The sequence below is a fragment of the Cricetulus griseus genome, chromosome 2 (assembly GCF_003668045.3).
Source record: "Cricetulus griseus strain 17A/GY chromosome 2, alternate assembly CriGri-PICRH-1.0, whole genome shotgun sequence".
Taxonomy (NCBI): Eukaryota; Metazoa; Chordata; class Mammalia; order Rodentia; family Cricetidae; genus Cricetulus; species Cricetulus griseus.
The window spans coordinates 245661310-245733398 of NC_048595.1; the positions used below are offsets into that span (position 1 = coordinate 245661310).

The following is a 72089-nucleotide window of genomic DNA, read 5'->3' on the forward strand; positions in this document are numbered from 1 at the left end:
ACAGAGTCTACTGTACCAGGCCTTGGCCATCTCCTGCACCCAGAGAATGCCAACTCAATGCCAGAGAAAGTTGTCTTTTGGACATAATAAACTGGTTAAAGGGGTTTAAGTTTTACTAGCTAGGGTTGTTTTAATAAGTGGGATGGTTCAGACAACAGTCACAGTATAACCCCTAACACTGTCATTTTCGATTTCCTTTAAGGAAAAAATGTAGATAACTGACTAAAATGGCTAGGTATCTTGGGAAGGTTGTCACCGAGTCTCTCATTGGACATGTGTCTGTGTGTGAGGAAGCCAATAATATTCTTGGCTTCTCCTCAGGGTGGCTTACCTGTCACAGGCACTGTGCTGTTACTGGCATAGCAGGAGCGGCAGATTTATGAGAACTCTGTAATTGGATCAATAGTGGTTGGATCTATATTTTAAAGCAAACAAGAATGACCAGGCAAATGAAACAAGAACTAAAACTGTTTTCATTAAACCAAATAGTGCAGATAGGTTAAATTCTGGCTTTAAAAACTCTTCCCATATTTAAAGTTAATGTGGATTATTTCCTACCATAATTAAAAAAGATCACTTACATGCGTGTGTGTGTGTGTGTGTGTGTGTGTGTGTGTGTGTGTGTGTGTGTGTGTGTGTGTAGATAGTAACAGTAATAACACAAAACAAAATTATCATCCAGGTCTGCTAAAACCTAAAAGGTTGCACCCCTAAGACAGAGGACTGGGGATTAGTGGGTCTATCGTGGGCTACATAGCATGACCCTGTCTAAAACAACAAGAAAATGGTAACAACACAAGCACATGGCAGGCAGAAAAACTGAAAGAATTAAGAATTGTGAATTCTATGGCAAGAGCTCTGACATCCTGTCTCTGAACTGCTGAGTTTTAAGGGCTCCTTACTATTGATTTGTGCCTATTCCCCGAAGGAAGTTCTAAATTTCAATGATTTACCAGCCTCAGAATATATGCTACTCTCTCTTCACTGATTCTGTAAATGACTTCATTGCAAATGCTATGTCAGTTTCAGGAACATTATTTTAGTGATGGCAATTGTTCTTATTCATAATCTTACCAATGAATTATTCATTACTGGCAGTTAACCAGAACTTCCCTTTTATTTACTTGCAGTTTCCGGCTTAATTTCAATGATATGTGGAGGCCAGATTTTAGCATACTGTTTGTTCAAAGACAACTTTATCTATCCAGATCTGGATAATTTTTAAAAGTACAACTGGATTCATTTACCTTGGAATCGCTATGCTATAAATATTGTGTCAGAGCTGTGCCCCAGAATGAATCACTCAGTATACCTTATAACTATAAAAAGCACAGAAGTTAATGGAGAGCAGAATGAACCTAGTAAAAAATTCATGAGCAAAATTTTGCAAAACTTCTAAAATGTGACGTTTCTGGAAAATGTGTTCCATGGAATAATAGTTCTTAAGAATGTTAATGTTGTCGTTAAAGAAAAAAATGTTCAATATTTAAAAATATTTGTCACGTTTTGGGGCTGGAGAGATGGCTCAGTGGTGAAGAGCATTTGGTGTTCTTGAAGAGGACCCAGGTTCAATTCCCAGCACCCATGTCAAGCAGATGACAACTTCCTGGAATTCCAGTTCCAGGGAATCTGATATCCTCTTGGTGGCTCTATGGGAACCTGCAAACATGTGGTGCACAACACATATTAAGGTTCACACACACACACACACACACACACACACACACACACACACACACACACACATAAAATAAATAAAATGCTTTTTTAAAAAAGAATTATTTGACTCTCAGACTTCAGCAGAACATATTTGTCTCAGCACTTCATAGTCTTTCACACACTATGTGAACAAGTCAACATTTTCCCCACAGATGTTGATATGTTATGCTAATTTCATGGATTCCAAGTAACCTTCCCAAGGCTCTGCTACACTAATCTGTTACTGGTTGAGAGAACTGAAAGTGTAATATCCACGGTGCACTGTTTTTCTAGCATATTTAGGTGGAAAGCAATTACAGAAGAGGGTAGATTTGAAATCGCTGCAGATCTCTATGCCAAAATTAGATTCCATTATTGCAGCACAGTATTTATTCTTGGCTAGAGCACTTCTGAAATTATTGCTTTTTTTAAACACCAGTTTCTATTTCTGTCGCCAGACTTCGGTCTTATAGTACCTCTACAAATTAACATACATTTAATTTACCTGGGGATCTTGCACCCATTGCAGATTCTGCCTCAGAAGGGATGGGCTGGAGCACAGGATTCTATATCTGTAAAAATGCTTATAAAATGCCAGTGCTATGGGCCTCTGGGCCACAATCTGGGTGAGAGGGGTCTCCATGGGTTGGAGCCTGTTTTTAACTGTGTACAGCTTTGTATTGTCAGCGCTACAATACCTCCATCATCGTCCTTAACTGGATCTAAATTAAGATGAATTGACTTGTTTAGCTGTTTTTAACGTTTACCACTTTTTGGTTGTTGTTTTTTTGGTTTTTGAGACAAGGTTTCTCTGTTCAGCCCTGGCTGTCCTGGAACTGGATCTGTAGACCAGGCTATCCTCAAACTCAAGAGATCTGCCTGCCTCTACCTCTCACTCCCAAGGATTTGTGCCTCACCACCACCTGGTACATGTACCACTTTTGATAGAGTTAAAATAGCTCTTGATGTAAAAGAAGTACACCATGATTACAACTGAAACTTGTGAAAACAAAGAGAGTCAGGGAAGGAATACACCCCCAACCCACCTCCACACATACACAAACATGCATTTGGGGCAAAAAATTAGAAACAAAACCATCTTTTAGAATTTTCCCTGATAAGTCTTTTTTTTTTTTAGCCCTGAAAATCCATTTTTATAAAAACATCCTTTCACTAAGAAATGCTGCTCCCACTTTACATATTTCAGATGGCCTTCTGAAGCTCATGTTGTGATGGCCAGTACTGGTTTAGAAAATTAAAAATTAAAAATTTCCCTGCACCTGTGAACATGTCAACACCATTGCCTCTTTTGCTTCTTAGTTTTTTGTATTCCCATAAGCTTTTGACTTCCATTCATTTTTCAGTTCTTCCTGCTAATTTCTTCTACAATGTTTGATCATGGAGATAGCAAAACCTCTGTGAGGGGCTAGAGAGATGGTTAAGAGCACTAGCTGATCTTCTAGAGGACATGGGTTCAAAATTCAGCACCCACATGGCAGCTCACAAACCTGTTTATAACTCCAGGCCCAGGGGATTGGATGCCCATCTCTGACCTTCACAGGCACCAAGAACATAAGTGGCACACATATATGCAAACAAAACACCCAAACACATATAGCAAAATTTTGTTTTTTGAGACAGAGTTTCTCTGTATACCAACCCTAGCTGTCCTGAAACTTGCAATGTAGATCAGGGTGGCCTCGGACTCACAGAGATCCACCTCCACTGCCTCCCAAGTGCTGGGATCAAAGACATGAGCCATCACACCCAGCTGGTGCCTGGACAGGGACCTGAACCTCACATAGTAATTTTTAAAAAGGAAGGTAGAAGAATGAAGCCCTTTAAATGACTTTTGAGTCTGGAGAGATGGATGAGCATTAAAGAGCCTTTGTAGCTCTTGCAGAGGACCCAAGCTTAGTTCCCAATACCCATATGGTGGCTCACAATTTCTGTAATGCCAGTGGCAGTGCATCTGGGGGCCTTTTTCTGACATCCCCAGGCACTGCATGGACATGATGTAGGTATATATACAGGCAGGTAAAACACTCATGCAACATAAAATAAAATAAATAAAGCTAAAAACAAATTAAAACCTGAAATGAAGGGTTTTTTTAAATCCTTAATGATCTCAGCATATGGTAGCTGAGAAAGCCCCACAATGATGCTATTTGTCTCCTAATTAAAACTCTATTGGCGGTATGCAGGAAAGCGACTTGTCAGGGACCTAAGAAAATTCAATCCTGCTTCAGGAGAAATGTAGTGACCCAACCACCCCTGAAGACTCTGAGGATGGAGTATGAGCTTCCAAAATGCACACTTGTGTAGGAAATTTATAGAAACATTGAAAGTGCCTAAATAAATTTGTTAATTAAGAAAGATTTGGTTGATTAAGTACTTTTTAATATAATGAGAATTAAGTTCCACTACTAAATCAGAACAGCAATCTCTCCAGACTCTGATCTTAATATCTCATTGTTCCACAGTGCAGCTTAATTGCCATGTTTATTTCTAGGATTAGAACACTGCCTGCTCAGGTAATTACCATGGTGTTAATCTTGCTGATCCCAAGAATAATGGTTTTCTTTTTTCTTTCACTAAAATGACTCCATGACAGCCCTTGAAGCACAAAAAATAAAAAATATGCCAAAACGTATGTTTTAGTGCAAAAATAAAAGTGTATTTCAAACAAATCAACTAAGTATCTGCTTGTCTTATACTACACACAAATCCCCCTGGGGGCAAAGGCCATCCTCATTTCATTACTTCCCTGGCATCCCATTGTTACAAGTGGGCAGAATCCCTCCTGGTGTTTGATGCATGATTTCAGGAAAGATATGCTAACAATACAAGGATACCTTTGAAAGTATTTTATAATGTAAAATGTATAATGTAAAAATATATGTATTTATAATGTAACCCTACACACATGGTCCTTTAATTACTTTCTACTTAACAGAATTATTATTAAAGAAGTTTGCTGATAACAGGAAAATATACAGGAAGGCCGTTTGCTCCTTTCCAGGCTGTCCTGGGATCCCATCTTAAGCTTCATGGGCTCGTTCACTGATTACCTCACTGGATGAACTGAGCCCTTCTCATCTCATGGTGTTTAGAAACAAGGAAACTGTAGAGACTATCCTGTAAGAGTGACAGCAGGTGGGTTTATGAGGTACTTTTGTTGTTGTCAAACATCCCAAGGAAAAATAAATGTGATTCCTGAAGTCAATGCTCTAAAAGCTTTAGAACCTGAATACCAGGGAACATAAAAGCACGGCAAAGGCACGGCACATGTGTCAGACCAACCGAAGAATGGTCAATGAAGGAGAGACAGGTTCATGGAAAGACCATTGGGCTCCTTTCCAAGAAACTCCTGCTGTCAACAAAAAGGCCCCAGAAAACATTTGAGAATGTTGTACATTTTTAATAGATGACAGTAAACTTGCATTTTTCCTATTTATTATTTTTATTTACTCACCTGATGCTTCTTATATGTGTACTTTATTCTGTGTGAATGTTCCCAGGTGTTCAGCAACAATAAAGCAAATGCATCCTAAAACACGGAGTTAATTAGGTACTATGTGACGGTTTTCATCTAAAAAAGAAAACAGCTGTGTAGAAAACACAAAGACTATCATCCGGGCTGTGGGCATTGTGGCTACATTCAGTAATATACAATGTTGTGGTGACTTCCATGTTGGATCAGTAATTGAAAGATGATTTTTTTCTTTCTTTCATGAGTGTCTGGCATTGCTGGATCTTCATGAGAAAAAGTGTTGACCTGATTTTCAAAACAGAAAATAACAATCAGTTACTAGTGATTGTAACCTTGAAAAGGATTTCTGTAATCTTGAACACTAAGCCCTCTTTCTTCACCCTTTATCACTTCTCTCCTCCCTCGCCCTCCCTTTCCCGGATCAACTGATACGGCTTTCACAGCCTAGAAGGACTCCGCGTCGCTAGCCCTCACTCAGCATCCAGATTATCACAGTGAAGGAAATCGTGTGTGGGAACAGAAGTGAGCATGGCTTTCCTGCGTAAGCACTGCTCTCCTAGACTGGACCACAGTGAGGGCTGGAGACAGGTTCTGTGCGCCCCACCCCACCCCACCCCACCCCACCCCACTATCTCCTATCTCTGCCCAGCAGCCTGGGGAATTCTTTTTCAGAAACCTCTCAAGTGAAGCTGGGTGCAATGGCTAGTTTTAATTGTCAACTTGATACAACCTAGAATTACGTGGGAAGAGGGCCTCATTGAGGGATTGTCTACATCAGGTTGGCCTGCGGGCGTGTCTGAGGGGATTCTCTGGAGTGCCTTAATTGATGTGGGGAGGCCCTCGCTCACGTGGGAGACCCTTCTGCTAGGGGCCCAGATAAAAGGGAACAGAAGGAATCCTTTTTGATTTTTTGCCTGTTTGGGCTTCAGTCTCACTGGTGAGGTCCTTTGTCTTTTTGCTGTTACTGCAGAACTCCTCTAGAACACCTGGACTGGCAGTTTGAGGGAGATATAGTGTCATACGTTATCGTACAGCGTGAGATACACATCACAGATCTCTCAAAACCACAAGTCAATTGGGAAAATATGACCCTGTGAAAGAAAGAACATTTAAAATAGGAAATAATTTCAACCACAGAGAGAGAAAAACCCAGAAATTTAAAACAAATAGATAAATAGTCATATTTTCCTTCAAACAGGAATATTAATATTTGCCATGAGAACAGTTGATAGTCATATAAAAGCCGCTGTGTGTGTGTGTGTGTGTGTGTGTGTGTGTGTGTGTGTGTGTGTGTGTAGGGGGGAGAGACAGAGTATTTATACATACATAAATTTAGAAATCATGGAAGTGAAAAATTCAGTCATTGCTATAAAAAGATAAGCACACAAGATAATTAGTGGTATAAATATGACTGAAGAGAAAAATTAATGTCATAAAAAAGCATTGAGAAGTGCACTCAAAATTCATCACAGGGAATGGGTATGGAAAATATGGATGGTATTTTGAACTATGGAAGATATCTTGAGAAACATCAACAAGCACTTAACTAGAGCCTACAAGTAAAAAATGTAAGAGAGAAAAATCTGTAGAGCACTATGGCTGAAAGCAAATTGGAAACTCAGGCCTACATGTTCTAGATTTAACTAAATGGTATGTGTAAGGATGTCACTCAGATGTGGAGAGAGCATAAGGAAATTAGATATGGAAGTGATGAGCATAAAGTAGTTGGAAACAGTAAGAGGCTTTTGAAAATGGTGGTCAGCTTGAGTCACAGAGTCCACCATAAATAGGTGTGGTTCTATTTCCCCAACCCACAACATCCCAACTTCTGAATGATAAACTAAGGATTAGACCTTGCTGATTCTAAATCTGACTTATAAAACAAAAATCTGATTGAAACTACAGTCCCTAAATAACAAAGATGAAACTGGTCTTCCCAGATCTGACATTTCCATTGTCATGACTTGTAAAGGAATCTAGAAGTCGTACAAACTTATGTGGCTTAAATAAAATACCCCAGAACAATGAGTAAATCCAAGAAGAGATTAATCCGTCCCTATATTGAAATGAAAATGAAAACATAACACAATAAAACCTCTGGGACAATCATAATAAAAGCAATCCTAAGAGGGAAATTGTATCTCTAAGCATGAATATTAAAAAAAAAACCAATAGAAAGATTACAAATAAATGGCTTAATAATGCAACTCAAAAAATTTGGATTAAACAAACCCAAACTCAACTGACAGGAAGAAACAATAAAAATCAGAACAGAAATTAATGAAATAAATACAGAGAAAAGAATCAGCAACTCTAAGAGCTGGTTCTGTAGAAAGATAAACAAGATTAGCATATCATTAGCCCACTTAAGCACAAGAGCGAGAGAGAGAGAGAGAGAGAGAGAGAGAGAGAGAGAGAGAGAGAGAATTCAAATTAACAGAATCAGACATAAACAGGAAAGCATCACAACAGACACCAAAGAAATTCACAGCATTACATGGGGATACTTTCTTTCTTTCTTTCTTTCTTTCTTTCTTTCTTTCTTTCTTTTGCAGATTTTTTTATTTGAATTAGAAACAAAATTGTTTTACATGACCATCCCAGTTCCCTTCTCCCTCCTATCCTCTCCTACCACACCCCCAACTAAAATCCTACCTATCACATATCCTTTCTGCTCCCCAGGGAGAGTGAGGCCTTCTATAGGAGGTCATCATAGTCTATCATATCCTTTGGGATAGGGCATAGGCCCACCCCCATGTGTCTTGGCTCAGGGAGTATTCCTCTATGTGGAATGGGCTCCCAAAGTCCACAGTTATGCTAGGGATAAGTACTGAGCTACTACAGGAGGTCCCATAGATTTCCAAGGTCTCCTCACTGAAACAACATGGGGATACTTTCAAAACCTAGGCTAGACTCTATTAAGCTAAGAAACCTAAAAGAAGTGGAATTTCTAACTTCTTCAAAGCCACCAAAGTTAAAACCAAGAAGAGATTAACAACTGAAAATATATATTGAAACAGCAATAAAAAACATTCCAAATAAGAAAAGTTTGAGCCAGATAGATTCATAGAAGAACTCTACCAAACCTTGAAAGAATTACAACCAACCCTTCTCAAATTATTTTTAAAAATAGAAACAGATGGAACACTTTCAAATTCATTCAATGAAGCCAGCATTAGCACAACCAGGTAAAAATACAGCAATGAAAAGATAAAACAATGGGCCAATATCCTTGATGAACAGAGATTAAAAAAAAAGTTCTTGCATAATGCATATAAGCACACAGGGAAAAGGTCACCCACCATATCCAAGTTGGTTTCATCCTAGAGATGAGAGAATGGCTCCATATATATAAGTCAATAAATGTAATACCCCACATAAATGGACTTAAAGGCAAAATTCACATCATCACCTAAATTGATATAGAAAATGCCTTTGACAAAGTTGAACATCCTCATGATAAAAGTTCTAGAGAGAGTAGGACTGGAGGGAACATATCTCACTCTAATAAAGGCTATATATGGCAAATCCACAATCAATATCTTCTGTGGAGCATTGTGTAACTATGAATTTCTCTCATTAGTTTATAAAGAACTGACTGGCCTATAGCTGAACAGAAAGAGACTGGGTGGGAGAGCCAGACTAGGAGGATGATGGGAAGGAGAAGGGCAGAGTCTCAGGACTCCACAGCCAGATGCAGAAGAAGCAGCACGGAAAGGAAAGGATACAGATGAAGTAAATGAGCCTCAGGGAAGCACACAGATTAATCAAAATAGATTAATTTAAGTTATAGGAGCTAGCTAAAAACAAGCCTAAGCTATCCCAGCTGAGCTTTCATGATCAATAAGAAGTCTCAATGTGATTAATTGGGAGCGGCTGGTGGGACAGAACCAACTGCTGGTCCCAATGAAAACCTTGGCCTACAAATAGCTTTCAAAATGAAGAAAAATTCAATGCAATCTCATTAAAATCAGAAATGAGACAGGGCTATCAACTATCTCTACTCCCTTTCAGTACAGTTCTTGAAGCATTAGCTGAAGTAAGGAAATAGAAATAAGAAAACAAGCCAAATATCCCTGTTTGTAGATGACATAATATTATGGATAATGGATCCCCATAATACTACTAGAAAACCAGAAATGATTAACAATTTAAGACAAGTGGCAAGATACAAAACCAACTTACAAAAAAAAATCATCCTTTCTACACACCCAAACAAGCATACTGAGAAAGAGGCCATGGAAATACTCCCAGTCACAACCGTCTCCAAAGAATTAAATACCTATGAATAAAGCTAAGCAAGAATGTGAAAGATCTCTATAATGAAAGCTTTAACTCTCAAAACAAGAGAAAGATTAAGAAAGAAACTAGACAATGGGAAGTGTAGTAGTCGCCAGCACCACAACATTTCACAGGTTCTGGCGAAGGAATCTGAGGGTTAAATAAAGACAGTGGGTCATTCTTGCAAGGAGAATGCTGTTTATTTCAGAGGGGAGTAGACTTATATACCAACAGTAGCCACAGTGGAAATTTACTCAGGTCAAGTCCCAAGCCACTCCTCCCCCGCCCCACAATGGGCGGATAGTTTGCATACTTGCATACAGGCCTAGGCAGAAGGAGGGAATCCCCATGACATTCTTCACAGTAATAGAAAAAAAAAAATCTATCCTTAAATGTGGTTATTTATGATTTATTAAAGATTGCCTGAGGATTCAGAAAGTAAAGTCAGCCACAACCCATAGAAGCCAGGCACACACCTTTAATTCCAATAAAAGATCTCCAGAGGCTCAGGCCCCCAGGATCTCTGCCCAGGACCACAGCGACCTAAATCACCAGGCAGAGGTGAAAACTTGATGCAAACAGCACAAGGCTTTATTGCAGTTATTTAACGAGCTAACCCCATGTTAACTCAGGCCTTTCATCCACCCACCATGGCAGATGGTTGGGGAAAGACCCTGAGAGGCCATGGGACAGAGATCTTATAGGGCAGCATAAGGGGAGTATCTAGGGTTATGTACAGGCTCAGGATTGGTGTGCCTCCAGGCTTGGGGGACTTGCCCTGTGTTGATTGGTCAACTGGTTGTTATGACCCATAGGCCCTCCCAGGATGATTGCTATGCTCTGCAAGACATTGCTGTGTACTTGTCCGTAAAGCACACCCAGAGCCGTAAAGCATATCACTACCAGCTAACTTCTGATTGGTTTCTTGCCATGAGGCAGGCATCTGACCTCCTAGTGACCAAGGCAAGGTCAGGCAAGCACGTGTTAGGCTGTTACAACTGCCAAAATGGGGAGCTGGTCCCTTCACCAGAAGCCAGAAGCTAGGAGGTTGTGGTACACACCTTTAACCCTTGGACTAAGGATTAACAGGTAGATGGATCTCTGTGAGTCCAAGGCCACCCAGATCTACACAAGATTGATCCAGTCCTAAAGAGAAACAGCTTACACAAAGATGATCTCAGCACCTGGGATCACCCACCTTCAACCCCAGCACTAGAGGGGTATAATAGATAGGAGCAGGGTCTTTAGTAGTTAGTATGAGGCATTCATTCTCCAGCCACATTGAGAATAGGAATGTCCCAGTCCTTTTAGAGGTAAGAGCTCTCTGGGAGCTTAGCTGCTTTGCTTCCCCATCTTTAGGTTGAGCCACAAGATCTGTCTCTGGGTCTTGTTTGAATTCATGTTACATTTAAATTTATATGGAAGCACAAGGGATTCTTGATAATCAAAGCAATCCTGAGCTGGAGGGATTAACATTCCAGATATAAAGTTACATAATAGAGCCACCATAATAAAAGCAGCATGGTGTTGGCACAAAAAATCGATGAAGCAGGACAGGAGACCTAAAGAAGAGTTCATTTACTACAACCATCTCATATTTGACAAAGATTCCAAAAATTACCCACTTGAAGAAAGACAGCATCTTCAACAAATGGTGCTGAGAAAGCTGCATGTTCACATATAGAAGAAATAAATTAGACCCATACCTATAACCCACCCCCAAATTAACTCCAAATATGTCAAAGTCCTGACCCTCAATGTAAAACCAGAACTACTAGAAGAAAGCATAGCCAGAGCCCTCCAGACCCAGAAATAGGAAAGAGTTTTCTAAACAGGATTTTTTCCATTCACCCAGGAATTGTCAATTAATTGAGAACTGAAAAACTGGACTCCATAAAACTAAAAAGCTTGTATACCAAAGGCAACAATGAACTGACTAAACAGGAAGCCCTCTGAGTGGGAGAGAATCTTTGCTAGCCTACATAGCTGATAAAGGATTAACAGGTAGAACAAAGAAAGAACCCCAAATCCAAAGAATCAAGAAAATAAGTGACCCAACTGAAAATAGACTATGGAGTTGAACAGAGTTCTCAAAAAATGATTAAGAAATATCTCAAAAATGGTTCAAGATCCTTAGCAATCAGGGAAATGAAAATTAAAATTATCTTGAGGTTTCATCTTACCCCAATCAAAAGGGCCAAGATCAACAACAACTACAACAAAACAGCAAAAATGGAGGGTATTTGGGGGGAAGGGAACCTTCATTCACTCTTGGTGGGATTGGAAATTGTTGGAGCCACTCTGAATATCAGTGTGGAGAATTCTCAAAAAGCTAAAATAAGATCTACCACATGACTCAGAGATACATCTCCTTGACATATACCCAAAGGACTCACCATCCTACTACAGAGATCCATGCTCAGCTGTGTTCATTGTTTCTCCATTCACAGTAACTAGGAATTGGAAACAACTTAGATGTCCTTCAATTAATGAATGGGTAATGAAAATGAGGACTACGTGCACAATGGAATTCTATTAAGCTGTAAAGAAAAATTAAAGCTACAAGTAAATGGATGTAATTAGGAAATACCATACCGTGTGTAGTAACCCTGACCTAGAAACACAAACACTACATTCCCTCTCTTATGGATCCTAGCTCTGAACCTTTGGATCTGAGCCTATCTATAATCTGGAGTAACTGCAGAAACCAGGAAAATAGAAAGGGACAGTTGGGTGTGGCAGGGCAGAAGGACCTACAGAAAGGAATCGTAGGATATTGTTGCTAGGAAGAGCAAAAGGAGGATGTGGGGAGAAGGGAGGAAAAGACCAATAATGCTAAGGATATCTGGAAAAGCCATAGGGAATAATTTTAAAAGTTTACTTTAAGTTCATACTGTGTGTGTGTGTGTGTGTGTGTGTGTGTGTGTGTGTGTGTGTGTGTGATAATTATAGCAGAAGAGGCCATAAAATTGAGAGGGGATGGGGCACTAAAGAAGTTGGTGGGGGGATAGAGCATATGTAGGAAGAGGTAGAACTGGGAATGATGTAAATATGGTATTTATGTATGAAATTTTCAAAACAAATACAAAAAGGGTAAAAGCAGTCTAGCTTATTTTAAAGTTTCACAAAAGCATCAATGCAAAAATTGCACCACTATAAAAGAGAAAAATAGAAGATTGGTCTCACTTCGGAAAATATATTCAAAATCAAGGTAAAAATTGGGTCAGTTCACAGGAAGTCCAGAAAAACAATATTTAATAGCAAATGGCTTTTGTACTCATCAAAAGAAGCAATAGTTTGGCTGTAGGAGAAACATGGTTGAAATAATGAATAGGTATCATGGCATTGTGTGAAATGCACACAGCATTGTGTAAAATCCTGCACACAAGCAATGCTTTTTAAAATAACCTAATGCATGAAGGTAAGGGGATCAGAGAACATGCTGTCAGTTAATGTTTCCTATCATCAGAATGCGCTCCAAATATTTATCATGCAATCATTCCTGCCAGGAACTGAGTTAGGCTCTGCTGCTTGTGAAGCCACTGCCCTCTCTGACCTTGAGATAGGAATATCACCCTAGCTTCCTCAAAGACTTGCAGAAACCAGTGTGTGTCCACATGTCACCAGTGCAGGGTTCTGTGAACATAGAGAATTCTGCAATCAAAGGTTCAATATCCTTATGCTCTTTCCTTTCCATAGAATATGTACTCATGGTTTAGTCAAACCTTAATACTTACTAAAACTGAACTATAAAATATCTTCCATGAAATATTTACAAGTGTCTATTTCTTTCTCAACTGAGGCAGCTTTAATTACCCATGCTGTCGCTCACTTTACTCTTAGCTCTGTTGTAATAATGAGCGTGTGCCTCCTGTCCTGCTGTCTGCAAAGCACTTCCAAGCCCACCCTCACAATTGATCTGATGACTCTGTTACTGGGAGTGTCATAACTGATCCTATTTTGTACAGGAGAAGCTGAAAACCACTCTCAAAATTTCAGAGGCCAGAAGTCAGGTGATCCTAATACAAAAAGAAAGAAAAACAAATATAACTTAGAGATACCAAAAAAAATTTAAATGAACAGAAGAAATCTAACTCCACATTAAAACAGAAAAATACAGTATGACCAAATAGGACTTATCTCAGAAGGGCAAGTTTATTTCAAAAGTGGAAAATTCATTAAAGATTCCATGTAATTTTTTTTCTTTTCTTCTTTTTTTTGTTTGTTTTGGTTTGATTTTGTTTTGGGGTTGTTTTGCTTTGCTTTGTTTTTTGAGACAGGGTTTCTCTGTGTAGCCCTGGCTGTCCTGGGACTCATTCTGTAGACCAGGTTGGCCTTGAACTCACAAAGATCCACCTGATTCTGCCTCCAGAGTGGTGGGATTAAAGGCATGCACCAGCATTACCACCCTGCATTAAAATTTTTTAATAAAAATATTTTAATATTCACATTTTCTGGTGTGGGGGAGCCCTTGAGAAAAAATAATGCAGTTTTCTGATGAAAGCACTGAAAAAAATCTGAATTGATAAAGACTTTCCTGTCTTGGTAAAATATATATTCCTAAATTTTGAAGCCGTAATCATTGGAAAATATTGACAAAGAGGAACAAAGCATTTTTCCCAGGCTTGCTGTTAGCACAGAACAGTAGCATGCCACACCAATGAATTTGTGAGCTGAAATTCACAAGTCAAATCAGAAGACTGCTTTGGGGAGTTGAGAAATGAAGCTACCTTTGAACATAATCTCTGGATTATTTTCCTTCATACTAAAGGCAAAAGAGACCTCTAACTATTAAAATTTAATCAATAACCTCCTCATGAAAAGTAGGTCAACCATGCTGAATTATCTTTATACATGATAGCAATTGGATAAATAAATACATATATACATAGTTAATAATGGGAGGGAGATATCTTGTGGTTGGAAAAGATAATGGGAAATATGTAATGACTCTGGAATTAGAGATAGCACTGTGAACCATTGAGACAAAGATAGTCATGCATGTAGTTATAAATGGATATAGATATGCCTATCTGTCTCTACATGTATGAACACGTCCTGTCTATAACTCCAATGTTTGTATATATAGGGGTTAAATGTGGGTCTCTCTCTATTTCTCTTTTCTTCTCTCTTACCTTTCTTTCTTCTGTTTTTTTCACACTCCCTGAGTCTTGTCTTCCAAGATGACCTAGAAGCACTTATACCCCAGTAGGAGTAAGCTTACTTGCACTCTTAACATGAAGAAACCTTATTTTCCAAAAGCTATACTTCCCTAAAAGGAGTCAGACATCTTTGGGGGAAGGTAGACTAGATCTGGGTTAGCAAGAGAACAAGACAGATTGGGAAAATATTGTGATACTTAAAAGTAAATAAGCAACAAAAGGCTGATGAGCCATATTAGAGCAACACAGGAGTTTGAAGGAGCTCCCCCTAGCAAAGCCAGACAATATAAGGCTATAAACTGTTATTAAAGCATGGAGGATGCATCGGTACAACAGACCAACTTGGGAAAGGTAAACTCCACCTTACAAAAGAGTGTCAGCTCACAAATGAAGATGGGATGATGGAAGCATAAACACCAACACTTGGTAAACATCGTGATAACTGAGGTAACTTAGTGACTCATCCCCAGGATCTGTGTTTAAAAACAAAAGGTAAAATACTGTGTAGTAGAAAAACCTACAGTAGAGAGAAGCCACGTCAGGGAGTGGTTCAGGCAGACACTGCTGGGAACTGGCTCCCTGGCATCTGGCTTCCTACTTGGTACCCAGGACAAGCCGGGCTTTGCCCTCTGCCCATCGAGCTCCATGTGGATCATCTGAAAAATGACACATGCAAGGCACTCTAACAACCCTAACGTTAGGGACATTTCTACTCAACAGCTGTTCTGCACCTAGCCAAGCTGCCAAGATTGAAGGAATTAAAAATATCTGAAATTCTTCAATATACAAGAAGTAAAAAGAAAACAACCCCCCACAAAACCCAACTCTCACCCCCAGTTTGAGGCCAATCTGGGCTGCAGAGTGAGCTCCAGGAGGGCCAGGATACAACGTGAGACTGTTTCAAACAAAAGCAATAAATAAAATAAAATTTGAAAACAGGATAAATACCTTAACTAGACATGATAGCGCATGCCTATAACAGTAGCTAGAACTTTCCCTTTCCATTACAAAAAGCAAAAGCTGCAAAAGAAATGTTTATATAAATTATCCCATGACACAGTTATAAATTATCCTATGACACATTTATAAATAATGGGGTTGATGTATATATAATAAATAGTATACATGATCATACATCTGCTTGGTGAAATGTGACACAACAATAATAAAGAATGAGTGGCGTGTGCACAATAAAAATTCAAGTCAATGCATGCATTGTGGTTTGGATACATATCGTCACCTGAAGCCTCGTGTGACTCATGTAAGAGGGCTTAATACTCAATGCAGCATTGTTCTGAGAGGCAGACTTAAGATGTGACCGATCACAAGGGCTCAGAACACATCAAAAGATCAATCTATCCATGAATTCAGAGTAGAATGAACTCTGAGGGGTAGGGTCCAAGTTGTAGTAAGTAGGTCTCAGAGAGCTTGCTTGCCCTTGAAGAAGGTGTCTTGTCTCTGGTTTCTCATCTCCTCGCCTCTCCCTTCGGTCTCCTCCTCTTTTCTCTCCTCTGTGTCATTCTCCTTCCTTCCCACTCTCCCTGCCTCCTAGTTGCCACAAGGTGAGCAGACCTTTCCACTGTTGATGCTCTCTGTATGCTAGCAGAAGCATCAGACCCAAGTGGAAATTTTCAAGCCATGAGCCAAAATTAGTTTTTCATCCTGTAAATTATTTCCTTCAGCATTTCATAGCTCTCAGAAGCTAACACAGAAGGCTGAAGGTGGTCAAGGTGAAGAGGTAAGTAACACAAAAGCACTGTGGCGAGGCTTCACTTCTGGGAAGGACTGCTTATGTGGTGGTTTCTGCTTCACCTCTGGGAAGGACTGCTTACGTGCTGGTTTCTAAAACAGTTGGGAGCAAGCGCAGAAGAAACCATTTATGGAGAGGGGGAGCAGACGTGCAGAAAGAAAATGCTTTACATTATCTATGTGCGGCCCTTTAAGTAATAAATAATCACAAAAACAAAACACAAGAAAACAAAAAACGTGTGCCTCAGATAGTCCACAGCACCTCACAAAGACTAGCTCATTTGATTTTCACACCTCTATAGATAGTAACTACCATTATCCCCACTTGGCACATCAGGAAATTCAAATGCAGAAAGTTAAGCTAGTCAGGCATGGAGAAACACACCTGTAATTGTAGCGTGTGCAAGATCTTGGATTCAAAAACAGAAGAGGGAGAAAATAGAAAAGGAGAAATAAAAAAAAAAGTGTACTATGTCACACACCGTGGAAGAGAGATTAAATCAAGATCTTTGATCTAAACATTTGTTTTCACCCATTGATCTTATTGTGTTGTTTTTTTCTGATTTTTTAAAATAACACAATAAAAAACCAAGCCAGATGTGCTGGCTCACACCCAGTTATCTCAGCACATGGGAGGTTGAGAGGGGAGGATTGCCATAGTTTGAGGCCAATATGGGCTTCAGAGTGAGCTTCAGGAAAGCCTGGGATACAAGGTGAGACTGTTTCAAACAAAAGCAATAAATAAAATAAAATTTGAAAATAAAATAAATACCTTAACTAGACATTATAGTACATGCCCATAATCCTAGCACTTGGGAAATGGGGTTAGGAGGATAAGTAATTCAAGCTCATAATGAATTTGAAGTCTGTCTGGGCTCTATAAGACCCTGTTTCTAATTAATTAACTAATTAATTAATATCACAATGAAAGAGCTGAAGAGATGGCTCAACCATCAAGGGTGCTTGTTGCTGTTCTAGAATACCTGAGTTTGGTTCCTAGCAACAGCATGAGGCAGCTCACAACTGTCTGTCATTCCACCTACAATGTACCAGATACCTGCTTTTGACCTCTGTGATCACTGCAGACTCTGTCTCTCTGTCTCTCTGTCTCTGTCTCTGTCTCTGTCCCCTCACTCTCTCACACACACATACACACACTTGACAGGTCACCATAATTTTTTTGCAGGTATATGGATTTTTTTAGTTTTTTAGTTTTTTTATATATTTGAATTACAAACAAGATTGAATTACATGATGATCACAGTTCCCTTCTCCCTCCCTTCCTCCTCTACCACCCCCACAACTAAAATCCTACCTGTCAGATGTCCTTTCTTCTAATCTACACCTGACTCAAAATTTCTGCTTCCTCATGACCTCTGCATCCTTCCTTTTCTTCCCTTCTCACTCTCATAGCTTCCTCCCCCCTCTTCCCATGCTCTCAATTTGCTCAGGGGATGGTGACCCTTTCCCCTTCTCCAGGGACCATGTATGTCTCTTTTAGGGTCCTCCTTGTTTACTACCGTCTCTGGCAGTGTGGATTGTAGGCTGGTAATCCTTTACTCTATATCTAAAATTCACTTATGAGTGAGTGAATATCATGTTTGTCTTTTTGTGATTGGGTTACCTCACTCAGAATGGTTTTTTTCTAGTTACATCCATTTTCCTGCAAATTTCAAGATTCCATTGGTTTTTTCTGCTGAGTAGTACTCCATTGCATAAATGTACCACATTTTCTCCATCCATTCTTCGGGTGAGGGGCATCTAGGATGCTTCCAGTTTCTGGCTATTACAAATAATGCTGCTATGAACATCGTTGAACAGATGTCGTTGTTGTATGAAAGTGCTTCTTTTGGGTATATGCCTAGGAGTGGAATTGCTGGATCTTGTGGTAGACTGATTCCCATTTTCTTGAGGAGTCGCCATACTGATTTTCAAAGTGGCTGTACAAGTAAGCACTCCCACCAGCAGAAAGATCTCCACATCCTCTCCAGAATAAACTGTCGTTGGTGTTTTTGATTTTAGCAATTCTGACAGGAGTAAGATGGTATCTCAGAGTTGTTTTGATTTGCATTTCCCTGATGGCTAAGGATGTTGAACACTTTCTTATGTGTCTTTCAGCCATTTTAGATTCCTCTATTGAGAATTGTCTATTTAGTTCTGTACCCCACTTTTTAATTGGGATTGTTTGGTGTTTTGGAGACTAGCTTCTTGAGTTCTTTGTATATTTTGGAGATCAGCCCTCTGTCAGATGTGGGGTTGGTGAATATCTTTTCCCATTCTGTGGATTGTCGTTTTGTCTTGATGACTGTGTCCTTTGGCTTACAGAAGCCTCTCAGTTTCAAGAGGTCCCATTTATTAATTGTTGATCTCATTGTCTGTGCTACTGGTGTTATGTTCAGGAAGCAGTCTGCTGTACCGATTAATTCAAAGGTATTTCCCACTTTGTCTTCTAATAAGTTCAGTGTGGCTGGATTTATGTTGAGGTCTTTGATCCATTTTGACTTAAGTTTTGTGCAGGGAGAAAGGCTTGGGTTTATCTGCAGTCTTCTACATGTTTACATCCAGTTATGCCAGCTCCATTTGTTGAAGATATTCTCTTTGTTCCACCGTATATATTTGGATTGTTTGTCAAAAATCACATGATCGTAGGTGTGTGGGTTAATATCAGGGTTTTCAACTCTACTCCATTGGTCTACCTGTCTATTATTGTGCCAATACCAAGCTGTTTTCAGGACTATAGCTCTGTTATTGTGCTTGAAGTCAGGGATGGTGATGCCTCCAGAAGTTCCTCTATTGTACAGGGTTGTTTTGCCTATCCTGGGTCTTTTGTTTCTCCATATAAAGTTGAGAATTGTTCTTTCAAGGTCAGTGAAGAATTGTGTTGGGATTTGGTTGGGGATTGCATTGAACCTGTAGATTGCTTTTGGCAAGATTGCCATTTTTACTATGTTGATCCTGCCTATCCAAGTGCATGGGAGATCTTTCCATTTTCTGGTATCTTCTTTAATTTCTTTCTTTAGAGATTCAAAATTCTTGCGGTACAGGCCTTTCACTTTTTCGGTTAGTGTTACTCCAAGGTATTTTATGTTGTTTGTGGCAATTGTAAAGGGTGATGCTTCTCTGATTTCTTTCTCCACCAATGTGTCATCCGTATATAGTAGGGCTACAGATTTTTTTGAGTTAATCTTGTATCCTGCCACTTTGCTGAAGGTGTTTATCAGCTGTAGGAGTTCCCTGGTTGAGTTTTTCGGGTCACTTATGTAGACTATCATATCATCTGCAAATAGTGAGAGTTTGACTTCTTCCTTTCCGATTTGTATTCCCCTGATCTCCTTTTGTCGACTCATTGCTCTGGCTAGAACTTCAAGGACAATATTGAAGAGGTATGGAGAGAGTGAACAGCCTTGTCTTGTTCCTGATTTTAGAGGAATTGCACTGAGTTTCTCTCCATTTAATTTGATGTTGACTGTCAGCTTGCTGTATATTGCTTTTATTATGTTGAGGTATGTTCCTATTATCCCTGATTCCTCCAGGACCTTTGTCATGAAGGGGTGTTGGATTTTGTCAAAGGCATTTTTGGCATCAAGTGAGATGATCATGTGATTTTTTTCCTCAGTCTGTTATATGGTGGATTACATTGATGGATTTTTGTATGTTGAACCATCCTTGCATCCCTGGGATGAAGCCTACTTGATCGGGATGGATGATTTCTCTGATGTGTTCTTGGATTCGATTTGCCAATATTTTATTGAGAATTTTTGCATCAATGTTCATGAGGGATATTGGTCTGTAGTTCTCTTTCTTAGTTGTGTCTTTGTGTGGCTTGGGTATCAAGGTTATTGAAGCCTCATAAAAAGAGTTTGGTAATGACCCTTCTGCTATTGTGTGGAATACTTTGAGGAGAATTGGTGTTAGCTGTACTTTGAATTTCTGGTAGAATTCTGCACTGAAGCCATCTGGCCCTGGGCTTTTTTTGGTTGGGAGACTTCTAATGACTGCTTCAATTTCATTAGAGGCTATAGGTCTATTTAAGTTGCTTATCTGTTCTTGATTTAATTTTGGTAAGTGAAATCTGTCCAGAAAATTGTCCATTTCCTCTAGATTTTCAAATTTTGAAGAGTATAGGTTTTCAAAGTATGACCTGATGATTCTCTGGATTTCCTCTGCGTCTGTTGTTATGTCCCCCTTTTCATTCCTGATTTTATTAATTTGCATGTTCACTCTTTGTTGTTTGGTAAGTTTGGATAAAGGTTTGTCTATCTTGTTGATTTTCTCGAAGAACCAACTCTTTGTTATATTGATTCTTTGTATTGTTCTCCTAATTTCCATTTTATTGATTTCAGCCCTCAATTTGATTATTTCCTGGCATCTGCTCCTCCGAGTTGCATTGGCTTCTTTGTTTTCTAAAGCTGTCAGTTGTGCTGTTAATCCTCTAGTGTGATTATTCTCCTGTTTCTTCATGTGGGCATTTAGTGCTATGAAATATCCTCTTAGCACTACTTTCAATGTATCCCATAGGTATGGATATGTTGTGTCCGCATTCTCATTGAATTCTAGGAAATCTTTAAGTTCTTTAAGTTTTTTAATTTCTTCCTGGACCCAGGACTTATGCATTGGGTGTTACTTAATTTCCATGAGTTTGTAGGTTTTCTTTAGTTCTGTTGTTGTTGAATTCTAATTTTAAAGCATGGTGGTCTGATAAGACACAGGGGGTTATTTCAATTTTTTTGTACCTGTTGAGGTTTGCTATGTTGCCAAGTATGTGGACGATTTTAGAGAAGGTTCCATGTGGTGCTGTGAAGAAGGTAAATTGTTTTGTATTTGGGTGGAATGTTCTATAGATATCTGTTAACTCCAATTGCACCATAACTTCTATTAGTTCTTTTGTTTCTTTGTTAAGTTTCTGTCTGGTGTTCCTGTCCAGTGGTGAGTGTGGGGTATTGAAATCTCCCACTATAAGTGTGTGCGGTTTTATGTGTGATTTGAGTTTTAGTAATGTTTCTTTTACAAATGTGGATGCCTTTGTATTTGGGGCATAAATGTTCAGAATTGATACTTCATCCTAATGGATTTCTCCTGTGATGAGTAGGAAATGACATTCTTCATCTCTTTTGACTGATTTTAGTTTAAAGTCCAATTTGTTGGATATTAGGATTGCTATCCCTGCTTGTTTCTTGGGTCCATTTGATTGGAAGATATTTCCCCAACCTTTAATTCTTAGGTACCATCTGTCTTTGAAGTTGAGGTGAGTTTCTTGTATGCAGCAGAAGGAAGGATTCTGTCTTCTTATCCATTCTGCTGATCTGTGTCTTTTTATAGGGAAGTTAAGACCATTAATATTGTTGGATATTAATGACCATTGATTATTGTTCATTCTTGCTTGTTTTTGATTTGGTGGTGATGGAGAGATTATGTGTGGGATTCTGTCCCTTTTTCCTTTTGGCTGTTCGTAAGTTGGGATTATCTATTGCCTATGTTTTTCTGGTTGTAGTTAACTTCCTTCGGTTGCAGTTTTCCTTCCAGTACTTTCTGTAGGGCTGGATTGGTGGATATGTATTGTTTGAATCTGCTTTTATCATGGAATATCTTATTTTCTCCATCTATAATGATTGAAAGTTTTTCTGGGTATAGTAGTCTGGGCTGGCATTCATGGTTTCTTAGTGTAGGTAGAATATCTATCCAGGACCTTCTGGCTTTCAGAGTTTCCATGGAAAAGTCAGGTGTGATTCTGATAGGTTTGCCTTTATAGGTTACTTGACCTTTTTCCTTTGCTGCTCTTAATATTTTCTCTTTGTTGTGTATGTTTGGTGTTTTGATTATTATGTGGTGAGGAGACCTTTTTTATTGGTTCAGTCTATTTGGTGTTCTGTAGGCTTCTTGTATTTTCATTGGTATGTCTTTCTTTAGGTTGGGAAAGTTTTCTTCTATGATTTTGTTGAATATGTTTTCTGTGCCTTTGAGTTGGATTTCTTCACTTTCTTCTATACCTATTATTCTTAGGTTTGGTCTTTTCACAGTATACCATATTTCCTGGATATTTTGTGTTAGGGATTTGTTGGACATAAGATTTTCTTTGGTTGATGAGTCTATTTCTCCTAGTGTATCTTCTACTCCTGAGATTCTTTCTTCCATCTCTTGTACTCTGTTGGTTATGCTTGCATCTGTAGTTCCTGGTCATTTACCCAGCTTTTCTATTTCCAGTATTCCCTCAGATTTTGCTTTCTTTATTGTCTCTATTTCAGTTTTTATGTCTTGAACTGTTTCCTTGAGAGATTTGTTGATATCTTGTATTTTTTGGTTTGTTTTTTCTTCCATTTATTTAAGGGATTTTCTCATGTCCTCTTTGAGGTCCTCTATCTTTTTCATTAAGATGCTTTTAAGGTCATTCTCTTCCGGTTCATCTGCATCGTGATGTTCAGGTCTTACTGGTGTATGGTTCCTAGTCTCCGGTGGTGTCATATTGGGTTTTCTGTTGTTGGATGTGCTTTTACCTTGTCCTCTTCTCATCCTTTCTTCTGGTGGGTGGGTGTAGCAAGAGTTTCTTTTTCTCCTGGTGGGTGTGGGACCAAGGTTCTCTCTTCTGTTAGATGCAAACAGATCCAATACTCTGATGTCAGTCCTCTTCTCGTGGATGGAGGTGTCACTGTTACCCGGGTGTCGGCAGTGTTCTCGCGTGCCGGGTCCCGCTGGGCCGGCAGTTGGAGGCAGAGCTGTCACCGGGCCTCGGTTTGTCAGATCCCATGGCCGAACTCGGTCCAGCATGCAGGTCGATTGTGTCAGATGACTAAGCAGCGATGACGAACAGTCACCATAAATTTAAAAATTAAAAGGCAACACAAAATCTTGAATACGAGTCCATGTCCTAATATTGTACTGATTTACCAAAGCATCCAAACTTGCAGTCACTTCTTCTGCAGTGTTTCTCCACCTCCCTAATGCTGTGCCTCTTTAATACAGCTCCCCATGTTGTGGTGACCCCCAACCATAAAACTATTTTGGTGCTACTTCATAACTGTATCCATTAGGTCTTTAGTCTCTCCCTCTGCATATTCCCACGTGGTTAAGTGAATAGGTCCAGTTTGATAATTTTGTTCTAGTAAAGCAAATGGTGCCATATGTACCTCCAAGCACTTTCTCTGCTGCAGTCCATAGAGGTTGGTGTATGATGCTAGTTTTGACTATTTAATTATTTTTCTAATTTTCCATGTGTTTTTTATTGTTCATTGGATTATAAATACATTTTTAGACATGTGTTTTAAAATTTTACTGACATCCTCCAGCTATTCATTTCTACAGCAATGATCTTATAGTCCAATGTCACTGACTCATTGTATAGTTTTAATCTTTTAAAGCCCATTTTGACTTAACTCTCTGTGACTTGGAACTGGTTCTGTGATCTGGTATGGTGAATGCTCCATATCCCTGGAAAAGAATTTGCATTTTGCTATATGTTTGGTGAACTGTTCTATGAACAAGGATTAGATGAAGGTGCCTGGTGGTATCTACCTATACATTTAAAAGGCATAGATAGAAGAAAGTAGGTGTGGTTTTTACATCTGTTTGTATCTTTCCCTATGTGTATAAAAACTGGTTTTAGATGACTATATCTTATCATTATTAGACGATCTTGATGAATATATAAGCATTTAACATTGTTGGGAAATTTATATTCCCTGGAAATAATTGTCTTCTGAAATCTACTTTGTCTAGCTTTAAAAAAGAAAATCTTTTAAACTGGGTGTTAGTACCACACACCTTTAATCCCAGAATTCAGGAGCCAGAGGCAGGCAGTCTCTGTGAATTTGAGGCGAGGGCAGTTAGAACTGCTACACAGAGAAACCATGCCTCGAAAAACCAAATAAATAAATCTTTCTTTTGAACAACATTAGCACATATCTTTTCCATGATTTTTTTCACTTACCTGTTGAAAGTATCTTTTGTGCTTGTATTTAATGAAAAACTAGATTTTTCTTTTCTTTTTTTCTGTCCTTTAAGACAAAATCTCTCTGGGTAGCCTGGGCTGCCTGGAATTACTATGTCACCTAGCCCCTTGAGTGATGAGTCACCATGCCTGGCAAAATCACATTTTTCTTATAGAGGACATTTCATTGTACCTGTTTTCACCCATCTATCTCTGTTTTATAGTGGAGTGTTAGGCCATTTATATTTAATGAAATCAGTACACTGGCAGACCCCCATCTTTTCAACTGTTTTTACTTGTCTTCTGTAATCTTGGATCCTTCTACCTCTTTATCTGCCTTCCTGAGTTAATTTAGTAATGAAAATTACTAAATTGAAAAATGCTCCCTTGGCTTAATAAGCACAAAGTGTTTTACGTGGCTGTATAGGGTTTATGGTATAAATATCTAACTTATCTGCCTACTTTCAGATAATATATTACATTATGCACGCCAATTTCTTTTGGTTTTTCATCTTTGTTTTATTGTTGTTGTATATTTTCCTTCTACATAAGATAATAAACATGCACACACTAACTCACAATTATGTTTTTTTTTTTTTGCTTTAGACCATTATTAATCTATAACATGGATCTTAATTGGATACCTTTATTCTGTGGTATCTTTTAAAGTAAGGTCTCACTCTCTTGCATTGTTTGGCTTTAAGTCTTCCAAGTGCTGGGATGTGATGTGAGCCACTATACCCAGTGTGGTAGTTTGGATGTAATTGGCCCCCCATAAGCTCATAGGGAGTGGCACTATTAGGAGATGTGACTTTGTTGGAGTAGGTGTAGCCGTGTTGGATGAAGTGTGTCACTGTAGGGATGGGCTTTGAACTCTCATATATGCTCAAGCAACACCAAGTGTCTCAGTTCACTTTCTGTTGCCTTGGATCAAAGATGTAGAATTCTCTGATGGGGGAAGTACTTCTGTGTATGTTTATCTTATTGATTGTTAAATAAAATACTGTTTGGCCAATGAGACAGCAAGTTAGACGAGACTAGGAGTCAAAGAGGATTCTGGGAAATGTAGTAGAGAAGTGGTGATCCAGGCAGGAAGTGACATAGCAAGGAGACTCATAATTAAGCAAAGGAAACAGGAAGGGTTCCCCTTTTCCCCTCTGCTCTTCCTCCAGCGGCACCATGTGAGCCACCGGCAAGAGAGGGTGCCAGCGAAAGGAATCCTCTATAAGATAAGTCTTATAAAATATATAGGTTTATGATAATTAAGACTGAGCTAACTGATTTGAGCTAAGCAGCATTTGAACCTAATACAATTCTCTCTGTGCATTAATTTGGGCCCTAACTCAGGTGGGCAGCTGGCATAAAGCACATGTGGTGGTGGGGCTTGGGCGGCTTTTGGCAGAAAGATTTATCGTAACAATTCTCAACTCCTTTTCCAGCACCATTCTCTGCCTACACACTACCATGTTCCACCATGATGATAATGGACTGAACCTCTCAACTGTAAATGGCCCCAATTAAATGTTTTCCTTTATAAGAGTTGCTGTGATCACCGTAATAGAAACCCTAACTAAGACACACAGTCTAAGAACAAATCTTGAGAACATAAAATGGAACATATCATATGAGGGAAAACTATCTCTCTGGTTTAAGAAATAAAATGCACTATAAACTTAACACCCAATTTCACTATTATACTCCTGTTGGTGATTAGGTTTGAAACAGTAGGACATCAGTTGGCAAATAGTCCACTTCCGTATCTCACTGACACTGGGATTCGAAACCAAATTGCCATGTACAGGCACATTAGCCTGTAGAAGTTTAATAGCCCATTGAGCCAAATGACTCTTTAAGAAATGTTGATCATGAAATGGCATCTTCTATCGTCTAGAGGAAGGTTTGTTCCATGGACTTTAGAGAATATAACCCTATGGTTTTTGTGAGGAGGCCTGAGGCAAGGTTTCCAGAGTTCAGTTTAGTATCATAGTAACAATGTACTGGGATCTACTCTGGGAAACACATGGAGACAAAAGGATTCCAAGATCCATGCAGCTTATACATGTGACAGGCAAAATTTAGGACAGAGTGAAGTTTGGTAATGATTAAGGCAGGTTAGCAAGCTTCGTCCAACCCCTGGCTGTAGGAAATGCCACTTACAAAGGGCCTCAGCTGTTCTAACAGCCAACATGCAGAGGCCAAGTTGAAGTCACACTCCCAGCCTAGGACAGAGTATGGCAGAGGTCCCAGGCAGTACAGTCCTGGAAAAATCCATATTCCTCAGAAGGAGGAAGCCTTCTCGAACTCTTCTGAGTTTTTACTACACACAACTTTTTCCTCCCTCCCTTTCTCTCTCTTTTCCTCCCTCTCCCTCCCTCCCTCCTTCCTTCTCCCTCTTTCTCCTTCTCTTTCTCCCTCCTTCTCTCTCTTACCCTCTTCCCTCCTTCCTTATCCTTTCTTCCTGTTTCCTCTTTTGCTTCTTCTGTTCCTCTTCTCCCCCACAATGATCACACTTGCATCATAGTCTGATGGCTCTTCCAGACTCTTCTGGTTCCTTCTTCATTTTTTTTTTTTGTCTTGAATATTTTCTCAAACTAGCCTATGCCAGTTTAATCCCATCTTGGCTGCTTGGCTTCCTTGAGAACTCACTTATACACATGGATACAAAACGTATGAAATGCAAAAATACTAATTAGTGGGCTGAAAAACATCTTACTTAGAGGGGTAGTCTGGCATACCCAAACCTTTTCTTTCTACCCTCAGCAATGCATAAACTGGGCATAGTGGCACATCTGTAAACTCAGGGCTTGGGAAGTAGAAGCAAGAGGATGAGAAGGTCAAGGTCATCTTTGGCTACAATGTAAATTCAAGGCCAGCCTGGGTTACAGGAAGCCCTATCTTAACAAAGAAACAAACAAATAATAGGACTGGAGAGGTAGATATAAACGGAATTTCTGTTCTGCAATAGGTCCCAAATAACCACTCAGAGGGTTAATAATAATTGCAAATGCTCAGGCTTGTTACTAGCTAACGCTTACATTTTAAATTAATCCATATTTCTTACCTATGCTTTCCCATGTGTCTTCATAGCTTTTCTCAGTATGGCATTCCCATCTCATTGCTCCCAGTATCTGTTGGCAACTTCAGTCCTTAGTTTGTTTGTCTTGCCTACACTTTTCTGCCTGGCTACTGGTCAATCAGCTTTTTATTAACAATGAGAGCAACATATTTCCACAGTGTACAGGATTACACCGCAGATAGCTCAGTGGTTAAAAGCACTGGCTACATTTTTTATAGGACCTGGGCCCAATTCCCAGTAGCCACATGGTGACTCACAAGAGTCTGTAACTTCAGTTCCAATGTATTCAACACTCTGTCCTGACTTCCTCAGACAACAGGCATGCCAGCATGTGGTATACAGACATACAGGCAAGCAAAATGACCATACACACAAAATAAAATTTAAAAACCAAGAGAAATAAAAAGAAATATTCATTTCGAAAACATATCTCAGAAAACTGGGTCTTGATTTTTAAGAGCTGAGTTGGATAGAGGATGCAGAACAGGCAGCTGGCAGATGGACCAGCAATTGGCAAGACTGGAGGACATCTCAAGCAGAGCTAGAATGGGAAGTAGACGGCCCACCTAATGGAAGACAATGGCACCAAGATAGACGGGGCCCTGGGAAAGTTCTCAAACATTGTGTTATCTCCACTCCTATACTGGGGATAGAAACTACTAAAGCCTTGTGCATGCAAACCAAGCAGCCCACCACAGCACTGTTCCCCCAGTTCGGAAATTCAGTATCACTTTAAAGCACTTCAACATTTTGGAAAGGAAAAGATGGAGAGTTTACTTCAGACAAAAGGCCTTTTGACTGTTAGTAGAAAACCTATTTCATTAGCTTTAAACAGACTTTATTGGTCCAGGGCAGTAGTTTCTCAACTTGTGAGTTCTGTTGCCTTGGGGGGTGGGAGGTGTCAATTGACCCTTTCACTGGAGTTGCATATTAGACATCCTGCATATCAGATATTTACATTAAAGTCCAAAACAGTAGCAAAGTTACAGTTATGAAGTAGCAAAAAAAATAGTTTTATGGTTGAGGTCACCACAACATGAGGAACTGTATTAAAAGGTCACAGCATTTGGAAGGTTGAGAACTACTGGCCCAAGACATATGTTGGGCATTTGGGTGTGTCAATCAAGTCAGGTGTACCATCAGAGATTCCAGAGTCTCACCTTGAACTTCATTTTGTCCAATGTTGGTTCCTTAAGACTGAACTTTTCAGGAATAAAGATGGTTCCCAGTGTTAGGGACGCTGTGCTCCCTGGATTGTATATTCCACAGCAGTGGATTTGTATGATTCTTGGGGAATAAACATTTCTAATGCCATAAACTTGCCTGGCCTCTTCAGTAGTTAAACCTGAGTCACTATATTAATAATGCTTCACCTTATTGTGACAAAATGCCTAAGAGGAACAACTTAAGAGAAGAATGTCTATTTTGGTGCACGACTTAAGAGGCAACCCATGACAAGAACGTGCTGCAGCAGGAGCACGAGGCAGCTGACCAAACTGCATTCCCAGCCAAGAAGCAGAGAAGGATGATTCTGATACTCAAAGGTACCCCATTTGCACCTTTTATTCAGTCCAGAACCCAGCCCATGGGCTCCTATTGTCCAGGTCCAGAGATATTTATTCCAGATGGTTCTAAAATTGACTCAAGATGACAGTGAAGATTCCCCATCACCTGTTTCTTAGTGCATGGCAAGGGTGTGCTGTTGCCATTGTATCAATCAGAGTAATCAAACTCCTTGAGCAAATGAACTATTAGGGTATGAATGAATGAAGATGACTAATCTAGTTAAAGAAAGCTGGAAGGATTCTGTCAAAGCAAGAAACAAATTTTGTTGTAATGGTAAAGAAACTTTGAGGGACAAGGCTCTTGGGGACTGTGATGGCTATTTTTCTTGGTTGTGAATGTGACTATCTGGAATTAACTATGGCTCTGGGTTTGGCCTTCAGCACTATACAAACTAGGTGAGATGATACATAGCTATAATCCTAGCACTTGGCGGGGAGAAGGCAGAAAGATCAAAAGTTGAAGAACATTATTGGCTATAGTAAGTAAGAAGCCAGTCTGGGTTGCATTAAGTACCCCCTCAAAAGAAAGAAAGGAAGAAAGAGAGGAGGAGGATGGAGGGAAGGAGGGAGGGATGGAGAAAGGGAAAGTGAAAAAATAAAAGAAATAAATAGAAAAAACAAAAGCAGAGTTCAAGATCTCAAAGAAGAAAGGGTTTTGTGGAGGAGTGAGACTGTGTAACTGGGCACTAAAATCTAACACTGCATCAAGCCAACTTGGAATTGTCCTTGTTTTCAGCTTTAAGATCTACTACTTCCTTGGGGAAAGATACTGGAAAAATAGGCTTGTAATCTAGACTAAGCATTGGTCAACTCCAGCCCCAATCAGCCTAGAATTCATACCCACCTTGCACTACCTCCTAGCTCTTATATCTCCTTGGTCTCTTAAATTCTCATCTTGCAGCAACAGCAACGATAATATTCTCTGACCTTTTATTTACTATCGTTTATGTACAGGTTGTTCCAACATTGCCAAGCATGTAATTTTGTATTGACAATCTTGAATGTGAAATTGTGGCAAATGCTACTAAGAGATGCCTCTTGTGGTAACTAAGTATGATGCTTATAAAGAATTAAATTGTGCTTGGGAGATAATGAGGCTTGAGTTAGTGATAGCTATGACTTTGGCAACAAAACTGAGAAATTCTTGGTTTTGGTAAAGAGAATACCATACATTACATAATGTTTAAGTAGAAAGTTCCTGCTATATAAAGAGCAGCAAACATTTTAAAGTTTTCAAATTTGTAGGAAGTGAGTGAGGGAGAAGAGGCGGGGCATCTCAGCCATGAATCTGAGTAAATGGCCTGGGGCCTGTAGTAGCAACAGCTGAATCTCTGTTCCTACTTCTTTTGTGTTGGAATTAAAAATCATAGAACAGGGCTGGGGTGGGGAAACAGCTCAGTTACTAAAGTACTTATCTTGCAAACTTAGGACACGAGTTCCATCCATACAATACATGAGAAAGGGAAAAAAAAAAAGAAACAAATAACAAAAACAAGTCTGGGAATGGGACCTAATTGTTATCCTAGTGCTGGGAGGAAAAGACAGAAGGGTCCCTGGGACTTGCTGGCTAATCTAGGCCAGTTGGTGTGCTCCAGGATAATGAGACTTCTGGCCTCCAAATGCACAGGCGAGGGAGAGAGGGAGAGATTACAAAGAAATGGTAGAAGAATACAAGTGACTGAGTAAGACCACCAGCATTGTCCTCTGTCCCACGCTCATGCGTGATACAGAAAAACAAACACAAAACCACAGAATGTTTCTACCCTAGTCATCTAGTCTTGTTAAGTCTGCACAAACTGGCCCATACCCTCCTTCCAGCTATGGGATCTTTGCTTTGGTTGATTCTGAGAAAGTTCTTTCTCCTTCTGGAATCACTTCCTCTAGGAAGTGTCTCTAGATGAATAAACTTCATCGGTTTCCCAAGTGGCCATCTCATAGGAGGATTTCTTCCTGTGCCTCCATCTCTTCTGAATGCCCATGCTAACACTAGGGCAGGTGTCTACAATCACAGACACAAATGCCCAGTGTGCTCTGCACCACTTAGGAATACTTCACTGCTGGTAGTCAGAGAGAATTCAACTACAGGCAATTCAAAAGTTGTGACGACAAAGTGAACCCTAGGAAGTCACAGGATGGGTAGCCAGAAGGGGCTCTGATCTTAGGAGACTCTCAGCATTCCAGGGGGAGGAAGAAGGATGCAGAGAAAGGAGCAGTAGAGTGGAGGAGGTGGAGGAGGTGGAGGAGGTGGAGGAGGTAGAGGAGGTGGAGGAGGTGGAGGAGGTGGAGGAGGAGGCTTTTCTGCCCCTGGGGACTGGATTAATGAGCCCAGGAGACACCTGTAAGGATATTGGAACCTGCTGACTCCCAGTTCACCTCCAGGTTTCCCAACCAACTGAGAAAGAAGAAGATGAAGAAGAAGAAGAAGAAGAAGAAGAAGAAGAAGAAGAAGAAGAAGAAGAAGAAGAAGAAGAATTAGTGTGTGTTGGGGGGGGCAGCTGTGGGACACACATGCCATGGTGGGTATATGGAGGCCAGAAGACAACTTTGTGAAATGGATTGTCTCTTTCTGGGAAACAAACCAGGTCTCCAAGGACTGCCCAGCAAGTGTATTTGCCTGACAAGCCATCTCAGAAGCTCTTTCCTGTGGACTTTAAACAGGCTGGGCTTTCAGGCTATTTCAGGCTCTTTGAGCCATGAAAGCCTTTTAGATTCGCTCTCTGTGGATTTGACAGTGTAACAGTGTAGCAGCTTTACCAAATGAAATAATTTCTTTATCCACAATTCATGGAGAGTCCTTGTTGGTTTCAATAGCAGCAGAGTACAGGCTCTGAACTTGGCTTAGCCCCCAGCCAGGTAAGTAGCATGTTAGGGGGCAGGGAGAGGAGAAGGAGGAAAAAAAATCAACAATTAAAACATCAAAATACAAATAGTATCAACAAGCCAATTGTGTATTACAGTGTGCAGTGTATTCTATGTTTACTTGACTAGCCCCACTGGAAAAACAAAGGTCAAGAGTCGGGATTTTCATTCATATGAAACTCAAGAACCCTGGCTCTCCAATTAAGAGAAGATTGCCTACGAACCCTCTCACAAACATAGAGTCCTTGCCATTTATCAAGCCTGGAGCAAAGATTTATGGTTACAATCTGGAATTAGCAGATGTTCTCTGCTGACGTTGAGGGTAAGGCTGAAGTTTCAACATGTATGCTATTAAAATATATAGATTAATCTATGTATCAACATAATATGTAGATTCACATTTCCATCTTGCATGTTGCAAATCATTTTATACAACACTGTTTTAAGAAATTAGGCAGCAGATTATACACACAACGATCAATAATTTTGTGGCTCGTTGCTTAAACTTTCAAATATAGGCAATTCTATACCTAAGCTATCAATGATAGTAATGGGTTTCACTGCTGGTCAATGCCAGGGCGCTTGACCCCAAGGGCGATTTAATTGCACAGGGACATTTAAGATTAAAAGCTATTGATAGCTTCCAAAACGTTCCTGTCAACCTGTCAAAAGAATTGCTAAATCCACAGCAGTGCATCTTTGTTTCCCTTTACAGCGGAAGGGTGGGGGAGGAGGTCATGCCCAAATTTAAAATTACCTCCACCGAATCTCATCTTGTACCACTTCCTCAGTACCCCCCATATAAATATATATAGAGAGGCCCTGGAGAGACAGCTGGGGCCTGGGCATGCTCAGTAGACGGCCGCCTTCTGTGCTTGCTGAGAGCTTCCCTTGGCACAGCAGCTAGCACTAGACCTGAAGGCAGCCGGCTTGTGCGCAGCTGCTGCTCCTTGCTGGAAAGCTAATCGCTGCACAGCGCCCGGCTTTGGATCCTCAGCGGCAGCTGAGCAGCCAGAGGTCTCATGTACAGCTGAAGCTTGTGCAGGCTCCGTGCTTGCGGGTCCTCCTCTTCCTCCTCCCACGGGCCGCCCGCAGTCCTTAGAAACAGCAGTTTGGATGATGGAGCAGAAATGACAGGTTCAGGATCCCGATTAACCGGAGGGGCCAGTAAAGGACACAGAGAAGGGGCGTCGCACCCGGAGTAAAGCGACTCTCGTGGATCACTGGTGACCATGTTTTCTCATGATCACATTTCCTCACTTCTTGGGACTCCAGGGTCCCTTACTCAGGACTTGCGGAAGATGGTTACAACATTGACTAGGTTGGTGCACTGTTTTCACCACAGGTAAGGAGAGCATCTCTGCACGTTTTTTTTGTTAACTTAGAGGGTTGGCAGGTCTCAGAGGAGTGGTTAAACAGCAGTGTTAATAATTTGTTCCTAACGGAAACTGGGGAAAGGATATATATATATATATATATATATATATATATATATATATATATATATTCTGATGGAGATTAAACACAGCATTCTCGCATTCTCGTTCCTTTTGATTTCGATCTCTTTGGACTCCTTACCTGATGACCACCTTGGTAGAATTCTGCCTTGACCCTGCCATTTAACTTTCCATTTGCAATATCATGTTAAAGTAATTTATTATTTAAAAAAATGAAGAGTCATGCCATTTTTTTAAGGAAAGGAACTTCATGCAGTACGGGTAAACTGATTAAAACAAAACAAAAACAAATAACAAACACAAACCCTGCAAATAATTACCATCGCAGCCAAAAGAGAACAGCTGATATTGATTCAACATTAACTTGTTCAGTACTGAACTGAAGCCGACTCAGTGCGCTGTACTTGTCTGATGTTTTTATTGCTGTCAAAAGTGTCCGGAATCTATTTCTGAGAAATAAGCACTTAACTTTTTTGTGCAAAACAGGCTCTCTGCAGAGACATCAGCTGAAAAGCAAAGGGCCATTTCCTAAATGCAGTAGGGTGTGTGTGTGTGTGTGTGTGTGTGTGTGTGTGTGTGAGAGAGAGAGAGAGAGAGAGAGAGAGAGAGAGAGAGAGAGAGAGAGAATTGTGGGCTTTTGAAACTTGAACCAAAAGCATTTGAATCAAATGAAACACACATTTTCAAAGGCAAATGCATCCAAATGGCCATTTAATTGCAGCTACAACTTCCATTGCTAACCACGATAGGTTTAAAGAGAAATCTGGCACTAGGGAATTGTACATGACCCCAACTAGGAATCTAAGCAACACTGGAGAGGCTACCTTAAATGCCCTTCCCCTATAAAAAGAACGATGACTACTTTAAATGCCATCCTAGAGCCTTCATCCAGTAGCTGATGGAAGCAGAAGCAGAGACTCACAGATAAACACTGAGCCAAACTCCTGGAATCCAGTTTCAGAGAGGGAGGAGTGAGGAACAAAGGGGTCAAGACCACGCTAGGAAAACACACGGAAACAGCTGACCTGAACAAGAGAGAGCTCATGGACCCCAGTCTGACAGCTGGGGAACCAACATAGGACCAAACCAGGCCCCCTGAACATGGGTGTCAGCTCGGAGCCCTGGGCAGTGGAACCAGGATGGAACCGCTAGTGCACGAATGGACTCCAGGAGCCCATTCCCCATGGAGGGATACTCACTTAGCCTAGACACACAGAGGAGGGCCTAGGCCCCGCCCCAAGTGACTTGACAGATTTTGATGATCTTTCATGGAAGGCCTCACCCACCCTGGGGAGTGGATGGGGACGGGTGGGTGGGAGCCATGGGAGGATGGGGAGGGAGAGGGAACTGGGATTGATATGTAAAGTAAGATAGTTTCTAATTTAAATAATTTATTAACAAAGAGAGAAGGAAGCACTCTGCAAACCAATGAAGTATGATCTGATCTTTAGCAACCTGATCAATTGGACAGGAAGATGCCATCTCCCTACTCCGACATTAGATGTCTTTCATTATTACTTAAATGATAAACATTAATAACTTACGATAGTAATTTGTTTTTCTTAGATATCAAATGACTGGAGTTTTTTTTTCCTATCAAAGCTAAAACAAAAAGAAAACCCGTGAAAGATAAAGAGGAAGAAAACAGCATGTCTGCATGTGGTGCTCAGTGGTTAGCAGTTGGGGGAAGTTAGACTTTGTGGACCAGGGTTTTAAAGTCTTCATGAAAACACTAGCTAATAATTAGGATGCATTCCTTTGTGGGCACATTTAACCATAAACAAGTGACACTGTCACTTGGCACAATCAGCTGTTGCTTTAACACCTGCTTTATTATGGAATTAACGCTCCCCAGTAAGCACTTGCCATTCTCCACAGCCGATCTATACAAGTTGTGAACATGGACCTGACACATGAAATTAAGGCAGATAGGCAAGGCCACGGAGGTGAGTCTCAGCCTTGAAAAGGGCCAATTAAGGATAATGATTGCAGCCAGTCAACACCTTGCAGCAAAGCTAGATGAAAAAGAACAAAACGCACAAATGAGCTCATTGCCTCTATGGAAGGGGCTAAAACTCGATGTTTCTACTTCTGAAGTAGAAGACCCTAACTGCATTGAATTAAACAGTTTTATTGCACAAAAGAAATGCAGCTCTTTTATACCTTGGTTTCCCTGGAGAAAGCCTATGCTGCCCTCCTCATCTTCATTATTATAATTATTGTGTAAATACACAGTTAATGCCATTAGCAACAACCCCACTATGAGCGTTCTTATGTGTGACCATACAAAATCCACCAGGAATCCCTTGTAAAACCTGGCCTCTGAGTTGCTCACACTGTAAATCTCCATGGTCTCCATTCACAAGTCTCTCTATTTAGTTAACATAAAGCCATACCCTTTTCGGAAGTCCCCAATGACTTAATACCTTACTTGAGAAAACAACAACCACAAAATAAGCCATCTTCCAGACCCTTGCCTTGGCCAGTTCTAGCCCTCTGTGGGGCAAGGGCTTTTGGAAGGTGTGTGTGTAAGTCCTTACATAGCAGTAACTGTCCTGGGTGTAGTTTGACATGCAATGTCCCGTTAAAATAGCTTGTAAGCAGTCACTTAGAATATCTTCATCAAGAAGAAAAAGAAAACCATGAGGTTATTTGCATATTTGGATGTGCAGGATAGGCAATGTTTCTGGCTCACCCCTCTTTTACCATTTCTTAATAATGACACAGAAGGAGGAGTCAAACCATGCAGTGCTTCCCATTTTAAAGATTGGGAGAATGTTCATGGGTAGGAGCATCTCTCTCTTTTTTTCTTTTTTGTTTTCCTCCATTTTTTATTTGAATTAGAAACAAGATTGTTTTACTTGACAATCCCAGTTCCCTTCTCCCTCCCCTCCTCCCCTATCATCCCCCCCAACTAAAACTCTACCTATCACACATCCTTTCTGCTCCCCCTGGATGGTGAGGCCTTCTACAGAGTGTCATCAGAGTCTATTATATCCTTTGGGATAGGGCCTAGGCCCACCCCGGTGTGTCTTGGCTCAGGGAGTATCCCTCTATGTGGAATGGGCTCCCAGAGTCCACACCTATGCTAGGGATAAGTACTGAACCACTACAGGAGAACCCGTAGAATTCCGAGGTTTCCTCAATGAAATCCATGTTCCTGGGGTCTGGATCAGTCCCATGATGTTCACGTCAGTTGTTTCTGTCAGTTTCACCAGCCTGGTCTTGACCCCTTTGCTCTTCAGACGTCCTCTGCATCTGGATTCCAGTTCTGTTCAGTGATTAGTTGTGGGTGTCTGCTTCTACTTCCACCAGCTGCTGGATGAGGGCTATCGGGTGGCATATAAGTCAGTCATCAATCTCATTATCAGGGGAGGGCACTTAAAGTATCCCCTCCTCTGTTGTTTAGTTTGTTAGCTGGTGTCAACTTTGTAGATCTCCAGACATTTCCCTAGTGGCTGATTTCTCTGTAAACCTAAAATGTCTCCCTCTATTATGGTATCTCCATTCTTGTTATCTTCTATTCTTCGCCTGACTCAACCTTTCTGCTCCCTCATTTCCTCCCCATCCCTTCTCTTCTCCCCTTCTCATTCTCCTAGCTCCCTCCCCCTCCTCCTGTGCTCCCAATTTGCTCAGGGGATCTTGACCCTTTCCCCTTCTCCCAGGGACCATGTATGTCTCTCTTAGGGTCCTCTTTGTCTACTAGCTTCTCTGGCAGTGTGGATTGTAGGCTGGTAATCCTTTTCTCTATGTCCAAAATCCACATATGAGTGAGTACATACCATGTTTGTCTTTTTATGATTGGGTTACCTCGCTCAGAATGGTTTCTTCGAGTTCCATCAATTTTCCTGCAAATTTCAAGATTCCATTCGTTTTTTTTTTTTTCTGCTGAGTAGTACTCCATTGTATAAATGTACCACATTTTCTCTATCCATTCTTCAGCTGAGGTGCATCTAGGCTGCTTCCAGTTTCTGGCTATTACAAATAGTGCTGCTATGAACATCATTGAACAGATGTCTTTGTTGTATGAATGTGCTTCTTTTGGGTATATGCCTAAGAGTGGAATTGCTGGATCTTGTGGTAGACTGTTTCCCATTTTCTTGAGAAGTCAACATACTGATTTTCAAAGTGGCTGTGTAAGTTGGCACTCCCACCAGCAGTGGAGAAGTGTTCCTCTTTTCTCCACATCCTCTCCAGCATAAACTGTCACTGGTGTTTTTGATTTTGGCCATTCTAACAGGAGTAAGATGGTATCTCAGAGCTGTTTTGATTTGCATTTCCCTGATGGCTAAGGATGTTGAACACTTTCTTATGTGTCTTTCAGCCATTTTAGATTCCTCTACTGAGAATTGTCTGTTTAGTTCTGTACCCCACTTTTTAATTGGATTGTTTGGTGTTTTGGAGACTAGCTTCTTGAGTTCTTTGTATATTTTGGAAATCAGCTCTCTGTCAGATGTGGGGTTGGCGAATATCTTTTCCCAGTCTGTGGACTGTCATTTTGTCTTGCTGACTGTGTCCTTTGTCTTACAGAAGCTTCTCAGTTTCAGGAGGTCCCATTTATCAATTGTTGATCTCATTGTCTGTGCTACTGGTGTAATGTTCAGGAAGCAGTCTCCTGTACCAATTAATTCAAGGCTATTTCCCACTTTGTCTTCTAATAAGTTCAGTGTGGATGGATTTATGTTGAAGTCTTTGATCTATTTTGACTGAAGTTTTGTGCAGGGAGAAAGGCTTGGGTCTCTCTGTAGTCTTCTACATGTTTGCATCCAGTTATGCCAGCACCATTTATTGAAGATGTTTTCTTGATTCTGTCGTATAAATTTGGATTGTTTGTCAAAAATCAGGTGTTCATAGGTGTGTGGGGTAATATCCGGGGTTTTCAATTCTATTCCATTGGTCTACCTGTCTATTTTTGTGCCAGTACCAAGCTGTTTTCAGGACTATAGCTCTGTAATAGAACTTGAAGTCAGGGATGGTGATGAGGGGCATCTTTTTTACAAAGCTCCATCCTCACCAGGCTCCATCAGTGTCTCTCCAAAACCACTCAAGAAGGGCGTGAGTTTTCCTATGGTGACTTAAGCTGTGAAGCGAGGGCTAGAAATGGTGTGAATTTCATTTTCTCTTAGCAATTCAATAGGACCAGATAGATCTCCAGTGTCTGAAATAGGGAGTGTTAGTAGTGAGTGTAAGTAGGGTGAAGAGGTAGGACCCATGTGTGCATTAGATGAAGATGAAAGAGACCAGGCCAGTCATAGGCTGCAGAAACTGAATTTCTATTTTATTTTAAATTTAAAAAGTTTTTTTGATGACTGTATTTACTTATTTTCCACCCTCATCCCCACTGCAACTCCTCATTGTATCCCCCACTCCCTCTCAAATTCATATGTCCTTTAATTATATCATTACTCGTATGCATACACACATACACATAACCTACTTTGTCCATTTAGTGTTACTTGCATGCACATGTATGTACTTGGGATAGGATAACCTATCAGAGAGTTTGTCCCTGGAGAGAAACTGATTCTCCCTCACTCAGCAACCATTGATTGTCTGTAGCTCTTCATCTACATTAGGGACCTTGTGAAATGTCCACCATTTAAATTGCCATGTCAATTGGTGACACCATTAGGTAGGTCTTATGTAGGCAACCATGTAGTTGAGATTTCACGGATGAAGCTTCCTTTTCATGTTGAGAAGAATAAATTAAATTTGCAGGTAAATGCATAGAACTGGAAAACGTTATGCTGAGTGAGGTAAACCCAGACCCAGAAAGACGAGTGCAACATATTCTCTCTTACTTGTGGATCCTTGGATTTGAGTATATAACCTGAAATAACCAAAGAAGCTGGGAAGTAGAAAGGGATCATGGGGAATGGGGAGGAGCCTAAATTTTTAAATCAAAGCGGAATTCGCTGGAGTATCTCACATTGGAAGTGTGGCTGCTGCATGAATGAATAATGTCTGGTAGGAAGGAGAGGGAAGCTATGCAATCATAACCAATGCACTGAGGATGTGTCTTGTCTGGATTGTTGTTTAAAAATAGCAGTTTGCATTTTCAAGCTGGAATGACTTTTCATGTAACTTATTTTATGAAATAAGGCTGCATTGGTTTGTCTCCAGATATCTAAAAGTCAACATCCATGACAGAGCACAGTTAGTATTGGTAACCCAAGCTATTCCTCATATTGTATTCCCTGCCTCAGTTAGGAATTTTAACATTTTTTGTATTTTGTTTTTGTTTTTGTTTTTGGCTTTGAACTTGTGACCCTTGGAGCTAAAGCTTCCAAGTGTTGTAATTGTGAGTGTGTATCAGCCCACTCAGCCTTTTCTTTTTTGGGGGGATGGGGTTCCAGACATGCTTTCCCTGTGTAGCCCTGGTTGTCCTGGAACTCGATCTGTAGCCCAGGCTGGCCCTGAATTCACTGAGATCCACCTGCAAAATGCTGGATTAGAGACCCACCACCACTTACCCACTGATTCCGACCCAGGCCTAATATCATCTGTTTTGTGACTACAGAGCTTGGTGACACCATGTCTTCACTTGGAGAAAAATGTGATCAATATTAAAGCGTTGTTTCTAAATGCTTAAAGATTGTCTCCTATTAGACTCCAGTCAATGTGACTTCAGCTTTGATGGCTCTATGCATGTGGCTGCAACTACCTGATAGTTATTGGTGGAAAAGTGACAAGTAGACAAATGCCATTGAGCATTCTTTTCTTTGCAGTCTATCCTTCAGCAGCTTCCAGAATGGAGAAGTTTGCGCTTACGAGAGTGTACTCATGTGAATCTATACGTTTTGCTTTGTTTTGTTTTGTTTTTCTTTTTTCCTTCCTGTGCTGTTCTGCATTTTTTCTTAAACGTAGGCATTGCATGAAGTATGGCCCCGGGGCTAAATCTGGCCCAATAGCTCTTTTTGTAAATAAAGTGTTATCAGAACAAGCTGCTTTCTTTCACTTCTGAATTGCATAGGATACATTTGAGTATGACCTGCAAAGGAAAAAATGCTGAAGTTGTAACTGAAGTTCGCTGACCTTTGCTGTGACCTGAGGAAGATGCTGCTAGCTGAGATCAGGGTAGGGCATGTGATGTCTAAGGACATTTTCAAAGTGACAGCTGTCAGGCCCTTTTATGGAGAAACAAATGCTAATGTTAATATTGATTATGAATATAGAAAAAAAGCTGGAACAAGATCTGATAGCTTTGTTTTAGTTATTATAATTACCTAAGGGCTTGTAGCATCACCCCTGGTCCCCTAGAGCCCCAAGAGTCCCTAATTGACCACACCCAAGTGACGATCTACTTTGAATTAGGCGTCGGTTCTCAGCTGTCTCTGGTCTCCAGGTGTCGTTCCTAGAATCCTTAGTTTAGAACAGTGGTCCAGAGCTCTGAGCTGTACTCCAGAATCATCTCCAGAGTTTAAAAGAGTTGTTTTCTAAAACTCATCTTAAGTCTCACCTCAGGCTTTTCCAATCTGAAGCTCCAAGGATGTCCTGCATTTTAAAGAGACTGATCTTAGCGCAGTGGTTCTCAATCTCCCTAATCCTCGTGTGCTGGTGACCCCCAACCATAACATTATTTTCCTTGCTCCTTCACAACTATAATTTTTTAACTATTAGGAATTGAAATGTAAATGCTTTTGGAGATAAAGGTTTGCCAAGGGTTCTTAACCCACAGGTTAAGAACTGCTATCCTCAAGTATGATTGGCTTGCTTTTTCAGCTAGCCCTTATGTGGGTTTTGGCTCAGGTGTGTTTTCCATGTTTGACTGCAGGTTTGACTCTAGGTTTGAAGCAACAGTTTGGTAGGGATTTCATTACATTATTAATTGTAAGAATCATTTTAAACTGGGTTTCTGTTTGTAGTGTGGCTACTGGATTTGTCAGCAGACTGCAATATAGCCTTCATCGGAAAAGCATGCCATATTCACTAACACAAAAGTCTTCCCATTTTTATAAGGCAAATTTGGAAACTGATATCTCAGTGTGGAAACCTGGCTGTGGTTCTGTATGTGAAACTCCTTTTCTTGAAGGGGACATGAATGGTTCACATTTGCCATTTGCACACAGAGTTCATAACACCAATTGGCTTCTGGAAGAGGAAATGGCATCGGGGAAGTCTTTTTTGGTTCTTTCTACACTGCTAAAGGGAGAACTCACCTCTTCTCTGGACAGTTAAAGGCCCTGTGGTCTGTATGTACTTTTGCTTGGAGATTAGTTTCTGGCCTCTACCACAGGATCCACATACTCCATCACTTGGTGTTTGTTTCTTTATTAGATTGATCTTTAAAAATGCCTTTATTTTTATGCATGTGTATGTGGGGTTCACATATGTGTGCAGGTGCACAAGTATACATGTGCAAGCCAGAAGTGGATGCCATGTTTACTCCTTCCTAGGTATTTATTTTATTTTTGAGACAGTATCTTTCGATGAGCCTGGAGCTCACTGTTTTGGCTAGGTTGACTGATAGATAATCCCCCAGGATCTGCCCCCAACAATGGACAGTGTCACACAGGCTGTACATAGTTGTTGTGAATCCAAATTCAGGTACTCAATGCTTGTGAGGCATTTTACTCAGAGTCACCTCTCCAGCCTCCATTTTAATTTTTTGTTGTTGCTATTTGTAACTCTTTGAAGCTGAGTCTTATGTCAGAATACAAATAAGGAAAAACAACAATGCAATAAGAAATGTAGAAATACCAATGCCTTGGTGTCAGCCAGAATAGTGACTGACAAGTGTGAACCATATACAAAGCTCCCAAGTTCTATGTATCAAGAGCCAACATTTCTGACATGCTGGGAGCCTATATTCCTTTTTAAAATATTCTTAAAAGTCTAGAAATAATTGCTGAAACTTTGGTTTACAGGTCACCAAAATACACCAAATACACATACAACTGAATAACTACCAACTCCCTGAGGTATGTAATTCTATACTATGAATCATGATTGTTGATGTATAGTACAGCTTGACAAATGGCTGAACAAGAATAATGATCTATAGATTTGAAGGGCTCATGTATTAAGTACATTTGGATTAATTCAAGTTTTGTCCTGGATGGTTTCAGTGAAAATTTACATGTTTTCTTGGGCACTTTACTAAGATTAAAAAAAAAAAAAAAAGATATTTGGAAGCTGTTGTTAAGGGTAGACCTTTGTTCTTCTCTTTGTTCTGCTCTATAAAAAGGGGCTTTTCTTCCTAAGAGCTTTCTTTGGGGAGGGGGCTTAGAGGACATTTCTATGTTTGCTAAATCTCATTCTCATGCATTATAAAAGTCCACCTGCCCCAGTTCATCTAACTGGGACTTAGACACACACCAATGTACTTGGCTTCTTCAGTCTATGGTTTCTAGGAAGCTGCAGTCCCCTGATCAATCATAGAACAAGAGAGAATGTTAACACACTATTCTCACTCTTAATGTGGCTTCAGGTTTTGTTGTTATTATTGTTACCGTTTGTGTGGGTTTGGCTTTTGTTTTGAGGCATAGTATCACTAGGGAGCCTTGGCTGGCCAGTAACTAGTTATGTAGATCAGGGTGGATTTACAGAGATCCATCTGACTCTGTTTCTCAAGTGCCTAGATTAAAGGTATGCACCCCATGGCCATGTTGGTACAGTCTTAAGGATACCCAGCCAGAAGTGCAAGATTCGGTGACTATCTCAACTGGAAGAACTGATTAAAATGTTTCCTAGGACTAATACTATATTGTTATTAAATCATCACTATTTAACTGTTATAATAGTCAATTTTCTGAATCAAGAAATTATATATCCAATTTATAGGCTAGGCCAATGCCACGGGTGGAGATGTAAATATACTCTTTGTACAGAGAACAAAATTGTGACTTTTGTTTTTTGTTCTATTCAGAGGAGGTATTTTAGGTCATTGAGTTTCTTTGTGAATGGGCTTTTACTTATGCATAGATGCAGTCTGTACTTTGTTTAATGCTTTGCTCTTGCTTTCTTAAAGTTTGTATTACTTTCTTAACAAGGAACTCTGCATTTTTTATTTTGAATAGTGCCCATGAGGTAATGAGGTTATTTTTGCCTGTATTAACTGTTTTTATTTATCTCTAGTTCCCTGTAGAGTTTCAGCATGATATCTATTGAACAAATGAATGAACCTTTCTCTTACTGAGAGCAAAATAAACTATCTACTATTGCTTTTGCATGGCTATAGGTCTATAGTTTAGGTCACTATTTTCCCAAGATGAATTCAGATGAATCCTGACATAATGAGGGAAATGATTGAATGATAGTTTAGAAGAAGCACAGAGACCAAATAAATTTTAAGAAATATAAGTGTATTTTCTAGATATTAGGTGGGTAAACCCTACCTAATAGATACCTACCTATCTATCTCCCAACTATTTGAATCAGGATTTCTTGGAAGTGGACCCAGGAAATTATATTAGAAACTCATTGGTTGTGGTTTTGGCTGTGTATATGTTTCTGTCTTCCAATGTAAATATCTGCAAAGGCCGAAGATCTGTGCCCAGTTATGCACAAGTTTTGATTGAACAAGAGGTTTGTCTAGGTCATTATGGGGTAGAAGGCTTATTGTGATACCAAGAGAGAAATGTAGGATAAAATAGGAAAAGTCTACACTTGGAGTAAGTTCAGTTTACCTATGTATAGGATGGTTCTGTGTGAAGATATCAGCCAAGTCTGACATGTCTAATGTGCTGTTCCTTGAGAGGGATAAGATACTCTATGTAGCTTGTGCTAATAGATAGACTCAGTGATGGTTGGTTATACAAACCAGGTCATGGTATAAAGCACCGGCTTATTGCCAACTACTATTCTCTTCATGTGTCCCAGCTGAGATAACTAGAGAATATAAACTATGTGATGCTCCTGCTGATCAGCCTAGTGCCTTTTTTGGTATAATCTTGGCATGGATCTGACCAGAACAAACAGTGTGTGAAGGAGTTCTCTGAAGTGAGTTGAGGTAGTGGGTTAGTCTGCTTCTCACAGTATGCTATGATGGCCACATTGTCCTTCAGAAAGCAAGGGTTATTACAGAAGTGTAGATTATATGTATCTCTTGATGACAGATTGCATAGGAGATGGAAGCGACAATACAGAATGAAACCTGTAACTCTGGGAATGATGGAAACATGTGAAGCTCACATTCTAAATGAGAGTGTCTTGTCTCTGAAAAGACACGTGATAAAGAAATTTCACAAGATGCAGAACCTTCCTGAAATGTGCCTTGCCTAGAAAGAAGGTCACATGCTCAGAGGGGCGTGCATCTGCAGAGCTCAGAAGCAAAGGGCTGTCAACTAATTCCAAATTGTCATTGTCTACCATTGTGAAGACTTTTCAGATGGAGACACAAGGAGACTGGCCATAGTGAGTAGAGCAACAGGAAGGACAATGACTAGCAGCAAAGTGTAAGGGTCAAAAGTTACCCAGAGATTATCATGTTCTGAGTACCTACCATATACATACTAGGTAGTTATACAACCTAGGTACAGGTAATACAGAGGTTACAGAAGACAAGCATAATTCCTAATTTCATGGAAGCTGAATTTTGGCAGATCAAGGGAAAGACAATACAATGTAATATGAACACATCGTGATAGAAATGCGATTTAGTACAGCCATCATGGAAAACATTCAGAGGTTGCTTGACTTAAAAATAAATTGCCATATGGTCCAGTCTTCAACCACTGGGGATATACCAAAATATTGTACAGCCAGGATGCAAAATGATGTCTGTATTCTCATGTTCATAGCAGGATTATTCATGGTATCCAAGACATGGCGCCAGCCAGTGTGCTCACCAGTAGGACAAAGAGCATGTCGTGTAAATGCACAGTGTGTTACTTCTCAACTTCAAATAAGAAAACTCTGTTATTGGCAAGAACATGAAGTAACCTAAAAGGTCACTACAATAAGTGAGATGTGCCAGGCATAGAAAAACAAATGCTGTGTGTAATCTTTAGATGGGGGATTGAAAAAAGCCAAACCCAGAGAAGAAAGGAGTAACATGGTAGGTGTGAGTGGGCAAAGTTGGAAAGAGGATGGGTTCATGAGATGACAGCTGAAGAATACAGAATTTTCTTTTGGAAGAGTAAGCTTAAGAGATCTGCTGTATATGTTGACAACTGTAGTTAAGTATAATATACTATATTAAAATTGCTAAGAGTAGTTTTAAGTATTCTCACCACAAGATGAGTATGAGATAATGTATATGTTAATAAACTTAATTAGGTATTCTACAATGTATACATAGCTTGAAACAAGCTATACATGAGAAATTATCCAATTTTGTCAATCAAAAATTAGGAAATGAAGGGTGGCTAACTGGTTCAGTGGATAAAAACACTGGCTGCCAAGTCTGACAGTCTGTTAATCCCTGGGGCTCACATGATGGAAAGAGAGAAATGACCTCTGAATGTTGTTCTCTGACCTCCACATTCATGATATGACATATCCATATCTACTCACACCTAAACTATATAAATAAAATGTAAAAAGAATTAAAATTAGAGACTGTGGCTAAGGAGATGACTGTATGGTAAAGTACTTGTCTTTTGCAAGTGTGGGGACCTGATTTCAAATCCTCAGAACCCATAGAGTTGGGTTTGGCAATATGCATCTGGAATCTTAGTGTTTATATGCAGAGATAGGCAGACACAGGAGAATTCCCAGAAGCTTTGGGGTCAGCTAGTCCATCTTCTGCAGTGGTGAATGATGTCTCAAACAAGGTGAAGTCAAGGACCAACTCCTAAAGTGGTTGCCCTCTGACCCTGTGTACTGTGCCATGCATACACCACAGGAATGGCCAAGAATGTGCATATGCACATATACATGACCACATATCATACACCCACACTGAGAAAATGAATTAAGGTCATATCAGAGTTGTGAGTATTAAAAAGAGATGCAAATATGAAAGATTATGGATTTTACAGAGCTTCCTGGGAGTATAGAAATATTCTCCTTTTCTTTCCTTTCTCCAAATATGCAGCTAGACAATGAGTTCATTTGTTACGAGCTCCATTTTCTTATGTCATAAGATACTCTTGATCAAGTCATTGTAGAGCTGAGTAGTGTGACATATGGGGCTTAAACTGAGTTCAGTGCTGTCTATCATGCTAGTACTATGGTATTAAATAGTCCATTTCTAAATGTCAGAGGTGTATCAAGTAAGAGATATGGTGGTTGACTGTAATTGCCAACTTAATACACTCTAAAGTCACCTGGTAAGAGGGTCTCAGTGAGGGGTCTGAGACTTGTCTAGATCAGGTTGGTCAGTGAGCATCTATCTCTGTGCAATATTGTCTTGATTATATTAATTGAGGTGGGTGGGTGGTTCACTATGGGTGGTACCATTCCCTAGGTAGAAGATCTGAAACTATATGTGTGTGTGAAAAGGCTAGCCACTTCAAGTTCCTGCTTTCTTGACTTTCCCCACGATGATGGATTGTAACCTGGTATTGTGAGCTAAAATAAACACTTTCTTTCCTAAGTTGTTTTTGCCAGGATATTTTTTTTTAATCACAGAAACAGGAAATAAAACTAAGACAAATGCTGAAGCATGGAAGATTACAGCAATTTTACTATCTTCATATTTCTTATGACTATGTTTGCTTGATAAGAAAAATAAAAGCAAAGTGTCAGAAATTTATTACTATTAGCATTTAAACCACTTGTGGCAAGTTTCTCTCTAGTTTGAATTTATTAATATAAATTAATAGGATGACTATTAAGGATGTATTTTGATTTTCAATAGATATTATGGAATGAGAAAATATGTGGAATCTAGCAAGTGGCATGATGCTGCCTAATTTGAGAGATAATACATGATGTATTTGGTGCTGTATGGATGCAAGAATGGTCATCTTAAACATTTTGAGGTCTCAGAAGGAGAAGGGAACTGGGATTGTCATGTAAAACAATCCTGTTTCTAATTCAAATAAAAATAATTGAGAAAAAATAAAAAAACTTATAATCCAAATATCTAAAAACTAGACATTGATTTGTATTGGAAATTTTTGTCATGACTGAATATTGACATGGACAATTGACGTGGACAGTTTGTCTGAATTTATTAGTAATAGAATTTTAGCAAGAAACATTGTCTGAGATCTACAACTCTAAATTTACTGTTGTCCACAACAGCAGATTCATGGAAGTGAAAAACAAAAAACAAAAAAACATTTTGAGGTCTGAATTCGTATCGAATCTTTGCTTTTACATAGTAACATGCTTTTAAATACCACTCAGAGAGTCGAACAAAAAATTCCTGCTGTGCCCTACAAGCTGGTGTCTTGCCCAAATGCAGAAATTTGATATATTCAGCATCATGGGAATGAGATCAGGAGGTGAGGATTTTGGAAGCAACCAGGCTTTGAGGTTAGGATCCATGCCTCTCCTGGTTTGAGTGTAGATGTTTATATACAGACTCACATTTTAAGAGCTTGAGCTAGTGGCTATTTTGGGGGGTTGGTATTTATTACTTTCCTTTTTTCTTTGACACAATAACTGACAGGAAGCAACTTGAGGAGGAAGCATTATTTTGGCTCACAGGGGGCACATTCCACCATGGAAGGGAAGCTTTGTGACAGGGTTGTAAGGCTGGCTGCTTCTAGCCCACCTGCCCTTAGGAAGGAAGAACACAAACAAGAAGTGAAGCCCGGCCCTAAAACCCCAAGGCCTGCTCATAGTCACCTATTTCATCCAGCAAAGTTCCACCTACTCATCCAGTAACCTTCCCAGAGCAGCCTCTAGCTGGGGGTCAAGTGTTCGAATGTATGAGTCTATAGATTTAAACCGTAACAGAGACTCTGAGATCTTTGACAGATAAGGTCAAAGTGATAGATGTGGGTGCCTGGGTGGGGGGTGGCTGTTAAAGGTTGAGCCCCACTGTTACTTCTGTCTGCTACTATGTGAACAACAACCACTTCATTCTCCCACAGTCACCTCTACAAAGCCACTGTGCAGTGCCTTCCCTGCTGTGACAGACTGAAGCTATGAGCCAAATAAATCTGTCCTCACTTAAGTCCTTTCCATCAGGTATTTTATCATGGTGACACAAAAATAACTGTTATAGTGAATGCCCTCATAAGAGGCCACAGAGCACTACCTGGACATCCATGTGTGAAGACACAGAACAAGAGTGTAGTTTTGAACTAGAAAGTGGACCCTCACAGGATACCTACCCAGTCTGCCTTGATCTTGAACAAATAGATTTTTTTGTTTTTACTATCCATCTAGTTTATAATACTTTTGTAATAGGCAGTTCAAGCAAACCCTTAACAAATTCCTAGATTTCCCATTCAGATCATAAGATAACAACACTAAGCTTACATCTTGGACCATCTGACACAGACACTGTTGTTAGCATCTAAGGGAAACAGAGAAGTTAAACAGCTTGCTTTAGAAGGTAGAGATTGTTTCCCTTGCATGTGGGATCCCGTTTCAATGGTTTGTAAGAAGAGCTGCTGTTTTCTCATCATCATTATGACATTCTTGACGTTTTTGTGTGTTTGGGGCCAGTTTTGTGTGCATGCTAGAACAGTGTTCTACAGAGCTGCGTTTCTGGAACTGAAACCTGTTGCTTCTTTTGCCTCATGCATATTAGTTTTGTGTGAACTTACTCCTCTAAGACTTCAGTAATATGTAGAATTTCTACATTATATTGTATGTAGAAGTTTACATTGTAGTGTATATATAGAAGTCTACATTATATTGTATGTAGGTGACTACACTGTAGTGTATGTAGGCAGCTACATTGTAGTGTATATGGAGAACCACATTGCAGTGTATATAGATAGCTACATTGTGTTGTATATAGATGGTTACATTGTACTGTGTATAGACGGCTACATTGTATAATATGTAGACAGCTACACTGTATCATGTGTAGATAGCTACATTGTATTGTATGTAGACAGCTACATTGTAGTTTATGTAGAAGTATACATTGTATTGTATGTAGACAGCTACATTGTATTGTATGTAGACAGCTACATTGTATGTAGACAGCTACATTGCATTGTCTATACACTGTAGAAAGGTCATGTTCTCCTGCCTTCTGGGTTGTTATGGTATTAACAGTAAGTACAAGTATGCTAGGGAGTAGAGGGCAAAGATAAAAGAAAATGATGATTGTTGTTATAACCAAATACTTATTCCAAAAAGATTTTTTCAAGAAGATGATATCTTCTCTGGGTGTGGTTATACATGCCTGTAATCCCACTGCTCAGGAAGGTGAGGCAGGAGGATCTCAAATCTTACGTTAGTCTAAGTTACATGATGGAATCCTGTCTCAAAATTAAGAATTCTCTTAGAAGAATATGATAGAAGCAGCCTAACACATTTTCCTACTTATCTGTGATTAAGGAACTCAACCTTTGTAGTGTAGCAGACTTTTGTTGAATTTAGATTTTGTTAAACATTGGTTCTTGAACAGTATTATTCATACATGTGCCAAATAAATTACTTTTTGTTGTTTGGTTTAAGACTACAGCAAATACCTAGGAAGTTCTAAATATGGTGGCCGAGATATTTATGGTAGGTGAGGTACATGTGTCAATTCACTTCAAACTCACAAGATTAAAAACAATGACAGGTATTAATGGTAGGTCTAGTAGACAGATAATGAAATTCCCACCCCCCCATAGAGAGTTAAATGTAGAGCCTGAGGTCACTTAGCCAGTAAGCATGAGGAATGATAGGGTTGAGTTCACACTTGCTTAAGAGACCATCATTCTTGCCAGTGACACTGTACTGCATTAACCCAGGGGAAGAATGTTAGGAAAGCAACTATAGTTAATTAACAGTCTGTGTTTGAGTTGTCCATATGGGCCACAACGATCCTTCAGTGTTAAAGATGGCTGTTGCTAGTTGATACTATCATTGATTATGGGCTCTATTAGGCACTTCGCTATTCTTTCGATAAAAAAATTCCATGGCAGCTCTCTGAGGTAGCCATGGCAGATAGCTGGATGATATGATATCCATTCTATACACAATGAACTGCAACTGAATAAAGTATATACATTTCCCAGATTCCCAGTTATTGGTCTAATTTCAACACCACTGTATTACTCAATTCTTTTCATGTGTGTATATGATGTGGAGTGTGTAGGTGCATGTGCTTGTGTATGTCATTATATATATATATATATATATATATATATATATATATATATATATATTTGAACATCCAGAGGCCACAGGAAGATATTGGGTGCTATTCATGCTATTTTAGATTAAACACTACATTCTGCTCTGTCTTATTCCCTGAGACAGGGTCCCACCCTGCTGGGCTATCAGACAGAAGGCTCTAGCCATCTCCTGTCTCTGGCCTCCACAGTGCTTGGGTTCTAGGTATGAGCCTGACCTTTGCATGGGTTCTGGGAGCTGAACTCAGATCTTCATTCTTGAACACGAAGTTCTCTTACCCAATGGGCCATTTCTCTAGGCCCCAATTGCTTAAATATTTTTTTAGTGAACACTGTGTGCTTCTTGGTTTTGTTCTGCTGAAAGTATTTGGTTAATAACGATGAACAGTAAAAGTCAAAGACTGTCCGTCAAAATCTCAGAATAAAGTCAAATCCCTGGTTTATTAGTAATTATTTGTGTTTCAAGCCACCAGAAAGCAGAGACTCAGCTTCATAGGGGAAAAACAATGGTAGGGCATTGAACTAGATGTGGTCTTTGTTGAATCAGGCTTTCATTTTCCTAGCCAGGATCCAGCATGAAAATTCAATGAAATAATCCCCTGATGGCCACTAGATGGCGCATGAGAACAAAAGAGATGGTGATATTTATAGGCCACAGCAACCCTTCTTTCAAACAGTTGTAGAATTTATTTTCTAAGTGTCTCATTGAATTCAGACTAATAACCAATGTCAGAAATGCCCGACCTTTTATTTCTCCAATATGAAACTCCGAGTTATTCCCAATTTGATAAATCTAAGCAGAGAGCCAATTCTTTATAATTTTTTTTTTTTTTTTGGCAGAAGATTAACCAAAAAGGGCTCCTTGGCATCATGTTATTCAATAACTCTTGCCCTAGCTGTAGCAAAATTATAGAAAATTGAATGTATGAAAAAGATGACAGAATTCCAGAATTGTCCCTGTGAACTCTACGAAATGGATTGCAATGTTATTTTGGATGACAATATGTTTGTTACCATGAATACAGGCTTCTGGCATGACACAAAGAACAGGGCCAAAAATCTTCCAAGCTCCATCTGCAGAGGTGAAACAAAAAGCTAGGTTGTGAAACGGGCAGATTCTATAACTCAATTGATTTTTATTTCAACTATTATAATTTCCATTTTAGACATTCTCTTACAGTTATTATGTGTGCTGTGGTTTATGTGTGGGGGCTCAGACATGTGTGTGTCATGGCACATATGTAGACCTCAGAAAGAAGCTTGGGGAAGTTGGCTCTCTCTGTGTAACATGCAGGACTTCAGGTCCTCAGGATTGATAGCAAGCCCCTCTACACGATGAGCCATGTTGTTAACATGTAATTTTAATTTCTTCACTTCATTACTCCTATTTCTTGTGAGCCATGGAACCCAGGGAGGCAAGTGGAATAAGAAGCAGTAAATAAAAGCTAGAAAACTAACGACTATTGTATAGCTGAGTCAAAGATTGAATGTTTCTACCGGATAGTTTCATTTGACCCAACCCATATAATTCTCCCACTCCCCTTTTTGATGTCTCTAATGCCAGGGAAATAATGGAAATTATGGTTAGAAGGGTTAGTCTGAGCCTTGTCCCTTTAAATAAGCCAAGCCCTCAGTTAGAAAGCACTTTTCAGTGTAGAAGAAAAATGGCATCATCAAGGGGCAAAGGTAAGAGTCTTTCCTTGTCACAACTGCACAAGCAAAGTCACAGACCTGTGAGTAAGGGTGAGCCAATAGTTCCAAAGCAAATCTGAGACTTAACCTATCACACACTCACATGTAACTAGTGTAAGCTGCTGTTTGCATTCTCTCATTTAATTCCTCTCTCAGTTCTGTGATGGAGGGGGCTTGATTATTGTGTGTGTGTGTGTGTGTGTGTGTGTGTGTGTGTGTGTGTGTGTGTGTGTGTGTTCTCGCATGCTCGAGCACCTGCCTACATACCTAAGGAAGTCCAGAAGTAAGTCCAGGGATTGATGGTTGTCTGTCAAGTGATGGTGCCAGCTTTGATTTCTCAAGATCCAACTTGTAAGCACATCAGTGTCATCTTTCTGGAGATAAGTGACATTCAAATGTTTGGATCAGCATATTCTTTAGCTACCATCTCACCTGTCTGGTCCTATGTCCTTCCCTCTCTGCTCCAGTGACCACAGAGAAATAGTTTTACTTAAAAACTATTTTACTTAAAAACTTTTGCCAAGCAGTGGTAGTGAACACCTTTAATCCTACACGTGGGAGGCAGAAGCAGGCAGATTTCTGAGTTTGAGGCCAGGCTGGTCTACATAGCTAGTTCCAGGATGTGTATGGCTGATACACAGAGAAACCCTGTCTTGAAAGACAAACAAACAAACAAAAAAACAATGTTGATGCATCTCTAGAACACCCCACCCCCTCCCCGACCAAGAACTGCACAGGGGAATGTTTTATGGGAGGGGACCTCTGGCTTCAAGTAACAGTTGATGGCAATAGAAGGTGGGGGTCAGTTTTCTTCAGCACTGTAACCCATGATAGGAGCCTGTGAACCAGTGGATGGCACTCCCCACCATCAGAATATAAGCAGCACTAACTAGACTCAGGATGTTTTAAAAGAAGAAAAGAGAGTGGGGGGAGGACAAGGTAGTACAAAGTGGGGAGGGAGATGGAAGAGTTGCTAAAAGAATTGGAGAGGAGAGTAGGGAGGCAGATATGATTTAAATACGTTGTATTGCATGTATGAATTTACCAACAAATTTTTAAAAATTTAAAATGTAGATGGAAAAAGAATACAGTTTGTTCTGTTTTTCCCCACTCTTTACAAATAAGAAATTGTTGGAACTCAAATTCTAATGTTAGTCAAGTTGACCTTTCTTTTTAAAATTTTATTTTATCTCTTAGTTTTATGGCTGTTCTGTCAGCAGGTGTGTCTGGGCATCACATGTGTGCCTGGTGCCCTTGGAGACCAGAAGAGGGTGTCAGAGCCCCTGGAACTGGAGTCAAAGTTCTAAGCCACCATGTGGGTCCTGGGAATTAGACCCAGGTCTCTGGAAGAGCAGCCAGTGTTCTTAACTGCTGAGCCACCTCTCCAGCCCCTACAGTTGATTTTTCAGTGCTTATGATCAGATTTTTTGGGTTTAAGCAGTTTGTGTCTTTCATCTCCAAAACTGTATGCCATTGATCATAACTAAGATGGCCCTTTCTTCACTATTCTGATTTCCAGTGGAGAATATAAATATTACATACAACAAAGTCAAGGAGGGGAATACCTTGTCCAAGCCTCCAGATGGGGCATTGTATGGTAACAGGCATTCCTGTCAACTTTGTCTAAGAAAACCCTTCAGATGCTATCCTTTACAATAACTTAGGAGAAAGTGAGTAAAAGATCAGAATCATTTATTTTGGCACAAGTGTGGGGAAGGCCTTGGGGGTGCAAAGGGGCTGATTCACTGCACCCATGATTCTTGCATATCAAGTGAAACTGGGTGTGTTCCTAATTCCACCGTCTCAGAAGTTTCATCTCTAAAATGGGAGGGAGGGAGCTTCATGTACTTCAGAACCTAACCTGCTGGGCTCCTTCAGGCCCCACACCTAAGTAACTGAAAGGAGAGCAAAGATGTTTAATCAAAGCTAAAAAAAATTATTTCAAGATCATATTATAATTAATACTCAAAAGTTCTTAGAGATACTTAGATGAAAGCTCAAAAGGAAAGATGATCCTGGCTTAGAAAACTGCATGAGTAATTAATTGCAGATGACTAATGCTCTTTTGCCTGCAGCCCTCCCCCTCAGGAGCACAGAAGTAGGATAAGCAATACGACTGACTCAAACCTCTCTGCACAAAGTGAGGAAAAAAAAAAAAACAGCTGAGCAATTACGGATGTGACTCAGTAGACGTGGTTTTCTTTCTTTTTCTTCAATCGGTTTTTAAAGTAAATTTCTTTGTGTGTTGGGGCACATACATGTGTATGTTCCATAGCATGTATGTGGAGGTCAGAGGACCACTTGTGAGATGCGATCCTCTGCTACTTGTGGATCCTGAGTTTCCAATTCAGGTGGTCAGGTTTGAGGTCAAAGTTCAGTTCTGCCACACTATACCACATGTCTTTATAGTCACTGATTGGCAGACAAGGAAAAGGGAAAGCAGACTATTTCATCCTGTCAATCAAATTTGTTGATCCCACCCCTATTTGCTTGTCGTCTAATTCTGTCATGAGTTATGGGGACAGTTTTTGTGCATCAGACCTATCTATTGCTTTCAAGAGAAAAGATGTATAGAACTAACAACCCTAAAAAATGTATTTTTGGATGAGCTTAGCATATATGCGTTAACATTAATGTTAAAGATAGTAATGGTAGTAAGAACAACTAGTGATCCAGTTGGAATGCTGGATATGTTTGTGGGGAGCTGGAAATAAAACCAAGGTGTTATTAAGATGGGCTGAGAAGGGCTGGATCCATGTCTGTCAGAACTTGGGCACGACCACATCGGCTGCCACGAGCCCTTCTGTGGACTGACTCCATTCAGTCTAGTATGAATGAAAGGCAGTGCTACTCTGGGAATGTCTCTGTCCAGTGCTGGTTCCATTAACTCGTACTGAATGCGTATGATTTTGCAGCAGACCAGGAAAATTGCTGCCTGTCTGTAGTAGCTCTAAAATTTTCTACTTCCACTCTTTTCCTCAGAAATAGAGAGCAATTAATTCTAGATCACAGGACTCCTAAAACATAAACCTAACCCTTTTAAATTTAAATGATTTATGCATGTCTTGGTTTTTCTGCACTGACCTCTTGAAGTAGGTCCAGATCAATGCAAATTATTAACTCACTCTCTCCTTTCCTCCCTTCCTCCTTTCATTCCCTCCCTCTCTTCCTTTCCCTCCCCCACCCCCCAGGAATTTGAGTCAGAGTCTTGCCACATAGCCTTGTCTGGCCTTAAAACAAGCAATGTAGACCAGTATAGCCTCTAGTTCATGATCCTCCTGCCTCTGCCTCCCCAGTACTAGGTAGGATTAAAGTCATGTGTTGCCATGCCTGGCTTTCATTTTCTCTTTAAAGAAATGAAGTCTATTCCCAAAACTTTGGCCACTGGAGCTAATAGCAGATGACTGAGGCTGCACACACACCCTTGCCATGTGTCATGTCCTTGGGACTATTGTACCTCTCTTGTCTGTAATCTAGACTAGAAGAGTTTTTTTTTTTTCCATTTTCCATATGGATGGCAATATAAGCAAGTTGGCTCACTCCAGGGCGCTTATATCTTCCTTTCTTTGCAAACCAACTTTTAGGTACAGTATCTAATGCATAGTCAATGCCAAATATGTAAATAGCGACTGCTATTTTAGCTTGTCTAATAAATAATTCAATTAGAGAAGAAAGAATAGACTGGGGCTTGTTTGCTTGTTTTGTTTGTTTAAGCTTTACTGAAGTATAAGTTTTATTGGAAAGAGGAAAATATTAAGCCCTCAAAAGAATTGTTATGATAGTGCTTGCTTTGGCAGCTCATACACTAAAACTGGAATGATACAGAGAAGATTAGCATGGCTCTTGCGCAAGGATGACTTGAAAATTCGTGACATGTTAAAAAAATTGCTATGATTTAATGAAAAGACCTAGTCTCAACTCTGCATGCAGATCTTGCTGAACTGGTGGTTTACATTGTGGTAAATCTAGAATTTTTCTTTCATGTTTCTTTCCCATTGCATTTTTTCTTTTTTAGGTAAACTCTTTAAAAGTACAGGAAGATATCCTTAGGATATTTGCCCTTACATACTTGGGAATGCATTTTTGTGCTTAATAGGTGCCCCATCCCTTACAATCAACAGGCAGTAAAGAGTCTCCAGTCTGCTGTTGGGAAGTTGAGTGATGGTGCCGGGTTCTTTTGATGGGATGATGACCTATAACAGGGATGCTTGGCTCAAGAGCCAGCCTCAGGCTAAACATTGAATATCCACCAGAAGGCCAGTGACTGGGAATTATAAGTGTGTCTCTGGGCCATTGATATCAGAAAATAAACTCAACTTTCTATTAAAATACTTCAGGTAGGGCTCAGGCAAGATAGCTCAATGGGCAAAGGCACCCAACAGCAAATCTGATGACCTGGTGGTCTGAGTGTGAGCCCCAGAACCCCACATGGTAGAAGAAAAAACCTAAATTCTGCAAACTGTCCTCTGACCTTCACATGTACACTGGCTTTTCTGGAAGTTGGGTGGCAGGGGTAGTTCACAGAAGGTGATAGCCTTTGTGAGCCCTCTCAGTGGGGATCAAAAGTAATTTTCCTGAAATGTTTAGCTATTGATTTTCCTTTCTGTTTTCAGACAAGGTCTCAATATATAGCCCAGGGTAGCTAGGAACTTGTGGTAGAATCCAGACTTGCCTGGAACTCACTGTGATCCTCTTGTCTCATTCCATCTGAGTGGTGGGGTTACATGCATGTGTCACCATACCTGGCTTAGGCATTGTTTTTTTTTTTTTTCCTCTCTGTATCTAATTTAATCTCATGGTCATTCTTTCCTTCTTCTTTTCATAGTTAATGAAAATGTTGTGGTTATTGAAAATGTTATGTAAAATGTTCATTAAAAATGAAATAATGTCCCTGATTTTAGAGGAATTGCATTGAGCCTCTCTCCATTTAATTTGATGTTGGCTGTCGGCTTGCTGTAAATTGAGAGCATGGAAGAGGGTGGAGGGAGCTACAAGAATGAGAAGGGAAGAAGAGGAAGGATGCAGAGGTCATGGGGGAGCAGAAAGGTTGAGTCAGGTATAGATTAGAAGAAAGGATATGCGATAGGTAGGGTTTTAGTTGGGGGTTGGTAGGGGAGGACGGGAGGAAGAAGGGAACTGGGATTGTCATGTAATTCAATCATGTTTGTAACTCAAAGAAAAAAAAAATGAAATAATGTCTACCTCCATCCACGGGACTAGGTGAGCTTGGACCTGTTTCCAGCCCACCTTCCTCTGCCCTACTTGGAGACACCTGAGACCTGGGGACTGCACACTGATGATCCCATCCTGACAGGATCCAGCCCATCCAGAGACTTTCAAGGCTCCAGTACCAGTCCTGCCTCCATCCATGGGAAGAGGAGACACATCAGAGAATTGGACCTGTTTGCACCCACCTGAAGGGAAACTTGGTCCTGTACCAAGCAGGAGAGAAAGAGACCCCTTCTACATACACTGGAACGAGGTATTGGAAGAAGACAATATAAAAACACATTCAACAACAGAAAAACCAATATGACACCACCAGAATCTAGGGACTCTACACCAGCAAGATCTGAACATCCCAACGCTTAACAAAGCACCACATGGAACTTTCTCTAAAACTGACCACATACTTGGCAACATAGCAAACCTCAACAGGTACAAAAAATTAGAATAACTGTCTGTATCTTATCAGACCACCATGCTTTAAAGTTAGAATTCAACAACAACATAAATTGCAGAAAACCCTACAAACTCATGGAAATTGAATGCTGCCCAATTGCACCATCCCTGGGTCAAGGAAGAAATAAAAGAATTAAAGATTTCCTAGAATTCAATGAAAATGAAGACACAACATACCCAAACTTGTAGGACAACTTAGAAAGCAGGGCTAAGAGGAAAGTTCATAGCACTAAGTGCCCACATGAAGAAACTGGAAAATAGTCACACTAGAGAATTAAGAGCACAACTGAAAGCTCTAGAACACAAAGAAGCCAATGCACTCCGGAGGAGTAGATTCCAGGAAATAATCAAACTGAGGGCTGCAATCAATAAAGTGGAAACTAGGAAAACATTACAAATAATCAATGTAATGAAGAGTTGGTTCTTTGAGAAGATCAACAAGATAGACAAACCTTTATCTAAACTTACCAAAAGGCAGAGAATGAACATGCAAATTGACAAAACCAGAAATGAAAAGGGGGACATAACAACAGACACTGAGGAAATCCAGAGAATTATCAGGTCATATATTGAAAACCTATACTCCTCAAAATTTGAAAATCTAAAAAAAATGGACAATTTTCTGGACAGATATCACTTACCAAAATTAAATCAAGAACAGATAAGCAATTTAAATAGACCTATATACCCTAAAGAAATAGAAGCAGTCATCAAAATTCTCCCAATCAAAAAAAGCCCAGGGTCAGATGACTTCAGTACAGAATTCCACCAGATATTCAAAGAACAACTAATATCAATTCTTCTCAAAGTATTCCACACAATAGAAGCAGAAGGGTCATTGCCAAACTCTTTTTACGAGGTTTCAATAACTTTGGTACCCAAGCCACACAAAGACTCAACTAAGAAAGAACAACAGACCACTCTCCCTCATCAACATTGATGCAAAAATACTCAATTAAATACTGACAAATCGAATCCAAGAACACATCAGAGAAATCATCCACCATGATCAAGTAGGCTTCATCCCAGGGATGCAAGGATGGTTCAACATATGGAAATCCATCAATATAATCCACCATATAAACAGACTGAGAAAGAAAATCCACATGATAATCTCGCTAGATGCTGAAAAAACCTTTGACAAAATCCAATACCCCTTCATGATAAAGATCTTGGAGAGAACAGGCATATCAGGAACATACCTAAACATAACAAAAGCAATATACAGTAAGCCAAGAGACAATATCAAACTAAATGGAGAGAAACTCAATACAATTCCTCTAAAATCAGGAACAAGACAAGGCTGTGTGGACTGTCTCTATACCTCTTCAATATTGTCCTTGAAGTTCTAGCTAGAGCAATGAGACAACAAAAGTAAATCAAGGGGGTAAAAATTGGAAAGCAAGAAGTCAAACTCTCACTATTTGCAGATGATATGATAGTTTACATAAGTGACCGGAAAACCTCTACCAACAGCTGATAAACACCTTCAGCAAAGTGGCAGGATACAAGATTAACTCAAAAAAAAATCAGTACCCCTACTGTATATAGATGATAAATGCACTGAGAAAGAAATCAGGGAAACATCACTTTTTACAATGGCCGAAAACAACATAAAATACCTTGGGGTAATACTAACAAAAAAAGTGAAAGTCCTGTATGACAAGAACTTTGAGTCTTTAAAGAAAGAAATTAAAGAAGATACCAGAAAATGGAAGGATCTTCCATGTTCTTGGATAGGTAGGATCAACATAGAAAAAATGGCATTCTTGCCAAAAAACAATCTACAGATTCAACACAATCCCCATCAAAATCACAGCACAATTCTTCACAGACCTTGAAAGAACAATTCTCAACTTTATATGGAAAAACAAAAGACCCCGGATAGCCAAAACAACCCTGCACAATAAAGGATCTTCTGGAGGCATCACAATCCCTGACTTCAAGATCTATTTTAGACCTATAGTCCTGAAAACAGCTTTGCATTGGCACAAAAAAAATAGACAGGTAGACCAATGGAATCGAACTGAAAACCCTGATATTAACCCACACACCTACAAACACCTGATTTTTGACAAAGAAGCTAAAATTATACAATGGAAAAAAAAAGCAAATGGTGCTGGCATAACTGGATGCTGATGTGTAGAAGATTGTAGATAGCTCCTTATCTATCCCCATGCACAAAACTTAAGTCCAAATGGGTCAGAGACCTCAACATAAATCCAGCCACACTGAACCTCTTAGAAAAGAAGGTAGGTCATTGTTGAATTAATTGGTTCAGGAGACCACTTCCTGAACATTACACCAGTAGCACAGACCCTTAGATCTACAATTAATAAATGGAACCTCCTGAAACTGAGAAGCTTTTGTAAAGCAAAGGACACAGTCTACAAGACAAAATGGCAGCTCACAGAATGGGAAAAGATATTCACCAACCCCACACCTGACAGAGAGCTGATTTTCAAAATATACAAAGAACTTAAGAAGCTAGCCTCCAACTAATCCAATTAGAAATTGGGGTATAGAACTAAATAGAGAATTCTCAATAGAGGAATCTAAAATGGATGCAAGATACATAAGAAAGTGCTCAACATCCTTAGCCATAAGGGAAATGTAAATCAAAACAACTCTGAGATAACATCTTACTCCTGTCAGAATGGCTAAAATAAAAAGCACCAATGACAGTTTATGCTGGAGAGGATGAGGAGAAAGGGGAACACTCCTCCACTGCTGGTGGGAGTGCCAACTTGTACAGCCACTTTGGAAATCAGTATGGTGACTCCTCAGGAAAATGGGAATTAATCTACCATAAGATGCAGCAATTCCACTCCTAGGCATATACCCAAAAGAAGCACATTCATACAGCAAGGACATCTGTTCAACTATGTTCAAAGCAGCATTATTTGTAATAGCCAGAACCTGGAAGCAACCTAGATGCCCCTCAACTGAAGAATGGATGGAGAAAATGTGGTACATTTATGCAATGGAGTACTATTCGGCAGAAAAAAAACCAATGGAATCTTGAAATTTCCCAGACAAATGGATGGAACTAGAAAAAAACCATTCTGAGTGAGGTAACCCAGTCACAAAAAGACAAAAATGGTATGTACTCACTCATATATGGATTTTAGTTCTATAACAATGAAGTAGCAGCCTACAATCCACAACGCCAGAGAAGCTAGGAAACCAGGAGGACACTAAGAGAGACATACATGGTCTCCCAGAGAAGGGGAAAAGGACAAGATTTCCTAAGCTAATTGGGAGCATGGGGGAGGGGAGAGGGCATTAGAAGAAAGAGAAGGGGAGAAGAGGAGGGGAGAGGAGGGCCTGAGGGAGCAGGGAGATCTAGTTAGGGGAAGAATAGAGGAGAACAAGAAAAGAGATACCATAATTGAGGGAGCCTTTATAGGTTTAAAGAGAATTCTGGAATGAGGGAAAGGTCCAGAGATCCACAAGTTTGACTCCAACTAACAACCTAAGCAATAGTCAAGAGGCTACCTTAAATGCCCTTCTCCGATAATGATATGGATGACTACCTTATATGCCATCCTAGAGCCTTCATCCAGTAGATGATGGAAGCAGAAGCAGAAGCAGACACCCACAGCTAAACACTGAGCTGAACTCTGGAATCCAGTTGCAGAGAGGGAGGAGTTATGAGCAAAGGGGTCAAGACCAGGCTGGGAAACCCACAGAAACTGCTGACCTGAACAAGGGGGAGCTCATGGACACCAGACTGATATCTGGGAAACTAGCATAAGACCGTTCCAGACCCCTGAATGAGAAGGTCAGTTTGGATGTCTAGACAATCTATGGAGGTGCTGGTAGTGGATCAGTATTTACTCCTAGTACACAAATGGACTTTGGGAGACCATTCCACATAGAGGGATACTCTCTCAGCATAGACACACGTCAGAGGGTCTAGGCTTTGCTCCAAATGCCAGGTATCCTCTTATTTGGTGCCTATCTTATTAACTTGAGAATGGGTTTCTCACTGAAACAGAAGCTCACCATTTTGAACAGGGCTGGCTGGCTGGCTGGCAAGAAAGCTCTCAAGATCTACCCTCTCTGCCACCCACCCCACCACCAGTGAGCCATAATTCCAGCCTCACAGCTTAGCAATCTGTTAATGCTCATCCTCTCTTGATTCTCTGCTGTGTATGGTGTGTGTAGCTTTCCTCTGGGATTCTGCCTCTTTGTCCTTCACTTTAACCCACAGTTACTTTCTAAACTATAGCAGACAAAAATAAGAAACTCATTCCTAGTTTGCAGTATGCATCTTCCCATAATCTTTGTATACACTCAGACAGCACACATACACACACAAAAATGAACAAACCCATAGCTTGAAGTGTTGTGTTCTATAAATAAAAATGTGCCAGAGCTTAAAGACTCTTCAGATGCGGTTGTTGAATTTTTGACTTTTATCATTTCCCTTTCATTGTGTGTCAAACTCTCGCCATGTTCAGCAGCAGTTTCTCTTGGCACCCTGTTTTCCCGAAGGACCCCTGTGGCATTCAACTTAGTTTTCACAGAGATAATTTTTTCAACTCACATTCTATCTGTGTAAATGATATTATGTCATTTCCCTATTTGGAATAATAATGTTAAGTAGCTCAAATAGCTGGCTCACTCCTTGATGAATCGCAACTCAAATGATGAAGGGTTAGGGTTAGGGTTAGGGTTAGCTTCACTAGCCCAGAGAAAGTTTCCTGTGAGTTGCCCTGTCAGAGGTCATCCTCACTTCTACACATCCTTGTCTTGTGGCTTTCCCCCAATTGGTAGGGATGATACATGCTAGTCTGTATCACTCTCACCATTAGTCACTTGACATTATCTAGAGATGCTTTCAAATGTGTGGTTACTTGAAGGAAACCAAAGGGCTTGTTGAAAGCAGCAAAGCCTCCTCTCCCCTAGCTCTAAACACACCTTGTTTCACAAGCTGTTCCAGGAGCATTCCCAGTTTCTGCTCCCTCCTGCCTTGATGATAAGCCTTATCTGATACGATGTCTTTCTGGGGAAAGCTCTCGTGTATTTTGTGGTTGGCTAAATAGGCTTCAGTCTTCACTTCATATACTCCCCCTCTTGAATTATGGGCCTTCTCACACATCCTCGGCTCTGCAGACATGCCTCTTCCTCCCTCTTGAAGTAGACCGTCATTACTTCAAAATAGGTTCATCTTCTGATTTCTGTGGATTATTTAGTCCAGAAATTGTAATGGAAATAGCAGACCAGCATCTGAACTTTGGCCAGTTTGGTATCATGAGTCTGGCGTGTCTAAAGTCAGGGCTAGGTGTTGCTGGCTAATTTGTGAAGAATGGGCTGGGACCAGGAGCTGGTAAATGACTGGGAGTGTCAGCTCCCAGTCAATCAAAAAATGAGTCAGAACCTCGAGCATAGCCTCCCATAAGCAGAGAAGACAGTTACCCACATCATGTGCCAGGATGTAAAATAGGCTACAAACAGAAGCAAATTCACAGAATTTGATAACTGAAGTAGTTTGGGAGGAGTGGTCACCCCATGATAAGTAAAAATAAGTGGGTAGCAGGTCAGGCAGAATTGGTCTGTAGCTTTAATTTTATGGTAGTTGGTTAGATTTCTACAAATGTACCCATTTGGTCAAGATTCTCAAAGAAGTTGGAAACAAACAAATGAGAGGTAATAGGGAGTTCAGTGTCTGTGGCGTTCAGTGGGTCATTGCCTGCCAATGGCGTAAACAGGAAGAAGCCGTTATTTGCTTGGCCATGGTAGTTATATATAAACTGTTGTGCTACTGTTTTTGACTCTGGGTTATCTGACTCAACAAAGTAGTGGACAAATAAATTCATTACTTTAGTGTAGCCATTAACAGATTATGGTACATCTGTTTTCTGTTGCTATTACCAAATACCCGAGGCTGGGTAATTTTCTTTTTTAAAACAGAAGTTTAGCTCATGTTCTAGAGGTTTGAAAGTCAAAGAGCATGGCACCAACATCTGCCTCATGCTTGGCACTGTACTGCTTGTCATCATTGTGGAGGGGACCGCTCAGTGGGCTCTGCTTTTCTTTCTCATTTAAAGTCACTAATGGTGTCTGGGGGGCTCCACCTTCATGATTCTACGCAATCCTAATTTCTCCCAAATGACTCATTCCCAGGAGGAACTTTGGTGGGAGGATACTCTAACAATAGCTTATTTTTAAAAGCTATAAAGGAGCAGGGTTCCCTGCCTCCATCTTAGTAACAAGATAGTTCTGCCAAATCATGAAACAGGTAATACTTTTCTTGTTTTGGTTCTTTTTTTGGGGGGGTCTGCATTTGATTAAGAAAAAGTAACAGCTATAAAGGCAAACAGAAGATTCTAGAATTTTTCCTTTCCTTAAAGGTATTGCTGCTGCACCTGTTTCCCAGATAGCACTTTCCTGTTGCTAAGTGACATATTTTATGCAATTAGTTGATTTGAGGGGGGGGGGCATTGTCACTATGTAAACCAGGATAGCCTAAAGTATGCAGATGCTTCTGGCTGAATGGCTCTAACTGTGTGTTCGGTTACAGGTTGTTTAGAAGAAAACTTGGAGAAGCTGACCCAGTTTTAAAGCATACTTTATTTTAAATAAGAACATAATGACCAAAACATGGCTCCCAAACAGAATGTGTTGGATCTGTCCACCTGTTGGTTATGTGGATGACAGGCCAAGTGTAAGTGGACCAGCTTTTCTCAACCTAAGTCATAAACACCGGTGCTTTCAGCTATAGGCAAGCAGCTCCTTTCTTGTAGAACTTTGCAGTCACTCCCGTGCAGATAAATCCAAATGGAGAAATGTCCCTGTTGAAGAAAATTTATGAGGAGTAAATGGCTTCAGGATCTGTTTTGACAACTGTGTCTCAGCTGTCAAACTGCTTGAAAACCACAGGACTGGGATATCTCCTGGAAGAGGCTTATGAGCCACATTTAAACAATCTCTTTCATAAACAGCATTTATATGGCATTTGAATGGTTTCTATTGTAAAACCAGTTAACTAACTCGATAATCAACCATGAGCTATAAGCCACTCCTTGCAATAAAAGTGGCACTAATGGGGATGTCATTTACAGCAACTCTGTTCTTATTTTCTCTAATTAAGGGGCTGTTTTAATTTCATAATAAAATTGTGCATCTTTGCTTTTATTGCCTTTTTCAATGGCTTTGCTTCTGTCCTTAGCTTTGTTTCAATTTCATATCAACACATTTAAAAACTGTTGGTCTGGCCATGGGCAGTGGTACATACCTCTAAACTTGGCACTTGAGACTTAGAAGTAGGATGATCAGGAGTTCAAAGTTCAATGTCCTCTTCAACAGTATAGTGGAAGGCCTATTAGGGTTGTATAGGAGCCTGTCGCAAACAACAATAGTAGTAACAGCAACAAAATTATTGACCCTCTCAATGTGTTTTAAAAAATTGTATGTGTTAATGCCACTCAGTTTCTCTTTCCTATAGTACTCAGATAAATACTCATTGGCTTTATTATTGTGATGAAATATTAAACAGCTTAAAATTAATTTAACTGTTTTTAGGTGTAGAATTCAGAGGCATGTAAACTGCTGCTTATTTGAGCACCTTTTTATTAATAATATTTTTATTGAGAGTTTCATACTTATACAATTGATCACATTGATCATATCCATTCATTACTACCTCCCTTCAACTCCCACTATTGAATACAGTAAACATAAAGTCACTACATCTGTGCCCATCTGCTGCAGGAGGAAGCTTCTCCAAGCAGAATGTTCCTAGGAGTCATTTTATTGTTATTATTTTTAGACCAGTAGTATTTGGTCTTACCCTAGGTCCAGGGATATCTAATCTCTGGTTCTTGGTCACCCTAGCATGGGTTCCATGTCAGGGATGGGCCTTAAGTCAAATAAGACATTAGTTGACTACTCCCACAAGTTCTGTGCCACCATTGGCCTAGCATATCTTGCAGGCAGTTTAGATTGTAAGTCAAAGGTTTTGTGGATGGGATGGTATTTACATTTCTCCTCTGGCAGCCTGCCAAGTATCTTCCCACACCACAGATACTAGAACATAGTAATGAAGGCTCCACATAGACACCAGCTTGATGTCAGCCATGTTCAAGGGCCTTGTTGTTTGCAATAGGGCTCTGCTTTTGGTTTGCAGAGAATAAACTATTGTCTTAGCAACAGCCTGGGTGGTTTGAGGACTTCCATGAGACCACTACCCCCATAGCCAAAACTCAACTGAATGCAACCTAGTCCCACCACTGTAAGCCTTGTTTGGTGTCAAGGGATGGCAAGTTGGGAATCTGTATCCCCCATTATTAGGAAACCTTGTGAGGATCACCTTCATATATTTTAGAAAGTTTCCATTTAACTGGATTTTCATACTGCCCCAAATGCCCCTCATTTCCAGTTGTCTCTCTCTTCATTCCTTTACTCAACCCAATTTCTCTTCTGCCTCCCCTCCTGATCCTTCTTCCTGTCCCCACCCACCCCCAATCCACCCATAACATCTATTTCCCTCTCCCAGGGAGATCCATGTGTCCCCCTAGTCCCTCTAGACCTATCCTCTCTGGCCCTACAGATTGTTGGCTGGTTACCATTTATTTAATGGTTAATATTCACATATAAGTGAATATATACCATATTCAGCTTCCTGGGTCTGTATTACATCACTCAGAATGATTTTTTTCCTATTTGCCTGCAAATTTCAAGATGTCATTTGTTTTTAACAGCTGAGTAATACTCCATTGTGTAAAGATAGCACATTTTTCTTTATTCACTCTCTGGTTGAGGGACATATAGGTTGTTTCCAGTTTCAGGCTATTATGAATAGAGAAGCAATGAACATGGCTGAGCAAGTGTTCTTATAGTAGGATGAACCATCCTTTGGGTATATGCCCAGGAGATGTACTTCTGGATCTTGAGGTAGATCAATTCCTAACTTTCAGATTAGCTGCCATAGTGATTGCCATAATGGTTGTACAGGTTTGCACTCCCACCAGCAAGGGATGAGTGGTCCCCTTATTCCACATCCTTGCCAGCATGAGCTGTTACTTGTGTTATTGACCTTAGCCATTCTGACAAGTATAAGATGGAAACTCAAAGTAGTTTTGATTTTCCTTTCCCTGATGGCTAAGAATATTGAACATTTTTTAAGTGTTTCTCAGCTATTTGAGTTTCCTCTACTGAGAATTCTCTGTTTAAATCTGTACTATTTTTTATGGATTATTTGGGTTTTTGATATCTAGTTTCTTGAGTTCTTTATATGTTTTGGATATTAGTCCTTTATCAGATGTAGAGTTGGTAAAACAAAATTCCCATTCAGTAGGCTGCTCTTTTGTCTAAATGACTGTGTCCTTTGCCTTACAGAAACTTTTCAGTTTCATGAGGTTCCATATGTTGATCTTAATGTCGGCACTGTTGGTGTTCTTTTCAGGAAGTTGTCTCCTGTGCCAATGCATTTTGGGCAATTCCCCCCTTCTCTTCTATCAGATTTATTGCCTCTGGTTTTATTTTGAGGTCTTTGATCCATTTCAGCTTGAGTTTTATGCAGGGTGATAAATATGGATTGATTTTTATTCTTCCACATGCAGACATCCAGTTTGAACAGTACCATTTGTTGAAGATACTGTCTTATTTCCAGTATGTACTTCTGACTGGCTTCTTTATCAAAACTCGGGTTTCCGTAGGTGTGTGGATTTATGTCTCTGTCTTCCCAGTTTTGCTGGGCATAATCGTCTGGGCTGATACTTGTAGTCTCTTAGGGTCTGCAGCACATCTGTGCAGGCCCTTCTGGCTGTTAGAGTCTTCCTTGAGAAGTTGGGTATGATTCTTCTAATAGGTCTGCCTTTTTATGTTACTTGGTTTTTTTCCATTGCAGCTTTTAATGTTTTATTTTTTTAACATTTGGTGTTTTATTATATATCGAGGTGACTTTCTTTTCTGGTTCAATCTATTTAGTTGTCTAGATTAGAAAATTTTCTTCTATAATTTTGTTGAAAATATTTTCTGGGCTTTTGAACTGGAATTCTTCCCCCATTCCTATTACTCCAAGGTTTGGTCTCTATAGTGTTCCAGATTTCCAGATTTCCTGGATGTTTTGTGTCAGGTTTTTAGATTTAAGATTTTTCTCTAATCAATTTATCTGTTTTTTTTTTCTATTGTAATGTCAATGTCTGAGATCCTTTCTCCCATCTTTTGTATTATGTTGGTGAAGCTTGCCTATGTAGTTCATGTTTAATTGCCTAAATTTTTCATTTCTAGAATTCCCTCACTTTGTGCTTTCTTTACTGATTCTATTTCCACTTTCAGGTATTGAACATTTTTTATTCATTTCCTTCTATTTGTTTGAACTTTCCTGTATTTCTTTAAGAGATTTATACATTTCCTTGCACTGTTTGTGTTTTCTTGGATTTTTACAAAGGGATTTATTAATTTCTTCTTTATGGACATCCATCATCTTCATACAGGTTTTCAGGACTTTGGGCCTGCTGTGGTAGGATAGCTGGTATCTAATGGAGACATACTGCCCTGGCTCTTACTGATTCTAATCTTATGCTGGTATCTAGGCATCTGGGATTGGGGTGGTTATAGATCTAGGTGCTGGTTTCTGGGTGCTTTTTGGGGTGGGTATTTTGTTCCTTGGTTCCTGTTTATACTCTGGATTTTCAGAGAGTGTGATGTTGCTGTGCGTCGCCTGGTAGGAAATTTTCCTTGGAGTTGGTAGTTGTGGCCACTGGGGGTTCCAGGTAAAATGTATTTCTGGGTATTGTGAGCTGAAACTTAGAAATGGGGATAGGCTAGGGATTTGGAGGGGTTCATAGAAGGAGAGTTGTGTTAAACCAGGATCTGCTTATTTCGCCTCCTTGAAATGGGGGAAACAGTGATGAGGAGTCATGCAAAGGGTCTTTTATAGTACTGGGGATGAGACTAGGGGTTGGATCCACAAGAACAGAAGGAGAGGGGAAGAGCTGCAGACAGTCTACCTGCGTTCCTGGCAGGAGGGGCTGTGAGCTTGTGGGGAGTTCCTGCTGGGGGCTATGAAGCAACAAGAGGGGAGAGGGAGAGTAAGGGGGAAAGGGCTGTGGGGTCCACAGGAGACGAGTGGGCAGGGAAGGCTGCCACAGGTGTTCTGGTGCAGAGCTGGGGATGAGACTGGGGGATTGGATCTGGGGAACACGGGGAGAAGAGCCTTCCTGGAGCTTACGGGAAGAAAGGGTGTTTACTACCACAGTGTTTATCCGGAGTGGCAGTGAAGCCACCACTATGTCCCCTAGGAGTGGCAGTGAGCTTGCTGTGGTGGCTCTCTGGGTATCTCTGAAAGACTGTAGCTTTCAGGTCAGAGTGCGTATGCACCCATAAGCTGGCATTTCCAAAGTTACGGCCTTGCTTTGAGATGTCCTCAGCTGTCAATTGGGAGGAGTAGAGAAACTTAGGTATCCAAATACACTTGGGGAATATTCCATAGAAGCATTGTTTTCTGTTGTAGGATCTTTGAGGAATGACTTTAGTGTGGGAATTCTGATTTCCCTTGGGTGAAAAGGACACAAACCTTTTCCTTATGTGTTCTTTCCTCCCCCTCCTGGGAAAGGGCTGCCCGAGGCCCTGACCCCCACTCATGTACTTGACTTTCAATACTCTCAAGTTGTGGGGCCTTTATGTGTTCAAACCTGCAAAATCTGCAATCACATTCACTGAAATGAAGCTGGCACAAACCCAAACAAGTCTCAGCAGACTTGGTAGGCTTTAAAATGTGATTTGAACTGACTGTAAATGTCACAAAGACCCCTGATCCCTTTATTTATTGTAGAAAATTTAAGCGAAACATATTCTAGCTGTTTCCTTTCTTTTTTTTAAATGACAAGTGAATCAATTAGAATTGGATTTTTTATGTTGGGAAGGATCCTTAAATTTATGGTTAAAATTTCTTTATTAACTTGGGTATATTCCAGTAGGAGAGCAAATAATTTATTTTGCCAACATGAAAAGAAAATATTCTCTGAGGTGGGACTATACGCAATTTTCTTCATGCTTATTTGGATTTTCTAGGGTTTTTTTTTGCTATGGATAGTTAACTGCTGTGTATTCATAAAGTGTATCAATAAAGATATTAAATTTTAATATAATAAAGTAGGATGCCAATAAGGGATACATCTAGAAATCACATTTAGTGTTATGTTTCTAGTTATGTATTTTACTCTGGTCAGAACTTTATGATCACTATGTATAGTTTAGTTTTCTCCTTTCTCAATACAAGCTCTGATCACTACTTAATATTCACTATTTACAATAGTTCCTGGTGGTAGAAAAGAGTTCTTCTAAAGGTGGCCACTCTTTTTCCTTCAGCATTGGACTTTGGGCCTGGTTTATGGGTGCACAGAGCAGGTGTGCCAAGTGTTCAGCTTGATGAGCATACAGGAGTCTGTCTGATGCATAGTCGTCATCCAAGGTCAGGATGAAGGATACCCACCTCTGTAGATACCTGTCCTGTGTGCTTTTCAGTCAAACCTTGCTCAAAATCCATTATGCTGATTTTTCTATCACTATTGATTACGGTAGTCTTGCTGAATTTTATTTAGAACAATATCCACAAGTTGGTGTTTAGCATTTTTGTACACATTTTTCTCATTTTTTTAGATACCCCCATATTCTTGTTTTAAAAGATACTAGTTTTTATCTTTAAAAATGTATTTCTTTTATCTTTGAAATTATCATTAAATCATTCCCCCATTTCTTTTCCTCCCTCTAAACCCTCTATTGTGCACCCCTGCCTTGCTGTCTTTTGAATTTTTTGTGTGTGCTGTCTCTGGGAAAGACTGTTTCTCCCACTCTCAGCTCTCCTTAATTGCCTGTAGTTCTTTGTGGAGGGCTGAGGCCTTGTGGTCCTTTCCTCATCCACTTTGGCCTACCTGTTGTTGTTGTCCATGTTCTGCTTATGTTGAGTCAGTTATGTTGGTGAGACTTAATGGGTGTAGCTTCTGACATTACTAGGAGACAACCCCCTTTCTCAGTGTTCTGAGTCTTAGGTATGGGACTTGTTTTGTAGATGTATCCATTGGGATTGGGCTCAATAATTTGGCGTTTTAATTGGTCATGGTTTTGTGCAATGGTCTCCATTTGTTGCAAAGAGAAGTTTCCTTGATGAGGGATGAGGACTACGCTTATTTGTGGAGATCGGGACAGATATTTAGAATGTAGTTAGGATTATGCTAGTTGAGTAAAATAGTGGTTGTATGTTCTCCTCTAACACTCATGACTTCACAAGCCTTGTCTGGTTTGCTAGGTTTCCAGTGTAGGCATGTTTTCTCTCTTGTTGGGCGGGTCTTATGTTCAATTAGAGAGCTGTTGGTTACTACTAGTGTACAAATACCACTACTACACCTTCAGGTTATTGTGCCATGCTGGTCATTGTGAATCATAGCTATCATAGCAGGGTAGAACTGTTGGTTGCCTCTCTCCTTTGGAAATTTTCAGGGTGCCAGAGGCACCCTGAAAGCTATTCCTACATGAAAGCTTATCCTCATGGAGGAGGCATTTAGTCAGTTCCAGCCCAGGCACCTCCAGGTCCTGTATCTACAGTGCATTGGTGTCTTCAGCAGTAGGGGCTTACTTTGTCTGGCATGGGGAGCAACCAAGGGCAATAACTCTAATATGTAATGTTTGGGGAGCCTTTTGGACAGCCCTGACTAACACTCAAAAGACGGCTTCTTATGCCTGGTTGGGATTTTTGTTAGATTCTTTAGCTCTTGGACAAAGTATTCCCATCCCAGATGAGAACATTTCTTTTTAACGACGTGCATATATTTATAGGCAGGTTTATGTGCTTTTATAGGCTTATTTTTTAAAGAGTTAATAGTAGTTTCTTTATGACTTTCAGATATCCTTATTTTTATTTTACTGTCCTCCCTCCTTCTATATTTATCTCTCTCCCCCTCCCTAATTAGAGTCCCCTTTTTCCTATTTCCATGACTAGATGACTTGTACCTGCCATTCCTGTGTTGATGAGTAAATTAATGATTAAACATACCAAACAGAAATAATCACTTGATTATTTCTTACTAATAATATCCTTACTAATCCTTATATTTAATAAGGCATAAGAAAACAACTTAATGTTTCCTTCATATGATATCATGACACCATATATTGTTAAGCCCCAATGGTAAGGAAGTGTATAGTCATGTAAGAATTTCTAAATATCAATCATTTAGTGACAGACACTGGGAAAAAATATAATGAAGTTTAGCCTAAAATATAGATGAAAATGGCTTGGTTGGGAAAGGCACTTGTTGCCGAGCCTGTGAACCTGAGTTCAATCCCTGTCTCCTGCATGATGGG

At 40.0% G+C, this 72089-nt stretch overlaps 1 long non-coding RNA gene and 1 other non-coding gene across 4 annotated transcripts; both read left to right on the forward strand.

The window, feature by feature from the left end:
* The first annotated feature begins 25765 nt into the window (after nucleotides 1-25765).
* On the forward strand, nucleotides 25766-57666 carry LOC107979618. 3 transcript variants are annotated; one of them, XR_004768427.1, is made up of 6 exons: nucleotides 25766-28924; nucleotides 31325-31798; nucleotides 31934-32126; nucleotides 33080-33149; nucleotides 42129-42182; nucleotides 57315-57666. It is a non-coding gene; the product is annotated as an uncharacterized LOC107979618 (long non-coding RNA). The 3 variants fall into 3 exon arrangements; XR_004768426.1 differs by having other exon boundaries at nucleotides 31325-32126; XR_003482811.2 differs by lacking the exon at nucleotides 33080-33149 and having other exon boundaries at nucleotides 31325-32126.
* Nucleotides 55876-55982, forward strand: LOC113834364. Its single transcript, XR_003482840.1, has one exon. It is a non-coding gene; the product is annotated as a U6 spliceosomal RNA (small nuclear RNA).
* Nucleotides 57667-72089: the final 14423 nt, after the last annotated feature.